Source organism: Panicum hallii, chromosome 9 (genome assembly GCF_002211085.1).
Source record: "Panicum hallii strain FIL2 chromosome 9, PHallii_v3.1, whole genome shotgun sequence".
Taxonomy (NCBI): domain Eukaryota; kingdom Viridiplantae; phylum Streptophyta; class Magnoliopsida; order Poales; family Poaceae; genus Panicum; species Panicum hallii.
Window position 1 is genome coordinate 34,656,371 of NC_038050.1, and position 63,269 is coordinate 34,719,639.

Genomic DNA, 63,269 nt, shown 5'->3' on the forward strand with positions numbered 1-63,269 from the left:
GGGAGGGCAGGGCGCCGGCGGCGGCCCAATCCGGCCGGTCAGGGCACGGCGGCGGTCCGGGGGTGGGGGAAAAGAGAGAGGGGGGCACGGGTATCCTTTCCCCGGCCTCACCTTGGGCCGAGGTGGAGCGAGGGAGCGCGCCCACGGGAGCAAGCGGCGGAGGGCGGAGGCGTTTGCGGCGGCGGTGCTATGAGCTAGGGGAGGGGCGGGCGGTGGCAGTGCAGGCCGTGGGGGAGGTGGCGGCTGCTCGGGGGCCTATTTATAGGCGGCCGAGCGGGCGGGCGGGTGGTGGCCGGCGGAGCGGCTTCGGGACGGCCATTAATGGCGCTTGGCCGTTCGCGGACGTCGTGGAGCGGCGTGGTGGCGAGGGCGCCGAGGTACCGTACGTGGAGCTGTGCCGGCACAGGAGCAGGGAAGCGATGGCGTGCGCGGTGGGGCGGAATGCGGCACGGCGGGCGGCGCGTCGTCGCAGCTCGCCGTGCGTGTGCAGGCGACGTGCGGCACGGCGGGCGGCGCGGCACGCGGGGCACGCGCGGGCGCGCGCGTGCGCGGTGGCGCGACACGGCGCGGGCCAGGGCGTGGTGCGGCCGGCGGTCGGCACGGCGCAGCGCACGGTCACGCGTCGCGCGTGCGTGCGTCGCGGCGCGGCCGGGCAGGAGCTCGCGCGCGGCGCGGCGAGGGCTCGTGCGTGGCACGGCAGGGGCTAGCGCGCGGCCGGGGTGTGCGCGCGGGGTGCTCGGGCGCGCACTCGCGCGTGAGGGAAGAGGGCCGTGGCTCAGGCCAAGCAGGAGAGGGCGGCGTTCGGGAGCAGGGGAGAGGAGAAGGGAGGAGAAGGGAAATGGGAAAAGAAGAAAGGGAGGAAGAAAGAAAAGAAAGAGAGGGAAAAAGGGAAAAAGAAAGGAAATAGGAGGGAGAGAGAAAAAGAGAAAGGAGAAAGGGGAGGGAGAGAAAGGGAGGGGCGCGTCGGCGCCGATCACGGCGGCGACCGCGGTCGGTCGGCCACGCGCGAGCGTCGACCGCGCGCTGCGCGAGAAGCACAGCATTGCACCGGCGCCGATCGCGGAAAGCGGTCACGCGTAAGTGGTACGGGAGGGGACATCGGTCAGGTCCGCTGTCGGACAGGAAGGGTTAGGGTTAGGGTTTTGGCGACGAATGACTTTTAAACGAGGCACTCTAGCGCGTGATTTAATTTGGTAAATTTTCAGGGCGTCACACGGGCCCGGCTCGATTCCGCGGGCGCGTGCGCGGGCGAGGCAACAGGCCACACGCGAGCAGGCTAGGGGCCAGTGGAGCGGGAGCGTTCTGCCGGCGGCGGTGGTAGGCCGGCCCGGATAGCGTCGCAGCAGGCGGAGAGGGTGGTAGAGCTACATCTTGTGCAAGCGGGAGTGGCGCACAGGGGCTGCGGCCAGGCGCGGCGGCCCTGCGGGTGGCTGCACAGGCATGTCGGCAGTGGACGCACAGGAGCAGTCAGGTCGAAGAGGGTTTCTTCTTGTGCGAGCAGGAGCGTTCTGCCGGCCATGCTTTAGCTGTACTCGTGTGTGAGCAGAGGAGGCTTAGCCCGTGAGCAGGAGGACCCTGAGATTCACGAAGGAGTCGGCATAGCGAACCAATCCGGCTCCATCGTCTCCTCCCATAAGTCCACGACGTCCAGCAGCTCCTATTCCTTTCCGATCGCCCGAGCAAGACCACAACACCTCAAGGAAGCTCCTGGACCCTCTTATCAAGCCTCTTCGCCCCCCCCCCCACCCCCCTGTATGCCGGAACATCGCCGCCGTGGCAAAGTCGACTACCGCCGCCACGGGTCACCGTGAGGAATACCCCTCCGGCCATCCTCCGCCCACTACAACCCCCTAGCAAGCTTCTTCGTCACCCATTGAACCTCTCCAGTTCCACCTCGCCGCCCTTCCCGTACCGGAACCTCATCACCATCGAACACTTCTCACCGCCGATCCTGCTCGCCGCGGGAATTCACTTTCCGCCCGTTCTCCTCTACAACCAAGGCTACCCCAAGGTTCGCCATGACCCACTGAATCTTCCTAGCACCGGCAACCCCCTTGCCGGAATGTCGTCGTCTTTTCCTATTCTCTGTTTTCCCTGACCAGGGACTTAGTTGCTTCGATTTAGAAAGTTCTAGGGTGTTCTCTGTAAAATTTACAGAGCTTTCTTTATTTAAAATCAGTGAACTTCTACATTCCATAGAAATTCGTAAGAAATCCATAAAAATACAAAACCAGTTTTGTTTGAATCCTTAGGTCAAAATCTACAAGTTTTATGTTGTGATCTTGAGCTGAAAGTCTTTGATTTGTGGTCTAGGTTAAATATTAGAAAATGAATGCTTTATTTGTACCTTGTGTTATATGCATGTGTTGTAACTGAAAGGTAAATCATAGGATGTATGTCTCAAGTGGAGATGTGTGATATTTAGTTAATCCTTTCACACGAGTGCTCATATCCCTGCCATCAAGACTTTGTCCTTGTTTTGATTGCCATTTCCTTAAGGTCCTTTTTGTATAAGGATCCTTGTTAGTTCATGTGCATCTGTTGCTTAGCTAATACATCTATGCAGCTATGCTTCAGCGTCGGCTATCAGTTCAGCCGCTAAGAATCCGTTTCCTTTGAGTCTATGATGTTTCTGTGTAACAACTATCAATCAATGCATTTCTTTTGATATGCTTCTACCATCGGCTGGTTAGCTGATACGGTTGTTATCTTTCTAATGTCGGCTACTGCCGATACAATTCTTTTGTTCTGTCCTACATCGGCTGCACATAGTCGATGTATCGGAGATGCACACACGATCTTAGAATTCTTGCTATCGGCCGATCCAAGCCGATTCTAGTTGTTTTCCATATCGGTCAAATATGGCCGATCAATCCTTAGTTTTCCCATCCTTATCCGCACACTTCTATCAGCAGATTTATCAGCTAGGAAATCGGCCATATATCTATCGGTCACATACCCTCAACCACACTCCAATCGACTGCACATCTGTAGAACATATCCCCATCGGCACAAACCCATCAGCCACATCCTCTTTAGTCTAATTCCGCACTTGCGGTCTCATCAGCCTAGTCCGATATTAGTGTTCTATTCCACCTAGTTCTTGTAACAAGTCCGGCTTAGATAACCCCATCGGCTGTACATCACTCAATTGTTGTGCTGATGTAATCAAGCCGATACAACCACACCTAGTTACCTAGGATAGCACTTAGGCACATCTCAGTTAGACAGTCAGTGCAAAGTAGGATAATCAGCTACACAGCTGATATGCCCCAGTAAATATAAGAGAACATTAAGGATGAAAACCAGCTACACAGCCAACCCACCAATCGGCTGAATACACCGAGACACAGACCATACGAATACATAGTTCGACTAGTCTACCAATACACCTTTGGCTAGTTACTCGCACTAGTCAACTAGCTATGCTGATACATCACTTAACTAGTTCTGTCCGATGTGTAAATCGGCTAATATGCCGATTCACCGATCGACTAGTACACGTACACAAATCGGCTATGCCGATGCGCACAGTGATCAGCTAGACCTCCGATCTAGATGGCATATCGGCTGCATCTGCCGAAACGCACCACCACAGATCGGCAAGTTAGCGCAGTAAGAGTCTCTTTTAAGCACGGCCGATACAGCTTTAGCCAAACAACTAGCACCAGTAGACCTCCAATCGGCTAGACCTGATGCACATGAATCGGTTAAGGCCAAGACCCATGCACCAACCAATTAGATAGACCAGAAACATGCTAATAATCCAATCGGCAAATCCTTCCTTGTTCTATCCTTGAAACACTGTACCTTTAATATTCCTGCCTCTATCAGTCGTTTTAACCTTAGGTGAACCCAAATCGGCTACTCCCTTCTGATCATACACAGAGACCGCTCCTGCCGATTTCTCTTCCAAACCGAAATCAGCAGATTTCCTAAAACTGTGTAGCTAGCTCCCTCCTTTGCCAATTCTATCAGCTAAACCCTGTTGTTTCCGATCGGCTCTGTTGTAACCTTCAACAAATAGCCGATTTTAATTGGTTGTCCACCTAAAGCTCTATCCAAGTTTAGTTGCAAATCTTTTTTATTGTTATACGAGTAATATGTTAAATGAATGTTGGATTGCAACTTTATCGTGAAGTAAAATAGCTTTATGTGCACACTTTGAATATGATGTTTGCATTGCATGTAGATACGACTACTTCCACAAACGGTACCTACGAAATCTCGCAGGAGTCTGCAGAGAATGTTTCTCAAGACCAAGTGAACGTCACCAAGGGATTATCGGAAGCCCCGAACCAAAGTTCGGAAGCTAATAATAATACTAACATCTCTGACTTTAGCCCCACCAGTAAAGGCAAGCCCCGGACATAACCCCTACTTTATCTACACTGCAACTTATATTATTTATATCTATCTATGCATTACGTTCATAGGAATTGTATGATAAACCGTAGTTGCATTTTCCTAGGGACCAATGGATTGAATACCAGCCTATGAGTCCGAATAGCCGCTCTGCTAATAGGACCGGTAGAAGTCGGGTGATTTCCTGTCACTCGCGTGATATAGGAGTTATAATGTTTACATTCCTGTAATCACTATAAGGATGACGGACGGGAATTATGTGAGGTATCATGGTTGAGATGATACCCCATCTGTATTGTTGAATTTGATAAGGTCGCAGTGTGTGGTAGCGGTGGTTAAGCGTTTGAAAGTACTAGCCACATGCCGCGAAATATGGTAAGCGGTAAGCCTAGTAACCAATCGGCCCGAGGAGTGGACATACCTCCCACCACTCGTATTTTGGTTTTTATGGTTACTCGATTCGATGTGTGGGAATACATGTTGCAGGGCAACCAGGAGTATGGTCATGTAGTCGTGCTACAGACATACGTCCTGCACATTGGATGTGCGTATGGTCCGGCAGTCGCTTGTGGTGGCCCTGATCCATGAGTCGGAATGAAAGGCAAACGGTTGCTTCAGAACAATCGTTGGATGTTCCAAGCGTGTGAGTTAGGTTTACCCTTGCAAGGCTGAAATTCGATTCAGGAATCGTCCGTTTCTCGCGGAGATTGAGACTGCTTGATCCCTTTACCACATAGAGTAACAAGAGCAATCTTATGATGAGTAATACTGAGGTATGCTGTAAAAAGGCTCTACCTTGCTTGAGTAGTTATAGGAGCTTACCTAGAATGGATAATCAACTAGAACCGGAAAGCTAAAAGTTGAAATTAAGGATCTACTCTTTGTTGCTTCTCAGCTAAAATTAAACCCCGAACCATTATGAGCCTTCATAAGTCTAGTTACATGGCTAAGTATACCATGAAACGGGTAAGGCTTGCTGAGTATTAGTATACTCAGTCTTGCTAGTTATATGTTTTTCAGGTAAAGTCTTTGAAGACCCTACTCTTTCCCTGTCTTGGCCCTGTGCTCTTCCAGATGGATGGTCCGTGGAATGGGATCCGTCCCCGGCCAACATTGATGATACCAAGTGATGTCGTGCCCGGGCTTAGCATGACATCAGTCTTGACGATGTGTTGTAAATTGTCGCATTTGTTTTCCGCTGCCAAAAACCATAACTTTAACAGTTTGTAATAATTTTTTCTAAATTTGGAACATCATACTTCTTTTGGAAACTCTTATAATGTAATTCCTAGTGATGTAAAATATGATGGTACTATATCTCTGGACTCACCTTCATGTGAGGTAACCTTATTTGATCCTGTATCAGTGGTTTATCGGGACGCTACCCGACAGGCCAAGGGGTTACACCGTTTGAAGTACGGTGGAGCCCTTGAGAGAGGACTTGCGTATTTGAGCCGGTGTAATTCAGGTTGGTACTGCCACACTATTTACATTGAGCAAGATCATGACGAGTACCTGCGCGAGCGATCGCCCCCTGGAAGTTGTCGATGAAGACCTTCTTGAGCCGTTCCCAGGAGTCGATCGAGTTGTTGGTGAGGCTCTCTAGCCATGTGAGCGGTACAGGGTCCAAAGCCATCGGGAAGTAGACAACCTTGGTAATGTTGGAGCCCCCTGCGACTTCAATGGCCGTGGAGTAGCAACATAGCCATTGCTGAGAAGCTTGCTTACCATCGTACTTGGTGATGCCGATCGGCTTGAAGCCCCTAGGATACTTGTAGCTGCTGAACCGTGCGGAGAAAGCTGGGAAGCGATCGCTGCAGTGGAGTCGATCACGGACCGCGCATCGCGACCTTCATTGATGTGCAGACGCAGGTCTTCTGGAGGAGGCCGATGATTGGCCTGTCGCGGGTTATCCCCTAGAGGTGGCTGCTGCCTCCCGCCTGGGGCCTGGCTCCCGCGAGCGTTGTCGTTGTTGTGACTGGGCTGAGGTCGAGGACGACCGTCGGCCGTTCGGCTGTGAGCCTGGCTCCGGCTCTCGCCCACACGCTCCTCCCTGACGGTAGAAGCCGGGTTTTGCTGATCCAGCTGGATCCAGTCCCTCTGCACGTAAAGAAGTGCTTGACGCACATTCGAATCATTACTGTGCTCGAGTATAGCCGTAACCCTAGCGATGTTGGCCACCGAAGTCCTGAAGCCCCATTCTCTTACGGCGGAAAATTCAGGGTCAAGCTCGTGATGCATAGATTGCCTGCGCTCGTTGACCCTCCTCCGCCGGATTGTGCGGGATCTGTTCCTGGCCCTCCGTGCCTCATGATCGGCGTCGGTTTCGTCGCCGACGTTGGCCGTGACCTCATCTTCAGATACAACATCGAATTCGATGATGGGGAAATCGCCATCGTCCTCGCCTTCTTCCGCCATTAGCACCTGGCGAGAGATGAGCTCATCAGAGCTCGCGTCGACTAGCTCAGTCGACTCCTCCACCATAGTGGCCAACGGCCTGCCCTCCTGGAAAGGCAAAGGCTCGAGGTGTGCCACAAGTCGATCCTCAGCTTCGAGTAGATCAGAAAGGCTCATGCCCTTCCAATGCGCGAAGCACCCCTCCGGAGTGGAGGTGACCATTAGACTGTTGGCACCGAAACAACCCGAATCCCCCCGTCGTGCGGTGGCTTCGGGTTTTTGGAGTAGAAAATCCAAGTCCTCCTCCAATATGGAGAGGGACTCGGAGCTGTTGGCCTCCTGAAGATCAGTGGCCAAATTGCGTTGACCGAGTCGTGATCGGTTACGCGAGTCCCTAGATTGGAACGAGTCCAATCCGAGGAAGGTTGTCGCAGCGCTGGATGAAGTCGTGCCGGAAGCAGACTCCACCTTGGTCTTTGCGGCGGATGCATGGTTTGACAGGTCGTCGAGATCATCAACGAACTTGTCAAGATTGCTGCTGGGACCCGCCGTGGAAGTTTTTGGCTTCATGTCGACAAGGAATCAACGAAAACTGCCTGCATCATCTACGATGCAAACCCACAAGCCAAAAACAAATGCCGTGCCCCGAGAGGGAACTGACCTGGTGAACTGAAATGATGCCATCGAGTTCGCCGGTGGATCTTCGATGCGCTCCCCTACCTGGCGTGCCAGCTGTCGGTGTTTTACCGGCTGCCCACCGAGGGATATGCCCGAGGTGGTAAGTTTTAGGTGAGGAGACGCCGAGATCAGGAACTCGAAGGTGCAAGGAACACAAAACTTAGACAGGTATGAGGTGCTCATGCCCCGAATTTTTGCTTCGTCTTTAAGTCCTTCTTCGACTACTTGCTTGGCTGCATCAAAGCTATGAGGTGCTCATGCCCCGAATTTTTGTTATGGTGTGTGATTTAAAAATCGCACTCCATATGGAGTAGCCTCCGAGCCTTAGGTTGAATCGGAGAATCAGGCTGAGGGTCCCATTTGTCTGTAATCCTCCTTATTCATCAAAGAAATTTGAAAAATAAGTAGTCGATGCCACGTACCCCGCAGCCCCCGAGCCTTAAATCCAAATCCCAGAAATATGGAGATAAGGATCTAAAAACCGTGGCATGCAGGCTAAAAATGATGACTTGAAAAATTACCAAAATGATGATACACTTGATGGAAACTAGATCATCAACCCAAAAAACCCCTTTTTTCAGGCTAACTAGCCCTGAAAAAATGATTAATCGAATATTTAATCCAAACAGTCCACCAAATGACCTCTCATATTCGGAATATTCCCAAAAAATGACCCTTGAACTTCGGAACAACAACTTTTCCCCACCCCGCTGGTTATTTAACCCCGCAACAACAGTAGGGAAAAAACTGTGCTTTCAATCCGCATTTTGCCAAGAACCACCAAACTCCCCAAACAGAGCCAAACGCCACCGCCACCTCTCCGCAGAAATCCTCCCCTTCCACTCTCCCCGCCACTCTCCCCGCAGCCCCCGAGAATCTCTTGGCCAGCGGATTGGAGATGGCGCCCAAGAGAGCAGAGATCAAGGGGAAGAAGAAGGAGGCGCAGCCTTCGACCGCGGAGTGGACACACAGTAAGTGCTCCCTCAACCATCTTAAGAACCTAGTTTCCGAGGGGTTGCTGCAAGAAAAGAACCTTGTCAATTGGCGCCCCTCTTACCGTGAACCTTTTCCTATGGAAAATGTTGACGAAATCGTCACATTTCTCCATTTTGCCGAACGGGGGTTGGCCCTCCCCTCTTGTTCCTTCTTCCGAGGCCTTCTGTATTACTACGGGCTTGAACTTCATCATCTCAACCCAAATTCTATTTGCCACATTTCAATTTTCATATATTACTGCGAGGCTTTTCTTGGAATCGAACCCCACTGGGATCTTTTTCGCTTCCTCTTCCACCTCAAACCATAGCCCACCTCCAAGAATCTTTTTGTTGTGGGGGGCGCCGGCATCCAACTGCGTCAGCAGGCCGGCGATAAATATCTGACCTACAAATTCCCCTCCAACCTTCCTGGATGGAAAAACCATTGGTTTTACATCGAGAACCATGCTCCCCACCTCCCAACGAAGTCAAACAGACCACCTGTAGTGAGGGGAGAGTGGAATCTTGAACCCTCCGGCAGGGAGATGGATCAGGTCAAAGAGCTGCTGGACATCATAGAAGCACAGAAGAAGAAGGGAGTGACTGATGCCTCCGTCATGTTCGCATTTTACAAACGCCGCGTCCAACCCATCCAACAGCGTCATCGCCTGGGATTCGAGTACACAGGCCCCGCTGATCCTTCTCGCATGTGCGCAGAGGATTTGCCAAATGAAGCCATGCTCCAGCGAGTTCAGCGGGTGCTGCTGGACGTGGATGCCGTGCCGTACATGCCCACATTGTTTTCCGCACGAAATCCGCCCAAACCAGTGAGTATTCGACTTCTTTTTTGCTGAAGATAACCTCTGCTACTCCATTACTTAACCGAAGAACTCTCTGCAGGGGCACACAGAGCTGTACCGCAGCTACCCGCCGCGACCCGACATCCCTCGACCGGACCACCTCCTCCCCACTGCCGCCACTGAAGCCAAGAAGGCTCGCCTTGCTGCAGCTTAACCCAGCAGTGAGTCCACCGAGGGCGTGAACTCGCAGGCGGGAGAAGGAGTTGAAGGAGAAGCGTGCCGGGACAACTCGTCCGAGCAAAGCGTGGAGTTGACCAGCGCTTTGCCACTGGTGCCGCAAGGCCATCGACTGGTGCGCAAACGCAAGGCGCAGGAACTCGAAACCACCGGGTAAGAGCCTACTAGTTTGTTGCAATGCGGTACCTTAGTGCTGAGTTGTACTTATGACATCCTCCTGTAGTCCTTCCGCGTCCTCCACCCGGGCCGAGCCCGTAGAAGAAAGGATGAGCCCGACGGCCGCTGCCGTCGTCACCATCGCCGTGGCGGGGACCGCGCCACAAGCTGGTGAAACCCCACCGCCGGCAACAGGGATGCAGCGTCAGGCCGTGCGGATGAAGAGAGCCATTAAGAAGAAATCTGTACTGTGAGTCTGCCTCTGGTTGCACAGCAAATGATTTGATCTTTCGACTTATGTGTTGACTAACTTCGACTTCATTAGCGCTGCAAGTGGCGCGGGCCTCCAGCTGACGCCGGCTTCGACTACCCCAGCCCTCGGGTCCCCGACACAGGAGGAATTACCAAGTGCTGGACCAGTCGCCGCTGCATCAGCCCCCGAGGCCTCGGCCCCAGAAGGATCAGCGCCCGCGGAGCCAGCCCCCGGGACAGACGCGACGCTGCCCGATCTGCCGCCGCCTGAGCTCCGGCACGTCGAGGTCAGGGCCCGTGGCGAGAAACAAGTCAAGACCCCTAGCGCCGCTCCCACGGATGGCGCAGGTGAGCATCTGACCGCCCCGGCTGGCTACCGGGATCTGCATGTTGTAAGCTGAGAACATATGTGATTGCAGGTGCGCAGCAGCTGACTACTGAAGAAGTCGCGGGAGCCTCCGGGGGACCCGCTGAGTTGCCGCTGGCCGGGTCTGGTGGCCAGGATGCTGTCGCCACCGACCCGGCAGATGACCTGCTGCTGACGGACGACAATGTAGAAAACCTCAAGAAGGAGCTCGAGGCACATAAGGAGCAGCTCAGGGAGCAAACGAAGGCGCACCAAGGTAAACCATTGCTCCCCTCGGGTACTTGCATTGTATGACTTAACCTGGGCTCTGAAAAGCTTTCCACCACAGAGCTTAGGAGAATCTTAACCAGTAAAGAAGAGCTACTTACTGACGTGAAGAACCTACTCTATCGCCGTACAGATGATGTCGAGAAGCTGCAGAAGGTGATCGGTGACACTGAGCAACAGTTCGTCGACAGCCTTCAGCGAATCAAGACGCTGGGCGAAGAACTCGAGAGAATCAGGGGGGCCGCCCGAGAGCTGGTGGACGTGGTGGATCCACCGGAAGAAGGCGAAGCAAGCCCCCGGCCCCTGCTAGAGCGTCTCCGCGAGGCCCCAAAGAAAGTGATGGAGTTCCTTTCCGAGGCACCTGTCACGTGCGTCAACAACGCCTCGCCATTGTGAAGTCCTTCCTGCCGAACGCGAAGCTGGAGATATTTGCTCAAGGCATGGCGGCGGACTGCACCGAGGAGCAATTCGACAGATACCTCCTAGAGGCCCAACCTGTATCAGAACGCATAGTTCAAAGTGTAATGCAGGATTAGAGTACTGAAAATGAGTATTCGCTTCCTTGTACATATATGTCTTCATTTGATGTCTCTACTTGTGTATGTGCCTAGGCTGGATTGGTATCCAGGCTTACAAGGCGTAAGTAGTAGACACTACCCTAGGTGCAACGACCCTAAAGGTAGCCATAGCTCCATGTAGGGACTTGTCTAACAAGTTGACTACAACCCGAACTTGTGGGTCTAAAACTGTTAGGAAAGAACGCGAGCACCGTCGCGCAATTGCCAGGTTTTAAGGCGAAACTACCCCGAGTGCCTCGACTCTGGACGTAGTCGGGGTTGCTCCTCATGGGAGCGCGCTCCGCAACTTATATAGGACCCGGACGGACGGATCGGACTTGCTGGGAGCGAATGCGGGCGTCGCCGCTGGTATGCCATGCTTTTGGCCGGGATGAGACTACTCTGGGTGCAACCACGCAGGATGTAGTCGAAGCAGCTCTGTGCATGAGCTCATCCAACAAACTGGGAATAAACCAGTCGAACGGGTCGATTATGTTGGGAAAAATGCGACTGCTGTCGCGTGCGACCATCCAAGGTCGCGGTGGAAATCTATGTGTAGAGGAGTTAGACGGAGCCGAGGGTTCCGTCAGAGGATGAAGTCGAAAGGATATGAACATGGCCATAGCCCCCGTAATATTCATGACAAGAAGTCGATTTATATAGGTGTTTGCACGTGACCGCGGCCATCGTGCGCGTAAGAGGGGATGTACAACCCGAATCTTGTGGCTCATATCCTCCAAATTGATTCGAGGAAACAAAATCTTCCAAGCCCCCGGGGATTCAGCTATCACCGGGCCTCGTTTTATGGGTAGAACTTGCGCAGGTTCTGAATGTTCCAGGAGTTCGGGACATCCTGACCCTCAGGATATTGTAGCCGATAAGACCCGGGCCTTGTAACTTGCTTGACGACGAACGGGCCTTCCCACCTTGAGTTGAGCTTGTGTAGGCCAGATTCATCCTGAATGGGACGCAAGACCAAGTCACCAACACTGAATGACCGCTCTCGGACGTTGCGATCATGATATCGCCGGATCCCCTGCAGGTACCGAGCTGATTGAACAAGAGCAGTGCAGCGAGCTTCCTCCACAGAATCGAGCTCTAACTACCTCGCCTCGTCCGCCTCGCCTTCATTATACAGTTCGACCCTTGGAGACTTCCACATGATATCGGCTGGTAAAATAGCTTCAGATCCATATACGAGGAAGAAAGGTGTTTGTCCTGTGGATTTGGACGGCTGAGTCCGAAGCCCCCAGACGACATGTGGTAGCTCATGCACCCATTTGCCACCCTTCTTGCTGTTTTCATCATAAAGTCTCTTCTTGAGGCCGTCGATTATCAAGCCGTTCGCCCTTTTGACTTGTCCATTGGCCCTTGGGTGTGCGATCGAGACATATTTAACAACGATGCAAGCATTCTCGCAGAACTCCCAGAATTGGTTTGCCGTGAAGTTTGATCCCAGGTCCGTGATATGGTGTTGGGGAAGCCGAAACGATGCAAAATATCGGAGATGAACTCGACGACCCGATCTGGCGTGAGCTTGGCTATCGGCTTGTACTCAATCCACTTTGTAAACTTGTCGATAGCCACCAGAACGTGGGTGAAACCGCCTGGCGCCGTCGTGAAGGGCCCGATCATGTCGAGGCTCCAACAAGCAAAAGGCCAAGATGGTGGTATAGTGATGAGGCTATGGGCTGGAACATGAGTCTGTTTGCCGAAGAATTGACAATTTTGGCACCTGCGCACGAGATCTTCCGCGTCGGTGACTGCAGTGGGCCACCAGAAACCGGCCCTGTATGCTTTCCCCACCAGCGTTCTTGAAGCCGCATGGTTTCCGCAGACGCCCTCGTGGATCTCCCGCAGTATGTAGTAACCATCTTCCTTTGTGACGCACTTCATGAGAACTCCTGACCGAGCGCCATGCCGATAAAGCTTGTTGTCGACCAGGACGAAACCCTTGCTCCTTCGTAGGACGCGTGCCGCCTCTGCGCTCTTGGCGTCAATTCCCGCTGGTAGCTTTTGATCTCGAAGGAAGTCGATAAAAGCCTCTCGCCAGTCCTCCCCTAGCACCATAACCTCTCGATCGGGTTGTTGGGAACCCATGTCGATGGTTACCTACGGAGAAGACTTGATGGATGGCTTCTTGAGCTCCTGGACGAAGACTCCCGACAGGACCTGAGCATGTGTGGACCCCAGTTTGGACAGGATATCAGCGCCAACATTGTGCTCCCGCAATACATGGTGAACCTCCAAGCCGGAGAAGTTGCTTTCCAACCTGCGCACTTCCTGTACATAAGCATCCATCGTCTCCTTGTTGCAGTCCCATTCCTTGTTGACCTGTTGAACAACAAGAAGGGAATCACCATATACAAGTAGTCGCTTGATCCCTAGTGATATCGCCAAACGAAGCCCGTGAAGCAAGGCTTCATACTCGGCTTCATTATTGGATACCGCCCACAGGATCTGAAGGACATATTTCAATTGTTCGCCTCGTGGAGAAATAAGCAGAACACCAGCGCCGCCGCCGTCGAGCTTGAGAGACCCATCAAAGTACATGGTCCAGTGCTCTGGCTTGTCTACTGGAGTGGGGACTTGATTCTCCCTCCATTCAGCCATGAAGTCGACTAGAGCCTGTGACTTGATTGCAGTGCGTGGCTTGAAGTCGATTGACAAAGCCCCCAGTTCCACTACCCACTTGGATATGCGCCCCGTGGCGTCTTGACTATGAAGGATAGCCCCCAACGGGGAATCCATGATCACAGTAACCGTGCACTCGTCGAAGTAATGGCGTAGCTTTCTTGATGTGATTAAGACTGCATATAAAAGCTTTTGAACAGCTGGATACCGTACCTTGGATTCGGAGAGGACCTCGCTGACGAAGTAGACAGGCCTCTGCACTCCAAACGCATGGCCTTCCTCGCCACGCTCGACTACAATAGCACTGCTGACAACATGAGTTGTGGCCGCGATGTAAAGTAGTAGATCCTCCCCTGGCAACGGTGCAGTAAGGATCGGAGGTGTCTGAAGATGATGTTTCAGATCCTGCAAGGCCTGCTCGGCCTCCTCCGTCCATTGGAACTTATCTTGGCGTTTCAGGAGCTTGAAGAAAGGTAGTCTGTCAGACCCGGGGCCACCGGGCTGGGCACGTTACGAGGTTTAAGAGATTAAGCCTGTCTTATCTCTTATTCATTTTGTTTATCTCTTGTTTATCCCGTTTAAATAGGAGATAGAGCTAACCAACACGGAGAGGATCTACTCGAGATGTGTTCTGGTGTAATCCCTCGACGGGGGTTGGTTAGCACCTTTGTAACTCTGGCCTCTCGGGTATATAAGAGAGGTCAGGGACCCCCCTCAAAACAGAAGATCATTAGGTCATTCTACACCAAAGGGAATACAAACCACCATACAGGACGTAGGGTGTTACGCTCCGTGCGGCCCGAACCTGTCTAAAAGTCTTGTCTTCCTTGCACCTTCGAGTTCCTGATCTCGGCATCTCCTCACCCAAAACTTACCACCTTGGGCATACCCCTCGGTGGGCAGCCGGTTAAACACCGACAGCTGGCGCGCCAGGTAGGGGAGCACGTCGAAGATCCATCGGCGAGCTCGATGGCATCGTTCAAATTCATCAGGTCAGTTCCCTCTCAGGGCACGACATTCATTTTTGGTTCATGGGTCTGCGTCGCAGATGGTGCGGGCAGTTTCCGACGATTCCTCATCGACATGAAACCAAAGACCCCCATTGCGAATCTCCGCAGCGACCTCGACAAGTTCGTCGACGGGCTCGATAACTTGCCGCTCCACACTTCCGCAGCACAGATCGAGATGGAGTCTACTCCAGCCTCGACTTCTTCTGGTGTTGCGGCAATTCCCCCTGGTTTGGACTCGTTCCAATCTAGGGATCTGCATAACCGATTTCAACTCGGCTTGTGCGAATCGGCCACTGACCTTTAGGAGGCCAACGCTTCTGGGTCCCTCTCCATGCTAGAGAAGGACCTGGACTTGCTACTCCAGGTCGGAAAGCTTGAAGCCACTGCGTGTCGGGGGGCTTCGGGTTGTTCCGATACCGGTGATTTGGTGGTCACCTCTCTGTCGGAAGGGCACGTGGTGCATTGGAGGGGCATGACGCTCCCCAATCTACTCGAGGCAGAGGGTCGACTCGTGGCCCACCTTGAGCCCTTGCCTTTTCAAGAGGGCAGGCCTTTGGCCACCGTGGCGGAGGGGTCGACTGAACTAGTCGCGAAAGTTCTCATGAGCTCGCCTCCCGCCAGGTGCTGATGGCCGAAGAAGGCGAGGGCGATGAGGACCTCCTCATCATCAACTTTGAAGCGATCTCTGAGGATGAGATCACAGCCGACGCCGCTGACGAGAACGATGCCGATCGCGAAGCGCGGAAGGCCAGGAACAGGGCCCGCGCGATCCGGCGGAGGAGGGCCAACGAGCGAAGGTGATCTATGCATCGCGAGCTCGACCCTGAGTTTGCTGCTGTAAGCGAGCGGGGTTTCCGGACTCCGGTGGCCAACATCGCCAGGGTAACGGACATCCTTGAGCGCAGCCATGATCCGGAAGTGCGTCAGGCGCTCCTTTATGCACAGAGGGCATGGATCCAGTTGGATCAGCACAACCCAGCGCCCACCATCAGGGAGGAACACGTGGGTGAGAGCCGGAGCCAGGCTCACAGCCGAACGGCTGGCGGCCATCCTCGACACCAGCTCAGCAACGACAACGCTCGCGGGAGCCAAACCCCTGGCGGGAGGCAACAGCCACCGCAAGGGGGTCAGCCACGACAAGCCAATCATCGACTTCCTCCGGAGGAGTTGCGCCAACACATAAATGAAGGCCGCGATGCGCGGACCGTGATTTCTTCCAGGCGCAAGACCCGCGAAGAAGTCGAAAACGAAGGTACTGACTGTAGCGATCGATTTCCTGCTTTCTCTGCACGTTTCAGCAGCTACAAGTACCCAGAGGGTTTCAAACCCATTGGCATCACCAAGTACGATGGCAAGCAAGCTCCTCAGCAGTGGCTCCGTTGTTACTCCATGGCTATCGAGGTAGCAGGGGGCTCGAACGTCACCAAAGTCGTCTACTTCCCGATGGCTTTGGATCCTGCGCCGCTCACTTGGCTGGAGAGCCTCAGCAGCAACTCCATCGACTCCTGGGAATGACTTAAGAAGGTCTTCATCGACAATTTCCAGGGAGCGATTGCTCGTGCAGGTACTCAACATGATCTTGCCCAGTGCAAGCAAGAACACAACGAGCTTCTGCGGTCCTACACGCGTCGCTTCTTCGACGACCGCGCCACCATCGCGAACATCTCGGAGGAGGACATCATCGACTGTTTCTACAACGGCATTACCGACCCGAGCATATACAGAGACTTCGGGCGGAACAGGCCGAAAACTGTTGCGGGCCTTCGTGATATGATGCATGATTGGTCCGAGCAGGAGGAGAAGATGCGGGAGCGGTTCCCGCGGCGCCACGATAGCAGCCTGCGGCGCCCAAACGACAATCGCAGCGACAAAGGCCAGCGGGACTTTTCCGGGCCACCCCGGAAATGAAAGCCAGATGATGTCATCGCGGCTATCGATCGTCCTTCGCGGGGCAAGAAGTCAACAACTCAGGAGGAGTTCGAGAAGCTCCTGCAGAAGAAGTGCCCGTGGCACCCGGGCGCCAGCCACGCCGCCATCGACTGCTACCACCTTCGGAGGACGTTCAGCAACTCTGGTGGTGGCAAGAAGAATAAGAAGCCTACCGACAAGGAACCCGAGGACGATGATCAGGAGGATCACGGGCGCAACCCGAAATTTCAGGATGCGTCCAAAGTGGTCAACGTCATCTTCGGGGGGGACGAGGATTTCTGTTCCAGGCGGGATCAGAAGCTACTCCTCCGAGAGATTTTGTCCATCGAGCCAGCGGTACCACGACCACTCCGTTGGTCGGAGGTCCCCATCTCGTTCTCTCGTGATGACCAGTGGACGAGCTTTTCCGAGCCTGGCAAATTCCCCTTGGTCTTGGACCCTGTGGTGGCGGAGGTCAAGCTTACCAAGGTCCTGATTGATGGCGGGAGTGGGCTCAATCTCATCTTCATCAGCACTTTAAAGAAGATGGGTCTGGATTTCAAGGATATGCCGGTTCCCAGCAAGTCCCCTTCTACGGCATCGTCCCAGGTAATGCGGCGCACCCGCTTGGTACGGTGGTCCTCCCAGTCACCTTCGGCACGCGGGAGAATTATCGTACTGAATTCATCAAGTTCGAAGTGGCTACTTTTGATTCTTCTTACCATGCAATACTGGGTCATCCGGCACTTGCCAAGTTCATGGCAGTGCCGCATTATGTCTACTTGCTTCTTAAGATGCCAGGACTCGGTGGAGTGCTCACCCTCCGCGGCGACTTGAAGAAGTCGTACGACTGCAATCAGGAGGCGATCCAGTACGCTTCGACTACTCGCGTGCCAGATGCTTCGGGAGAAGTACTCGCGGCCGCGCAGCAGCTCTCCCAGACCGGGCTGGAGATTCCTTCCAAGAAGGCCAACAAGTCGAGCATCCAGTCGACTGATGATGTGGCCCTCAAGACGATCCAGCTCCAGGAGGGAGATTCATCCAAGACCGCCATCATCGGTGCGGGCTTGGGTGACAAATAGGAACTCGCGCTCGTCAGCTTTCTTCGGGCTAACCGAGACATATTCGCATGGAAACCAGTGGATATGCCAGGGGTGCCCAGGGAGTTGATCGAGCATGCTTTGAATGTACACCCGAAGGCCACGCCTGCGGAGGTTTGCCCACGACAAGCGTGAGGCCATTAAACGGGAGATCGCTAAACTTCTCGCGGCTGGATTCATTAAAGAAGTAATCCATCCAGAGTGGGTAGCGAATCCCGTCCTTGTAAAGAAAAAGAACAATGAATGGAGAATGTGTGTCGACTACACCGATCTCAACAAGCATTGCCCAAAAGATCATTTTGGGCTGCCGCGCATTGACCAAGTCGTCGATTCGACGGCTGGATGTGTCCTTCTTTGTTTTCTTGATTGTTACTCAGGGTATCATCAGATTGCGCTCAAGGAGGAGGACCAAATCAAGACTGCATTCATCACGCCGTACGGGACTTACGCCTACAAAACAATGTCCTTCGGGTTGAAGAATGCAGGAGCAACATATCAGCGTGCGATCCAGATGTGTTTCGCGGATCAGCTGCATCGAAATGTTGAGGCCTATGTGGATGACGTGGTCGTCAAGACCAGGGATTCCGATAACTTGATCGTAGATTTGGAGGAAACATTTAGCAGTCTACGCAGATATCGGTGGAAACTCAATCCCACCAAGTGCATTTTTGGAGTACCTTCAGGGAAATTGCTCGGGTTCATCGTCAGCAACCGGGGCATCGAAGCCAACCCTGTAAAGATCACTGCCATTACTGATATGGAGGCTCCGGCCACAATCAAGGATGTGCAGAAGCTAACAGGTTGTATGGCGGCCCTGAACAGGTTCATCTCCCGACTCGGGGAGAGAGGACTACCTTTCTTCAAGCTCCTAAAACGTCAAGACAAGTTTCAATGGACGGAGGAGGCCGAGCGGGCTCTGCAAGACTTGAAAATTCACCTCCAGTCGCCTCCGATCCTTACAGCTCCGCTACCGGAAGAGGACCTACTACTCTACATCGCGGCGACAACCCACGTTGTCAGCAGTGCTATTGTAGTCGAGCGAGGCGAAGAAGGCCATGCGTTTGGCGTGCAGAGGCCTGTCTACTTCGTCAGCGAGGTCCTCTCCGAATCAAAGGTACGGTACCCAGCTGTTCAAAAGCTCTTATATGCAATTCTAATTACATCAAGAAAGTTGCGCCATTACTTCGACGAGTACAAGATCACTGTGATTACGGATTTCCCGCTGGCGGATATTCTCCATAATCAAGATGCCACGGGACGCATATCTAAGTGGGCAGTGGAACTGGGGGCTTTGTCAATCGACTTCAAGCCACGCACTGCAATCAAGTCACAGGCTCTAGTCGACTTCATGGCTGAGTGGAGGGAGAATCAAGTCCCAACCCCAGTGGACAAGCCAGAGCACTGGACCATGTATTTTGATGGGTCCCTCAAGCTCGATGGCGGGGGCGCTGGTGTTTTGCTTATCTCCACACGTGGCGAACAACTGAAGTACGTCCTTCAGATCCTATGGAAGGTATCCAATAATGAAGCCGAGTATGAAGCCTTGCATCACGGGCTTCGTTTGGCGATATCACTAGGGATCAAGCGACTACTCGTATATGGCGATTCTCTTCTTGTTGTTCAGCAGGTCAATAAGGAATGGGACTGCAACAAGGAGACAATGGATGCATACGTACAGGAAGTGCGCAAGCTGGAAAGCAAGTTTTCCGGCTTGGAGGTTCACCATGTGTTACGGGAGCACAATGTTGGTGCAGATATCCTGTCCAAGTTGGGGTCAATGCGCGCTCAAATCCCGCCGGGGGTTTTCGTCCAGGAGCTCGATCAGCCATCCATCAAGCCTTCTCCGCAGGTAACCATCGACTCGGGTTCCCAACAACCCGATCGAGAGGTTATGGTGCTGGGGGAGGACTGGCGAGCGGCCTTTATCGACTTCATTCAAGACCAACGGCTACCAGCGGGAATTGAAGCCAAGAGTGCAGAAGCGGTACGCGTCTTGCGAAGAAGCAAGGGCTTTGCCCTGGTCAACGGCAAACTCTACCGGCGTGGCGCTCGGTCAGGAGTTCTCATGAAGTGCGTCACGAAGGAAGATGGTTACGACATACTGCGGGAGATCCACGAAGGCGTCTGCGGCAACCATGCGGCTTTGAGAACGCTGGTTGGGAAAGCATACAGGGCCGGCTTCTGGTGGCCCACTGCAGTCTCCGACGCGGAGGATCTCGTGCGCAGGTGCCAAAATTGTCAATTCTTCGGCAAACAGATGCATGTCCCAGCTCATAGCCTCATCACCATACCGCCATCCTAGCCTTTTGCCTGTTGGAGCCTTGACATGATCGGGCCCTTCACGACGGCACCAGGCGGCTTCACCCATCTTCTGGTGGCTATCGACAAGTTCACTAAGTGGATCGAGTACAAGCCGATAGCCAAGCTCACGCCAGACCGGGTCGTCGACTTCATCTCAGATATTATGCATCGCTTCAGCTTCCCCAACTCCATCATCACGGACTTGGGATCAAACTTCACGGCGAACCAGTTCTGGGAGTTCTGCGAGAATGCTTGCATTAAAGTTAAATATGTCTCGGTTGCTCACCCCAGGGCTAACGGACAAGTCGAAAGGGTGAACGGCTTGATCATTGACGGCCTCAAGAAGAGACTTTATGATGAAAGTAGCAAGAAGGGAGGCAAATGGGTACATGAGTTGCCACATGTCGTCTGGGGGCTTCGGACTCAGCCGTCCAAAGCCATAGGACAAACCCCCTTTTTCCTCGTGTATGGATCCGAAGCTATTCTACCAGCCGATATCATGTGGAAGTCTCTAAGGGTCGAAATGTACAGTGAAGGCGAGGCGGACGAGGCGCGGCAGCTAGAGCTCGATTCTATGGAAGAAGCTCGCTGTACCGCCCTTGTTCAGTCAGCCCGGTACCTGCAGGGGATCCGGCGATACCATGATCGCAACGTCAGGGAGCGGTCATTCAGCGTCGGTGATTTGGTCTTGCACCGTATTCAGGACGAGTTCGGCCTCCACAAGCTCAATTCAAGGTGGAAGGGCCCATTCGTCATCAAGCAGGTCACAAGGCCAGGGTCCTATCGACTACAATTCCCCGAGGGTCACGAAGTCCCAAACTCCTGGAACGTTCAGAACTTGCGCAAGTTCTACCCTTAAGTCGAGGCCCGGTAATCGCTAATTCCCCGGGGGCTCAGAAGATCTCCTTTTCCCGAGTCACTCTAGAGGCCATGAGCCACACGACTCGGGTTGTACACGCCCTCTTACTTCCACGATGGCCAGTGTCACGTGCAAACATATATATATCGACTTCTTGTCACGCATGACGCGGGGGCCACGGCCACGGTCACCCCCTTTCGACATTCGTTTCCCACAGAGCCCTCGGCTCCGGCTAACTCCTCGGCATATCGAGTTCCGTCGCGACCTTCGATGGTCGCATGCGACAGCCGTCGCACTTTTTCCAACACAGTCGATCCGCTCGACTGGCTTACACCTAGTATGTTGGAAAGGCTCGCATAAAGAGCCACATCGACTACATCCTGAGTGGCTGCACTCAGAACAGTCTTGTTTTTGCCAAAAGGAATGGCAAGCTCGCGGCGCTGCCCGCACTCGCTCCTTGCAAGCTTGATCTGTCCGTCCGGGTCTCCTCCAGCTTACGGAGCACGCTCACAGCAGGAGCGACCTTCGACTACACCCCGGCCGCCGCACTCGGGACAGTCTTATTTTTAAGCCCTATGCACGGCAAACCCGCGACGATGCTCGCGTTCTTTCCTAACAAGTTTAGACCCGCTCAATTGAGTTGTGGCTATTCTGTTAGACGAGTACTAGCTACCCTTCGGGTCGTTGCACCCAGGGAGGCGTCTACTACTTGAGTCTCGTAAGCCTGGATCCCAATTCAGCTAAGACACGCAAACAAGTAGAGATGTCGAGTAAAGCATTTACATAAGAGAATGATTAATTGTTTCATACACCCTAATCCTGCAGTACATTATGTACAATTTGTTCTGCTACAGGTTGGGCCTCTAGTAAGTACTCTTCGAACCGCTCGTCTGTGCAGTCCGTCGCCATCCCTTGCCCGAAGATGCTCAGTTGCGCGTTCGGCACGAAGGACTTGACATAGGCGAGCGCATTGCTCACGCACGCGACCGGAGCCTCGGATAGGAACTTGAGCACCTTCTTCGGGGCTTCGCGGAGTCACTCCAGCAGGGGCCGCGGGCCTGCATCGCCTTCTTCTAGCGGATCCACCATGTCCACCAGCTCCTGGGCGGCCCCCCGGAGGTCCTCCAGCTCCTTGCGCTGCTGCTCGTCCTTCTCGCTCAGCGCTTTGACTTGCTGAAGGCAGTCGACGAATTGATGTTCAGTGTCGCCGATCACCTTCTGCAGCCTTTCGACATCATCTGTACGTCGATACAGCATATTCTTCACATCAGTAAGCAGCTCCTCTTTGTATTTCGTTATTTTCCTAAGCTCTGTGGCAAGGGCACTTCAGCATCTAATGGGGAGTTACTGAGGGAAAGTACTCGAGTGGAGCTAGGGCCTACCTTGGTGTGCCTTCTTCTCTGCCTTGAGCTGCTCCTGGTATTCTGCTTTTTGCTCCTCGAGCTGTTGTTGGAGCTCGGAGTTGGCCTTCTCCATGTTTTTCAGGTCATTCTTGAGCAGCCAGGTCTCTCGAGTCCTTTCTTGCTTCAGTATATCAAGCTCTCGCTGCAGATAGCAATTCTTCGTGATTTCCTCGGAGATGCGCTTGTCCAGGGCAGCTAGCTCTCGCGCGTCACTCACAACCGCGCGGAGTTTCTCCGACTTCTTCTGGGATTTGGTGATCACATGCTGCGCAAAAGGGGGAGAATGAGTCCTCAACAACTCTCTAACGTGCACATCTGGAACATTACCCGAGTATTACCATGGAGAAGTCGTATAGCTCCTTGAAGGTGCTCTTGAAGGTCTTCAGGTTCTCCGCCGATAGCAGGAGGTCATCCACCAGGTCGGTGGTGATGACGTTCTGGTGCCCTGACCCGGCCCTCAACACCTCACGGGGACTCCCCGAGGGCCCGGCGGCATCCCCAGGCGGCGGCGGTTGGACACCTGCAAGCACACAACGTGGTCAACACATTATGCCCAGACCTCGGCAACCAGCCGCGGGCGGGTAAGCGCGTACCTGTGCCATCAGTATGAGCGGCATCAGGGATCTCGACTTGTTCCCCGCCACTGGGTCCGGCTCCCTCTTGTTGGGGCTCGAGAGGCGGCAAGTCGGGGAGCGCCGCATCCGCTTCAGGGGCCACCTCTGCGGGTACCGGCCCCTCAGGCGCTGGGGGCTCGGGGGCTGCAGCAGCCGAGGCAGGCGCCGCAGCCGTGCCTGGTTCCAGCCGGAGTTGCACGGTGCTCGCAGCCCTGGTGACATCGACAACATCGTTATCCAAGTGGGCACGAGCAGGATCTTCAAGCAATCGAAAGAAAACTTACAGTGTCGACTTCTTCTTGGCAGCCTTCTTCACCCGCCAGGCCCGTCGGGGAACGCCCGTTGCTGATGGCGAGGCCTGGTCGGCCGATGGAGGGGTCCCTGCAACGGCGATTGTCACCGCCGCGGTGGCAGAGGGGCCTGCCTCCACCACTTCGGGTTCAGTCCCGGGTGGCAGAGCAGGGAGACTGCAAGGGGGCGCTGTCAGTACTCAGCATCATGGAAACTTTGCAACTGGACAAAATAGCAATTCCATACCTGGAGGACTCGACTTCTTGGGCCTTGCGTTTGCGCACCTGGCGTTGGCCCTTCGGCACCGGTGGCAGAGCGCCGGCCAACTCCACGCTCTGGTCGGAGGAGTTGTCCCGGCGTGGCTCCCCTCCGGTTCCTTCGCTCGCCTGCGAGCCCACGCACTCGGTGGACTCGCTGCTGCCTTGAACCGCAACGAGGCGAGCCGTCTTGGTGGCAACGGCGGCACCAGGGCGCGGACCTCCTTCGGCTTCTTCCCCCGCTGGCGAGTCCACACCTTCGGTGGACTCGCTGCGGCTTTGAGCCGCAGCAAGGCGAGCCTTCTTGGCCGCCGTGGCTGCAGAAGGAAGGAGGTGATACGCTCGGGGGAGGTCCGGCTGCGGCGGGTAGCTGCAGTACAGCTCCGAGTGTCCCTGCAGGAATTTCTTCAGTTCAGTACCGGCGCAGTAGCTGATTTCTTCAGCGAAAGAAGTCGAATACTTACCGGCGGGGGCGGATTTCGCGCTGAGTATAAGGTGGGCACGTACGGCACGGTGTTTACGTCCAGCAGCACCCGCTGAACCCGCTGGAGCGCGACTTCGTCTGGCACCTCCTCTGTGCACATGCGAGAAGGGTCAGCGGGGCCGGTGTACTCGAAGCCCAGGCAACATCGCTGTTGGATGGGTTGGACGCGGCGCTTGTAAAATGAGAACATGACGGAGGCGCCGGTCACTCCCTCCTTCTTCAGCGCCTCGATGGCCTCCAGCAGCTCTTTGACCTGTATCATCTCCATGCCGGAGGGTTCAAGGTTCCATTCCCCCCTCACCACGGGCGGTCTGCTCGACTTCGTCGGCAGGTGGGGAGCATGGTTTTCGATGTAAAACCATAGGTTTTTCCATCCAGGAAGGTTTGAGGGGAATTTATATGAAAGGTACTTTTCGCCGGCCTGCTGTCGCAATTGGATGCCGGCGCCCCCCACCACGGCAAGTTTCTTTGTGGTCGGCTGGGGTTTGACGCGGAAGAGAAAGCGGAATAGATCCCAGTGGGGTTCGATTCCGAGAAATGCTTCGCAGAAGTGAATGAAAATGGAAATATGGCAAATGGAATTTGGGTTGAGGTGATGGAGCTCAAGCCCGTAGCAGTAAAGAAGGCCACGAAAGAAGGAACAAGTGGGGAGGGCCAATCCCCATTCGGCAAAATGGAAGAATGTGACGATTTCGTCAACATTCTCCATGGGGAAGAGCTCACGGAACGAGGGGCGCCAGTTGACAAGGTTCTTCTCTTGCAGCAACCCCTCGGAAACCAATTTTTCAGATTGTTGAGGGAGCACTTACTGTGTGTCCACCCCATCGTCAATGGCTCTGCATCTTTCTTCATTTCCTCGATCTCCGACTTCTTGGACGCCATCTCCGATGCGCTAAGCCACGAGATGCTCGGGGGCTGCGGGGAGAGGGGTGGGGAGGTTGGAGCGGGAGGATCTCCTTGAGGGGATGCCGGCGGCGTTCGGCTCAGATTGGGGTTTTGGTGGTTTTTGGCGGAATGCGGATTGAAAGCACAATTTTCCCTCCTATTGCCGCGGGGTTAAGTAACCAGCGGGATGGGGAAAAGTTACTGTTCTGAAGTTCAAGAGTCGTTTTGTGGAATATTCCGAAGGTGAAGGGTCATTTGGTGATCTGATTGGATTAAATATTCGATTAATCATTTTTTCAGGGCTAATTAGCCCGAAAAAAGGGGTTTTTCGAATCTTTGGTCTAATCATTTTGGTCTCCCCTTAACGTGTCGTTGTTTAGCCTGTATGCCACGATTTTTGGACCCTTATCTCCAATTTTCTGGGATTTGGATTCAAGCCTCGGGGGCTGCGGGGTACGTGGCATCGACTACTTATTTTTTAAAATTCTCTAAAGGATAAGGAGGACTACAGATTAATGGGACCCTCAGCCTGATTCTCCGATTCAACCCAAGGCTCGGGGGCTACTCCATATGGAGTGCGATTTTTTAATCGCACACCATAGCAGAAATAAAATTCGGGGCATGAGCACCTCATAGCTTCGATGCAGCCAAGGAAGTACTTGAAGGAGGATTTCACGATGAAGCTTCAGAAGAAGTCGAAGACTGCTTCGAAAGTACTCGATAAGCCTGCAGTACTCAGCTACGAAGAGCTCGGGGGCTTGTCAGACCCGGGGCCACCGGGCTGGGCACGTTACGAGGTTTAAGAGATTAAGCCTGTCTTATCTCTTATTCATTTTGTTTATCTCTTGTTTATCCCGTTTAAATAGGAGATAGAGCTAACCAACACGGAGAGGATCTACTCGAGATGTGTTCTGGTGTGATCCCTCGATGGGGGTTGGTTAGCACCTTTGTAACTCTGGCCTCTCGGGTATATAAGAGAGGTCAGGGACCCCCCTCAAAACAGAAGATCATTAGGTCATTCTACACCAAAGGGAATACAAACCACCATACAGGACGTAGGGTGTTACGCTCCGTACGGCCCGAACCTGTCTAAAAGTTTTGTGTTCCTTGCACCTTCGAGTTCCTGATATCGGCGTCTCCTCACCCAAAACTTACCACCTTGGGCATACTCCTCGGTGGGCAGCCGGTTAAACACCGACATAGTCCTCTCTCCCCGAGTCGGGATAATGCCGATCGGTTTGAAGCCTTCTGGATACTTGTAGCTGCTAAAACGAGCAGAAAAAGCAGGGAATCAATCGCTACAGTCAGTACCTTCAGTTTCGACTTCTTCGCGGACCTTGCGCCTGGACCTTCATTGATGTGCTGGCGCAGGTCCTCTGGAGAAGGTCGATGATTGGCGTGTCGCGGATGACCCCCTTTCGGTGGCTGCTGCCTCCCGCCAGGGGCCTGGCTCCCGCGGGCGTTGTCGTTGCTGAGCTGGTGTCGAGGACGGCCACCAGCCGTTCGGCTGTGAGCCTGACTTCGACTCTCACCCACGCGCTCCTCCCTGATGGTGGACGCCGGGTTGTGTTGATCCAGCTGGATCCAAGCCCTATGCGCGTAGAGAAGTGCTTGACGCACCTCCGGATTGTGGCTGCGCTCGAGGATGGCCGTCACCCTGGCGATGTTGGCCACCGGAGTCCTGAAACCCCGTTCGCTTACGGCGGCGAACTCAGGGTCAAGCTCACGATGCATAGATCGCCTACGCTCGTTGGCCCTCCTCCACCGGATTGTGCGGGCCTTGTTCTTGGCCCTCCGTGCCTCACGATCGGCGTCGTTCTCGTCACCGGCGTTGGCCGTGATCTCATCTTCGGAGATCGCTTCAAAGTTGACGATGGGAATATCCCCATCGTCCTCGCCTTCTTCGGCCATCAGCACCTGGTGAGAGGAAGGCTCATGAGAGCTTTCGTCGACTAGTTCAGTCGACCCCTCCACCGTGGTGGCCAATGGCCTGCCTTCTTGAAAAGGCAAGGGCTCGAGGTGAGCCACAAGTCGACCCTCTGCCTCGAGTAGATCGGAGAGCATCATGCCCTTCCAAAGCACAATGCGCCCCTCTAGCAAAGAGGTGATCACCAGATCACCGGTACCAGAACAACCCGAAGCCCCCCGACACGCGGTGGCTTCCGGCTTTCCGCCCTGGAGCAGCAAGTCCAGATCCTTCTCTAACATGGAGAGGGACCCAGAGACATCGGCCTCCTAAAGATCAGTGGCCAGTTTGCATGAGCCGAGTTGAGATCGGCTATGCAGATCCCTAGATTGGAACAAGTCCAAACCAGGGGAAGTTATCGCAACACTAGAAGAAGTCGAGCCTGGAGCAGACTCCATCTCAATCTGTGCTGTAGAGGCATGAAGCGGCAAGTTGTCAAGCCCGTCGACGAACTTGTCGAGGTCGCTGCGAAGATCTGCAGCGAAGGTCTTCGGCCTCATGTCGACGAGGAATCGCCGAAAGTTGCCCACACCATCTGCGATGCAGACCCACGAGCCAAAAACGAATGTTGTACCCTGCGAGGGGACCGACCTGGCGAAATTGAAAGATGCCATCGAGCTCGTCGGTGGATCTTTGACGCGCTCCCCTACCTGGCGCGCCAGTTGTCGGTGTTTAACCGGCTGCCCACCGAGGGATATGCCCAAGGTGGTAAGTTTTGGGTGAGGGGACGCCGAGATCAGGAACTCGAAGGTGCAAGGAACACAAAGCTTAGACAGGTTCGGGCCGCAAAGCGCGTAATACCCTACGTACTGTATGGTGGTTTGTATTGCCTTAAGTGTAGAATGACCTAATGATCTTCTCTTTTGAGAGGGGTCCCTGACCTCCCTTATATATCCGAGAGGCCAGGGTTACAAAGATACCAACCAATACCAGCTAAGGAATCGTACTAGAACATTTCCCGAGTAGATTCCTCCCTTATCGGTTAGCCTTATCTCATATTTAAACGGAATAAATATAAGAGATAAGACGGACTTAATCTTTTAGACCTCTTTAAACTACGTTATGTGCCCAGCCCGGTGGCCCCGGGTCTGACATATCTCAAGTAGATTCCCCCTGTCCCGACTAGTTTTATCTCCTACTCATACGGGATAAATAAGAGATAAACGAGATGAATAAGAGATAAGACGGACTTAATCTCTTAAACCTGTTTAAACTACGTTATGTACACAGTCTCGTAGCCCCGGATCTGACATGCTTAGCTGCTTGCCTTGGTTATATTCCGGCTCAACGACAAACTCGGCATTTTTAGAGCATCATATGACAAGTTGAGCAATTAACTCAATTTAGAAAGGATAAATTATAACTCAATGCACAGGACTCTAACATGGTCAACAATACTTTTTCTAGGTAGATCTATCATAGAGGAAACAAACAAAACAAGTTTCATAATTTTTGGAGGTCTACACAATTTACTATGCATTTTACAATTTTGCAGCATAATTAAATAAAAGAATAAACGCTGAAAATTGCTAGATCCACCGGATCTGGCGCTCCCAGGCGCCGACGGGCGGGCCTGGGATGTCAGACCCGGCCGGGCGGAGTCAAGGCCGGCCGCGAGCCTTGACTCGCCACGGGGCGCGGCAGAGCGCGCCCACGACGCGGCTGCGTGCGCGAACGCGCGCGACGCGATGTCGTGGCGGCGGCGAAGGGCAGGCACGGCCCGAGGCGCGAACCGAGTGAGGGGACGGAGGGGGTGCTGCGTGCGTGAGGAATTTGGGCGGGGCTCACCGAAAGCGACGAATCGTGGCCGCCGGCAGAGCGGGAAGAAGGAGAGGCGGCAGGTGGTGCTAGGGTTTGGCCGGGGGAGAGGAACAGGCGGCGTTTGAACGAGCGAGAGGGAGGGGAAGAGGAACGACCGCGGGGTTAAAGCCCGGTCGTGGCCACGCTGGCCTAACCGGCGGCCCTCGGCGAGGCGACGCCACGTGGCTGGCCAACGGGCGCAGGCGGAGGCGCGAGGAAGGCAGAGGGAGGGGTTGACGGGTGGGGCCAGGGATGCGGTGAGAGGCTGACTGGTGGGGCCGGGCAAGGAAAATAACCGAAAAATAATGCTCCAACTTCCAAAATTCAAAACGGCTACTTCCCGATCTCCAAAATTTTAAATTTTCCAAATTTTTACTGGAGTAAGATCAAACTACCAAGAGCACATTGCTGCAACAAACACTCAAAAATCTATTATGGATTGCTCACAAAAATTCAAATAAAATTGCAGTTTTCAAAACTTCCAAAAATTTTATGGCTCGGGATAAGCATCAATAAATTAAGAAAAAATATTTTCAATTCACCATTTGAAATCTAGTATTTGAATAAAATATTTGGAGGCACAGTTAGTTAACAAAATTTGAACTTACTTCGCAACATTCACTCACTCAAGGCAAGAAAAAATTAAATACACCAATCCAAAATATGCACATAATGCTTGATTATAAATGGATGATGCTTATGATGATGTGGTATTAGTTTTTAATCATGTTGCTTTGGTTTGGGTCGTGACGCTCCCCGGCGTCGTGCCATCGTCCTCGGAGTCAACGGAGGAGTCCACGGCCGCGGCATGGACCGACCCAAAGCAACGCGCCTTAAACCGCAAGCTCCGAAGCGCGCCGCCTAGGAACAGAAGCGGCTCCGTCCTTCCCTGGCCGCCGCCGGCGCGTCGGCACCAGCCCCCTGGCCACCGCAGGGCGTCGAGTCCAGTTTGCCACCATCGACGTCGGGTGAGGTGACGACGAGGCGAGGCCGCTCACCTGTCGATGCCAACGCCGAGCCGCCTCTGCTAGGCACCAGCCGGCACTGGCGATGCAACACATGAGGGCGAGAGGTAGCAGGGAGGAGGAGCAGGTGAAGGAGACGTACGCGGGGAGCCGGGGATGGAGCTCGATCTGGGCGAGGTTGGGCTCTGGATCGGATTTGTCTTGGTTGAATGGGAAGGCCGAAAGAATGCTGAGCAAGCTAGCCTTGCGAGAGTGTTCTGGAAGATGAATGAGTGGACGAGAGCGCTCCACGTCGGTGCATGCAGGCTCCTGCTATTTCTTTGTTTTTACAGTAGCCGTGGACTGCGTTTGTTCAGATTAGATCAGTACACGCTGACGTTCTTGCATGTGGTCAAAGTGAGGGTTTATTTTGGGACGGAGTGAATAGCAGCTGAGCACCGCACTGGACGGTTCCAATCTCAAAAGGCGCCCGCCATAGCTCGTTCTCTCCTCGCCACCCAGCCACCCCCTGCGGGCCTCCGGCAGCCGCAACCGAGCAAGTCCGGCTTCGAGCCAGCAGCAGCGCCGCCTACGCTCCACTGGTAATGACCACCAGCTCACGCGGAGCGCATCCCTGCCGGGGGCGGACGCCCGCGCACACGCGATGTTCGAGGTAATGCACCACAGAACGACGCTCCCCTTCCGATGCGGGAGTCCCGGAAACGAGGCGCATCTCCCAGCCGCCAGCTGGAGCTTCTAGAAGGGAGGGACACGTGTCATAGGAGATACAACCGCCTCCGCTAGCTATGGTGCGTGGTGTGGCACCTGGCCGTCTCTCTCCTCCCTCTCTTCGCCAGCCTGCTTTATATATACCCCGCTCGCACACGGCCTTCCGTATTCCTCTCCGCCGAAACCAAAAACCCCACTCACTTCTAGATCGCGGCGGCGGCGGCCGCCGGGGGCCGATGGCGTTTGCGGCGAGCGGCGTCCAGCACCACGTGGCGGTGGATGTAGAGGCCGGGAACGAGGAGAGGAGGAGGGCGCTGGAGGAGGACGAGGCCGACCTGCTCTGGGCGGCCATCGAGGAGCGTCCCTTCGCCAAGCGGCGCAACCTAGCCATCGTCCTCCCCGACCCTGACTGCGCTGGCGACGGCACCAGCGGAGGAGGCGGTGCGGGAGAGGGCAAGGTGGTGGACGTGCGGAGGCTCGACCGGCCTGGGGTCCAACGTGTGCTCCGCAGGGCGCTCGGCACCGCCGATCTCGACAACGCCAACCTCCTCCACGGCATCAAGGCCCGCTTCGACGCGTACGGAAATTCCGCGCTCAATTTGTTTTCATACTAGATCGATTCGTATCCTATAGATTCGCCTACGAACTACGAAGCCCAACTGCTTGGTCGTGCAGGGTGGGCTTGGAGGTGCCGCGGGTGGAGGTGAGGTTCCGCAACCTCACTGTATCCACGGAGGTCCACGTCGGCAGACGGGCGTTGCCGACTCTCGTCAACTACGTCCACGATGTTGCCGAGGTACTGCACCGTACACACTGTGCAAGGTTTTTGTGGTTCATCATGTGGTGCCTGGTTGGTCGACAAGGGGCAGGGTAGGCCGGTAGGGTAAAGTTAGCGGCTCTCATTGATCGGATGTGCTTCATGTGAATGAACTGTCCATGTCTGGACTTTAAGCTGGGCACTTGTTTTCGGATGTTGCCAGTTTGCTTTGCTATGAGATTCTTAAATCTTGTCACGTGTACTTACGGCTACCAGATGCAGACCAAATTGGAAAACTCATTGTTAGCTCCACACATATTTACAATAGGCATCAGGAAATCAGGATGTTGTTGATTTTGAACCAGTATGACCAGGACCCTTTATAGATGAGGCTGGGTTTTCAACAATTCAATATTGGTCATTTCGTTATGATTCAGCCATTCTATTAAATAGTTGATGGTTACTTGATGACATCAGTACATCACACAATTGCTAGCAGCACTAAATCCGTACACTGGTAAAATATGCTCTTGCTTTTATCATTTTAAATTATGACTACTATATATATAGATTTTTTTAATGACTGTAGTTTACATGACTATTATGTACCCTTGTTTTAGGTTATTAATTATTATAGCTGTAGCCCTTGTTGATATGTATGTTGTACCTTGTGCATGCATTCAGAGACTTCTAATCACCTGCCACCTTTTACACCCTAATAAGCGCAAGCTCACTATTTTGGATGACGTTAGCAGCATTGTCAGACCTGGGAGGTAAGAAACAATACGTCTTACTGCATGGTTCTATACAAATGTAAACACATCTCATGCTGGTACTTCAATTTTGGTGCATGTGTGTTGGCACAAAGATAGCAATTGTATTTGATGCCTAATGTGCTTAGACTTGTTTCCTATGGAATGTAGAAATGTAATCTCATTTAGTGATAGTTGATAGGTCATCATTCATCATTTATTCGTTCTCAATATCCATATATGAATGTAAAAAGCACGGAGTCCAAATCTTCCACATTCACAACAGTGCTTGACACAACTCATATTGATCATGTGGTCTCCGCCATCTTTAATCTCATCACTTTCGGTTTTTGTTGTTGCCAAAATAGTCTTAATCTCTTGCATTAGAAACTTGTAACCCATTTTTGCGTGCCGAATAATTGTATTCCATGATATATATGTTTAGCGACATGGATTGCATGCGCACATTTACTAGTATTATGAAGTTATTGTTGATGCTGTAATCTTGTTTTAATTTTTGTGGTGGAAGAATGACATTGTTGCTGGGACCACCTTCATCTGGGAAATCAACGCTCTTGTTGGCCCTAGCCGGTAAACTGGATCCTCAGCTAAAGGTGACCTTGCCATCTCTCTCTCATTGTGTTTGTGACTGTGTTGTTTTTGGGGGATTGTAGGAGGCATTGTTGTTCTTTCTGATTACACCCTGTATGTTTTGTTGTTCCATTATCCCTCTCATATTCTGACAGAAAAATGGAGAAGTGAGGTACAATGGAATTTCTCTAAAGGAATTTTGTGTACAACGAACTTCCGCTTATATCAGTCAGACAGACAATCATATTGGAGAGTTGACAGTGAGAGAAACTTTAGATTTTGCTGTAAGATGCCAGGGTGCAAGTGAAAACTGGCAAGGTTAGGTTCCCTTTTCTTATACTTTGGACTACCTTGTTTAGTTCTATATATTGTGAATAGCTAAGGTTACGAACAAACTTTCATTTAGACTTTTCATGCCACTTAGGTAGTTTTTGGTTCAAGATTTGCACTGTAAACGTAAACGGAATCAGATACTTCCGGTAATGCAAAAGAACTAATCGTTAACTGAGTTTGTTTGGTTCAACCACGTAAACGAATCCTCAAACTGCTGCTCACGCTCCCAAGTCAACAAGAGCAAAGTCATTCAGTGCTGCTCCTGCGTATAAGCAAAGCTGCTGCATGCATGCATGCATACATATATACTACGTACAGACTCTGCTGCAAAGCTGCTGCATGCATGCACCCAGTCGAGCAGCTGATAACACTTGGGTGGGGGCGGTATCAATTTTATGAAGGCCGTATCTGATAACAGTGTGACCCGATTACTAGAAAAACAAACCAAACAGTAGGTAACGTGACTATTACCCTCTGTAAACAAATCATGCTACAATCTGCCTAACCAAACACTACCTTATTTAGTTAGTAATTCACATTCAAATGACTGGTCTCTCTCCATAAATGGATTATACTTAAGTTAAGATAAAGTGATTAATTGTAATTAGCATACTACAGATCAGGTTTGTCTAGTCCACCCAAACTAGCATGAGTACATAAACTAATTTTTTTTGATAGGATGAACCTTTCCAGAAATTAAGCAAACCTAAGTGGCAATCAACAAGATAAACCAGCTTCCTGGTTGTTATTTTGAAGACTAGCTGAAGCTTGCAGATTCTGTGAGGATACATGCATCTACATGATGCAGTCCAACAATACACAGATGTTTTAACTTTTCGCCTGTCACAAGTATCACAGATGGTGAACTGTCCTTAAGAATGCAGATTCTAGTACTATCTGCTTGCAGATACAAGTTTGTCATGATTGTTCACTGATAGGAAAACTTTAAGCTCATTTCAAGTTAGGTTGCAATCTTTTATGTTATTAGGCTCCTGTAATATTTTTTTTTGCTAAAATCTATCTTGATGCTTCTTATAGAAGCATATAGTTTGTTAACATATAGCAGCTTTGATGCCACTTCAAGAGTTCTTTGTCTTATGCACATTTTTGACATGTGTAGAGTGCTTGAAGGATCTACTAGATCTTGAAAACAAGAAAGGCATAAGACCGACTCCAGAAATAGATGCCTTTATGAAGGTTCTTATCTAATTCATGTGTGAACTTCTCATATTTCATTTTTTTATTTGCATAATGTTTTGTTCTGCATGGTCAGACAGCATCGGTTGGAGGACAAAAACACAATCTTGTTACAGACTATGTGCTGAGAGTGCTTGGACTGGATGTGTGTGCTGATACTCCTGTTGGTACTGACATGGCAAGAGGTGTCTCTGGTGGTCAGAAAAAACGAGTCACAACAGGTTTGTGTGGTTTCAGCCTGTTGTGTCTCTTTCGACGTTTCCCACTGATTTTCTTCCAAATAATTACAGTTAGTAGCGCAATGAACCTTAATTCATGTGTAAAAGAGAACTGGCTCATCTTAGAGGGGATATAGTGTCTTATTATTCCATTTACATTATTAATCCAATGACTAACTGAGGCCCATAAAGAAATTCAGCTGACTTAATAAATTTGGGGAAAGAGTTTAGACTAAGAAATATGAACTAAGAGATATGGTCATCACCCTGCATCCAAAATACGCTTATTGCCACCCTCCATGATGCGTACTGGACCCACGTTTGCATTGAATCCCATATACACTTTGGTTTGCTTTTATGTAAGTTAACCCGGAGGTATATGCCGGCTGTAAGCTATCTCGATCCTCCCGTTACAACAGTACATAAGGTGATAAGGGTCATATGGAGTGCCATAACTTAAGTGATAGCTCTGCAACTTAAACAGCTTCTGCAGGAAACTGATCAGAATATGATATCATATTCTACACATTGTATGGTACATTTATACTAAAAATGCTGTACTTTTGCAGGTGAAATGGTTGTTGGCCCTAGAAAAACCCTTTTCATGGATGAAATATCAACAGGTCTTGACAGCTCAACAACTTTTCAAATAGTTAAGTGCATGAGGAACTTTGTTCATGAGATGGAGGCTACTGTGCTGATGTCACTTCTTCAGCCTGCACCAGAGACATTTGACCTATTTGATGATCTAATTCTTCTCTCAGAAGGGCAGATCATTTATCAAGGCCCCATTGTGCATGTTGTGGACTATTTCAAATCATTAGGATTTTCTCTGCCCCCTCGTAAGGGAATTGCAGATTTTCTCCAAGAGGTATTGCATAGTGTAGTGCCTGCTAATTCTAACATAAAGCCTGGAGCATGCTAGGATTTACTCTCAATTAATTTTGTTATTAGGTGACATCAAGGAAAGACCAAGCTCAGTACTGGTCTGACAAGTCAAGACAGTATTCTTTTATTTCTGCGTCGACAATGGCTTCTGCATTTAAACAATCCCAGTATGGCAGATCACTGGATTCTACTTTAAGCGATCCATATGTTGCCACAAATTCTCCTCAGGCGCTTGCCAGATCAAAGTTTGCAGTATCAAAGCTTAGCCTTGTTAGAGCATGCTTTGCCAGGGAGCTTATTTTAATAAGTCGCAACCGTTTCCTCTACACTTTCAGGACATGCCAAGTACGTTCATGTGTCTCTTAACTTCACTTTTGATAATTTCTTAGAAATGTAACTCGAAGAATCCAAGCTATATCCAGTGTCACTGTATATAAAGTTATTTAATTTCTCTGTTGGCTGTGTTATTGATCTAAACAATATTGCCGTCCATCAAACATAATATGGGAAATATTTTTTCCTGTAAACTGTCCATTTCATTGGGTCCAAGCTTTGCAATGTTCAAGCAGATTATATAGCTCCATGATCCATCTCATTCTTGCAATGGTAGATGGGTCGAAGTTACATTATGAGCAGTTGATAATATAGAGCTGATGTGTGAATAATAATTTTTGTGACCTAGTCAAAGCAGGAATTCTTCTTTACCTTTTCTTTTACATTCTGAAAACAATGGTTAGCCACATATTTCTTATCCAGATGTAGCATTTTAAAATAAGTACTATCTGTTTAATACATATTCTGCTTCTTTTAACTGTGGAAGAAATGTGCCCTAGTTTGAAGTACACTTTGATGTACTCGCTTCGTTCTAAATTATAAGTCGCTACGTTCTAAATTATAGTTTGCCCTATGTATTTAGACGTAGCGTGTGTCTAGGTGAATAACAAAAACTATGTATCTAAAAAAGCTAAAATTACCTATAGCTTGGAACGGAGGGAGTAACAGATATAGGCAAAGATACAATAATATTATCAGCTGCATCATTTCAATGCAAAATTTTCTAACATTCTTTGGATTCAAATTGCGGAGATCATCTAAATTTTGCAAACAAAAGAACAAAATGATTTACTTTTTCTTTAATTATGTTGGATACTTTGTCGGGGTTGCTTTTGTACAGGTCATTACTCTCCTCACTTGCATGTGACAAATGATGGCATAATTTTGTGCAGGTTGCTTTTGTCGGGGTAATCACATGCACAATATTTCTTCGTACAAGATTACACCCTGTTGATGAGCAGAATGGGAATCTTTATCTGTCTTGTCTGTTTTATGGACTTGTTCATATGATGTTCAATGGTTTTACTGAGCTGCCCATTACTATTTCACGGCTTCCAGTGTTCTATAAGCACAGAGACAATTACTTTCATCCTGCATGGGCTTTCTCAATCCCCAATTGGATACTAAGAATTCCATATTCTCTTATTGAAGCGGTAGTTTGGTCATGTGTTGTTTACTACACAGTAGGCTTTGCGCCTACTGCTGATAGGTACCGACTACCTACTCACCTGTAGGCTGAATTCTACTTTGGTACTTGGATATGTCAGAATAATACAAATTTTCTGCAGATTCTTTCGTTTTATGCTATTGTTGTTCTCTGTACATCAAATGGCTTTGGGCCTTTTCCGGATGATGGGAGCTATAGCACGAGACATGACTATTGCTAATACTTTTGGATCAGCTGCCTTATTGGCAATTTTTCTCTTAGGAGGGTTCATTGTTCCTAAAGGTCAGTGTTTATATGTTTATTTCCTGTGATGTGCTTAATTCTGCTTGAAACCTTACCTGTCCCTGACATGATAGTTAGTACTGAGAAGAGTTAGCAGGTTTATTTCCCTAATGATCAAGAATGATTTTTTACTTTCAATGCGACATATTGTGATTTTTTTTACTACTATTGTGCATAAAAGAGGCTATAAAACCATGGTGGCAGTGGGCTTATTGGGTTTCCCCCTTAATGTATGGACAACGTGCAATTTCAGTTAATGAATTCTCAGCATCCAGATGGTCAAAGGTCTGTTTGAATGAATCACCTTTTCTATCTCCTGGTTTCGACTTTTCATAGTATGCTGAAGAAAGGTCCTAATAGCAAAATTTAATGATATTATAATTATAAGCAACAAAAAATTTTATATATTTTCTGCATGCTGGAACTATGTATTGTTCAATTTTCTCATTTTGAGTGTCAAACATAATATGGTCCAACTGCATATTCTATTGAGTCTTTCTCTTTTACCAGAAGGATCATTTTACATTCTTTATATTTTGGTTGCTATATTTTGTTCTGACATGTTTCATTACAGGTATCAGTTGCTGGCAGCAATAGTACAGTCAGAGCCAATGTTCTCATTTCACACAATCTGCCAACAGAAGATTACTGGTACTGGATTGGAGTTGGTGCTTTATTGGCTTACACCGTCTTGTTCAATGGTCTATTTACTCTTGCTTTGGCATTCCTTAATCGTAAGTGTAGAAATGAAATTTTAATTCTAATTTCTAAAATTTTTCTGCAGTACAAGCTGATTGGATTTTGAAACAAAATTTGTAATTTTTTTTGAAGCTCTAAGGAAGGCTCAAACGATGATCCCATCTGATTCTGAGGAAACAAATGCTGCAGGAATTGATAATGTATCCAATGGACATGTAGTTGCAGGTGATTTCTCATTTTTACATGGGAACACATGATACTTGTTTTTTACCTATAACACATATTTTTTCATAATGAGATTATGGTTGTATATTCTCAATTTAAACAACTGCGAAGTTAAATATTACTCCCTCTGTTCAAAGATACAAGGTGTATATTATATTTTTTATAAGTCAGCATTTGTACATTTTGACCAACTATTAAACAATCTTCAAGAATGTTTAGCACAGTAAAATTGTACAATAGATTTATATTTCAAACTGCTTTCACATGATAAGGTCTTGGTAGCTACATTCAATTTATGTGGAAAAAAATGGTTAAAAGTTTAACTTTGATGAACCTGTTGAAATAAAATAATTTTTTTGAATGTGGGGAGTAATTATTTAGAGTTAATGGGTTGTACTATTTATGATTGAATGGTCTATTGATTTTTCAAACCTTCATTGTACACCCCTTCGTTCCATAATGTAAGAGGTTTTAGTTTTGTCAAAAGTCAAACTTCTCTAACTTCTTATAAAAAAAGCTTCTCTAACTTTGACCAAGTTTATAGAAAAAGATGCAATGATATCAGCAATATCAAATTAGTTTCTATTAAATACACCATTAATGTCTTGATAGTGCATTTATTTTGTATTGTAGATGTCAATATATTTTTCTATAAACTTGCTCAAAGTTAGAGAACTTTGGCTTTGGACGAAACTAAGACCTCTTATATTTTAGAACGGAGAGTGTACTTGGAGCCAAGGAGCTTTGGAATCTGATTTTAGGAATAGGCTTTGTGTGTTTTGCTTAGTCGTTATCTTGGTCAGATTGATTCTTAAGGCTGTGGCGCGATAGTTTTGCAAGGCTCTGGCCTTGTACAATTTTCTCTTCTACTTCTATGAAATGATAACCAATTTCTCTTCTGTATTTGAGATGTTCAATTGTTCGCATGGTATGTATAATTTCAGTGCTTTGGTAGTAACAATGAACAACCTCTACCCTGAATTGAATTGCAGAAAATAATGGCAGAAATTATGAGTTTAAACGGCAGACTGAAGGCGAACTTAACAAGGGAATGATACTACCGATTCTACCTCTAACAATGACGTTTTACAATGTGAACTATTTTGTTGATATGCCCAAGGTTATTCTTCTTATACTTTCTATTCGTTTATATATATTTATTATAGATGTTCCTCTGTTAAGATAATATTTAAGTAAATAGGAAATAAAAGCAAGGGGTGTACCTGAGAAAAGACTACAGTTGCTGTCTGAAGTAAGCGGGGTATTTAGGCCCAATGTCCTAACAGCACTGGTTGGCTCAAGTGGTGCTGGAAAGACAACCCTTCTTGATGTTTTAGCTGGCAGAAAAACAGGCGGATATATCGAAGGTGATATGAGGATCTCTGGACATAAGAAAGAACAAAGAACCTTTGCCAGGATAGCTGGATATGTTGAGCAAAATGATATCCACTCACCACAAGTGACAGTTGAAGAGTCCTTATGGTTTTCGTCAATCTTACGGCTTCCAAAAGATATAAGTAGAGAAACAAGACATGTATGTTTCAATACTTGCACAAACTCGTTTTACTCTGGAGTGCATAGTTGTTTGAGTTGATGCACACTTCCAATTTTCCTGCAGGAATTTGTTGAGGAAGTTATGGCTTTGGTAGAGCTTGATCAACTGAGACATGCATTAGTAGGGAGACAGGGTTCTACTGGATTGTCAACAGAGCAAAGGAAACGCCTTACAATAGCTGTTGAACTAGTTGCAAATCCTTCAATTATTTTCATGGATGAACCTACTTCTGGTTTGGATGCAAGAGCAGCTGCCATTGTGATGCGTACTGTTCGAAATACTGTTGATACTGGGAGAACTGTTGTTTGCACTATACACCAGCCGAGTATTGATATCTTTGAAGCCTTTGATGAGGTAGGTATACATTCTTTGTGTTTTTGTATCTGTTGGCAGTTGCTTACCATTTTGGTCCCCCTTTGTTGACTGCTCATCTGATTACAGCTCCTCCTCCTGAAACGTGGAGGCCGTGTTATATATGGTGGTTCTCTGGGTGTCAATTCAATTGATATGATTGGTTATTTTCAGGTTGCTCTTTTTGTCTCCATTTGCTTCACAAAGGATTTTAAACAACAATTTGTCCTCATAAAGGTTTAAGTTACCCAGATAATGTTAAATAACGGTGTTTCCTGTATTAATAATACTTCGCCAGTACCGTAATTTAAAAGTATACCAGTTAAATCATTTGTCTTTCAGTGTACTAAAAATTTCTTACATAGTGATGAAATGTATAGACTAAAATCTAGGTCTAGGTCATCTTGGAATTATTTGCTACCGTACTGGCATATTTATGCTCAGGCAGTAAGACACCATTGCAACTGACAACTGAGCACGCACAGAAGCCATGCTAACTGTTGGTATCAGTACATCCTAGAGATATAGATTATCTGAAGTAGCCTAGGAATAAGGGACTGGTTGTTACCCTCAAGATTATATAATCTCGTATAATCTCATATAATCTGACATGGACAACGAACACCACAGATATTCTTCAGATTTAAATAATCTATCTATACCCCCAGATTATCATAATCCCATAAGCTGTCCAAGGTATGCTTATTTCAAATTATATAATCTAGCATATATAAGCTGGATTATATAATCTGAGCAGGAAACAAACAGGGCCAACGACTATAACTTAGGTAATCAGATAACCAGTTCAGAATGTTGGCTTACATTGCACTGCATGACTTTTTTTTTAAAAGGATTTATAGTCTTTTTTGTTAGGTGCTGGACTCTTTGAAGAGAGAGAGAAAAAAAACTAGGTGAACCTAGGAGGAACTAGATGGATTCATATAAGAAAAAATAGGCACCCATATTCACCTCAAGAAGGACTCGAACTTAGGTGGTCTTGGCGTACAACACCCAATTAAGCTAGGCTCAGTTAACATCTATAGAAAGATAGGGATTAGTTATTTCGATATTGCAAATAGATGAATTAATTGTTCTTGTATCTTTCAAGTTCGTCTCTCTATAGACGAATTCCTCCCCACGTACTACCCATCATAGATCATCTTTCTCTGCCGAGGTTTTATCACATTACAAAGAAAGATTAGTTGCATCATTGACTTCAAGATTTTTAGCACTGATATACAGCCCCTTTGAAGCAGTTAACACCAATTGTTGAGGGAAGCATCTCACATATATGGTATCTAGTGTGTGTAAATATGCATAACTTTTTATATTGTCTCATACAAATTAATGTTTCTGGTTAAATACTTAGCCACATAGAAACGTGTGCTGAAAACTTCAGGTAATAAAAGTTAGTGCCCTTATACATAATCAATTTTTGAAAGAAAAAAAATTCCACGAACATGTGATTGAAAGCAAATAAAATCTTTATGTTTGAACTTGTTTGCATCCGCTTTTTCTTCACACTTATATAATCATAAGATCATAATGTGTTAAATATTGTCAACACAGTCCATTCCCGGGGTTCCTCGTATCCCTGAAGGCTACAATCCAGCAACCTGGATGCTTGAGGTCAGCACACAGGCATGTGAAGAGAGCCTTGGTTTAGATTTTGCAACATTGTACAAGAACTCAGATCAGTTCAGGTGATTCGTACTGGACTTCAAATAATGCTCCTGTTGTGTTTTCTCTTACCTAACTGGTTTGCTTTCAAATAATTTTTCGTAAATGCATACAAAATTTGTGCAACTTTTCAGAACTAGTTTAACAAACTTGTCCACTATAATTTAGGAATGTGGAAGGGATAATTGAAGCATTAAGTGCTCCAGCTGATGGCACGAAACCTTTGGAATTCTCATCGGAGTTTTCACAGAACTTTCTCACTCAGTTCAAAGCATGCTTGCGTAAGCAAAGCCTTATTTACTGGAGAAGTCCAGAGTACAATGTTGTGCGGTTATTTTTCACGGCCATTGCTGCTGTCATATTTGGATCAATATTTTGGAACGTTGGAATGAAAAGGTATATCTTTCTCTTAGGCCTATTCCATTTTTCTGTTCATTCTTCAAATTAACATTTTCGAAATGTATATATGTGGTTGGTTCATAAATCATAATTTTTACGATGCAATGGCCCAAAAATACTAGTGTATTCAGAAAACTGAACAAACTGTTTCATTGTTATGAAAAGTATCAGGTATACAACAAGCATTGCAACTTTGCCTTATTCATGGCCAGTGTTATTTATGGCCCCATACCAAATAATTTTCCCTTCCATGTGTGTCTCAGACTGTATAACATCTTAGCAGCCATAATGTCTGCCGAGGCCATAAAGGGATGCCATAGCCAATATATTTCTCATGGCTGTCATACAATATAGGAGTTAAGTAAAGTAAGATGGGATGTGTATGGGTATCTACTACTCCATCTGATATCAATATACTTCCATGCCCAGCTTATAACTTGAAATAAAAACCATGAATTTTCTTTCTTGAGCCTCTGTTCTTTCTTTGTGTTTAGTTGTATCATGTGCTAAAGTTCTACTTATTAACTTGGTTTCTCTCCAACCATCCATGTTGAATAAATAAATTAAGTGTTGGTTTGCGGGAATTTCTTTGGTGTGTTGCTCTACAGAGCACCCACACTTCTCCAATATGCAGGAAAGCCCTTTACATTTGTTTTATTTACACCAACACTCCCCGTCAAGATGGGCTAAATATATTCAATATACCCATCTTGTTACATGCCAACTCATTATCCTTAGGACCTAGACCTTTTGTGAGACTATCAGCTAATTGATCACGAGACTTAATAACATACTCTAGCTTCAAAGCCCCAATATTAATCTTCTCCTTGATGAAGGACCTGTTGATCTCCACATGCTTCATGCGATCGAACTGAACCGGATTATTTGCTATATTGATCGCTGCTACATTATCACAATGAAGCAACATAGTCTCATTCTTCAACACCCGAAGCTCCTTCACAAGGAGCCACGTCATCTCACATGGAGCCAATGCCATTGCTCTATGTTCGGCTTCTGCAGTAGACCAAGACACCACAGCTTGCTTCTTGCTCCTCCACGAAACAAGATTTCCACCCACAAACACACAATATCCAGATGTAGATCTCCTATCATCTCTGCTACTTGCCCAATCAGCATCACAATAACCTTCTAGATTCAGGTGTTGGTTTTCCCTAAACCACAACCCCTTACCAGGGGTTCCCTTCTAATATCTTAGGATTTGATAAACCGCCTCCATTTGCCCAGTACTAGGATCATGCATATACCTGCTCACCACACTCACTGCATAAGAAATTTCAGGTCTTGTATGGCAAAGGTATATCAAACGACCAACCAACCTCTGATATCTTTCCCAATCCACAGGATCACCCAACTCAGCACACATTTGGTGATTCTTATCAATGGGTGAGCCACATGGACAACACCCAAGCATTCCCGTCTCCGCCAACAGATCAAGGACATACTTCCTTTGGGAGAGAATAATCCCTTTTGATGATCTGGCAATCTCAATCCCAAGAAAGTATCGAAGTGGTCCAAGATCCTTTACCTCAAAGGCCTTACCTAACCATTCTAGATGGCATTCAGTTGATGAGGCATGTGGCTGCCATCACTGCCTCACTCCACAAATATTTAGGTACATTCATGTGAAACATGAGAGACCTTGCTACCTCCAACAGATGTCGATTTTTTCTCTCAGCTACACCATTCTGAGGTGGAGTCCCAGGACAAGTGGTCTGATGAATAATTGCTTAGTCTGTATATGATCTGAGTCCCATTATCAGTATGGATGATGCGGACCTTTGCATTAAACTGATTAGCAACCAACTTATGAAAGTTCTGAAAGCACCGAAGCACCTCATTCTTATGCTTAAGCATATAGATCCAGGTCATCCGTATATAACAATCAATAAAGGTAACAAACCACTTGACACCACTCACATAGGTGACCGAACAAGGACCCCAAACATCTAAATTAGAATAAACGGTTCACAACTGTGAAGACCAATACTAGGATAGGTGGATCTAGTGTGCTTGCCAAGTTCACATGCATCACATACAAGTTTCCTTTTGTCCACTCCACTAAACATAGCTGGATATTGCCGATTTAAGCTTTCAAAAGATACATGTCCCAACCGACAGTGGAGTAGCAAAATTGCCATCACATCTCCTTTTGCAGCTGCTGCAAATGCTAACTCCTCATGATTGACGAACCACAACCCGTTACTCCTAACTCCAGTCCCAACTCTTCTCCTAGTCCCCCTCTCCTGAAAAGTACAAGATGTTTCATCAAATGTTGTACACTTGAATTGATCCATGATTGAACTATCAGAGAGAAGATTGATAGGAAAAGATGGGACATGCAGGACTGAAGATAGGCTAAGAGAAGGTGTGCACTCTACGTATCCTACACCATGGATAAGTTGGGATGTGCCATCAGCAAATTGAACGGACTTAGAATGAGTATATGGACTATGTTTTTAAAGAATTACACATGCCCGTAACATGCTTGGATGCTCCTGCAAGTGCCAGTGCCTGAGTACCTTTGCCCATGTGGGCGTAGTTGGCAAAGTTGCCGAAGTTGTTGGAGGTCGAAGTAACAGGATCAAGTGAGACATTGGTGGAACTTTAAGGAGCTCTGCCTTTCTGCCATTGCTCCCATTGTTTGACTTGCTCTCCCGTCAGAGTGATAGACAGAGTCTCCTCAGTGGCCGCCACATTGGCCCTAGGGCCAACACGGCCTCCACTGTGGCCTCCATCACAGCTATCACGGCCTCCTACATAGCTCCCACGTGGGAGGAGTACTCCCACGACTCTACGGGTTCCACCTCGACCACCACTACCAGTTGCTGCCTTCATTGCAGCCTCTTCTTCCTTCCTTTTCGCTTCCATCTCTTCTGGACTCATTTCTACCACCACCTGTTGCATAGACACACACGAACCAGGCTTCCTTCCCCCTTCTTTCTTCTTCAAGCAACAACAATCTCACCTTGGGTATTGGCCGTAGCCCTTCTACACACAAAAACTCAATCAGCAGCTCCTTTCAGCAGGCAGGCAAGCAGCCGTAACTTTCTTCACACAAAACTCAAGCAGCAGCTCCAGCACAAATCAAGCAGCAGCTCCTCCAGATGCAAATCAAGCAGCAGCTCCACTCAGCCACACGCCCAGGCACAAGCACCTGCACGCGCCGCTCCCTTGTGGCCCCACGCTCGCTTGCAGCTCGTGCGCGCAGCTTCACCCATGTTCCCTCGCGCCCTTGCCGGCGACCGCCGGGCGCGACCTCACACACTGGCCTCGCAAGCTCCGGCGACCCTAACCCCTCTGTATACCATGTTGGTTTGGGGGAATTTCTCTGGTGTGTTGCTCTACATATCACCCACACTCTTATATTTCTCCAATATGCAAGAAAGCCCTTTACATTTGTTCTATTTACACCAACATTAAGCCTTGACAAATTTAGCGAAAAACAAATACGGTGGAGTCTACTACAACAACAACAACAAAAACAACAACTTAGCCTTTTGTCCCAAGCAAGTTGGGGTAGGCTAGAGATGAAACCCACGGAAAACAAGAATAAGAAACACAAAAAGGGTACAAGCCAAAGGAAGAGTTAGGGATTAAACAAAAAGAAACAAAGGTCACGGTTCAGTTAATTGCTAATCTCCAAGCCTCCTATCCATAGCTAATTCCTTAGCGATATTCCACTCCTTAAGGTCTCTCTTGACCGTCTCGTCCCAAGTTAGTCTAGATCTACCTCTACCTCTCCTTACATTATCGCCCCGCTTTAAAACTCCACTACGCACCGGCGCCTCGGGAGGCCTCCGTTGTACATGTCCAAACCATCTCAACCGATGTTGAACCAACTTCTCCTCGATAGGTGCCACCCCGACCCTATCTCGAATCTCTTCGTTCCGGACTCTATCCCTTCTTGTATGCCCGCAGAACCAACGCAGCATACGCATCTCTGCTACACTCAGTTGCTGGACATGTCGCTTTTTTGCTGGGCGAATCGCCGTCCTATAGAACTTACCTTTTAGCCTCTGTGGCACCTTCTTGTCACAGAGGACGCCAGAAGCCTGCTGCCACTTCAACCAACCGGCTGAAATTCTATGCCTAACACTCCTTGAAATCCTACAATGACATCATGTAAATAAAAATGTTCGATTAGCTATGTGATAAGACATACCTACATTTTGTGGTTTATTTTATTTGATCCAAAATGTAAGTCGTTGAAGGTTGTCAAAATTTGTTTAGTTTAACCATAATAAGTGTATAAAGGATCAATAAACGGGCATAAGGTCAGTGTTACTATATCCATCATGACAACTATGTTTCATAATATATATAACTCTTTTTATTTAATAATTTTTAATTTATTGAAATCACTATTGGATGTGTCACCTTTGAGGCCACGCCAAGGCCCTAAATAACTTATATTCAGGTGAAGTATCTCTTAATTGCTTCAAGTTTGATTAACGAAGAGTTGAGAGGATGTTGGAATGGGTTGGGCATTGGAAATGTGAACTCAAGATTTGTGTGTTAGTTAAGAATGTCAACTCTATTTCCTGCTTTTGAAATGTATCCTAGTCTATTTTACAAATGGTTCATATGCTAATGCCAATAATTATGCAGAGAAACAACAGAAGATTTGATGCTTGTCATGGGAGCTCTTTATGCGGCATGCCTGTTTCTTGGTGTAAATAATGCATCATCTGTGCAGCCTGTGGTGTCCACTGAGAGGACAGTCTACTACAGGGAACGGGCTGCTAGAATGTACTCATCGTTCCCGTATGCAGCTGCTCAGGTTCGTTGGCTTTTGCTCATGTCAATTTTGGTTGTCCCTATAGATCCCAGTGTCTAACAATGCTTGAAATCAACAGGGTCTTGTAGAGATTCCTTACATTGCAGTTCAGACACTTATATTTGGCCTCATCACTTACTTCATGATCAATTATGAGAGGAACATAGGCAAGTTACTTGTCATCCAGGAAAACCATTCTTCAGTGAAGGACTTCATGTGATTTTGCTTCCTGCGTGTTTTCTGTACTGTTTGTAACCTAATAAAGTCAAACCTTTAATTGCAGGAAAATTGCTTTTATACCTTGTTTTCATGTTCCTTACTTTCACCTACTTCACTTTCTACGGAATGGTGGCAGTAGGCTTGACCCCAACCCAACAAATGGCAGCAGTAGTATCGTCAGCGTTTTACTCCTTGTGGAATCTTCTCTCTGGGTTCCTCATCCCCCAATCTGTAAGTTACTGAAGTATTAACATCATCATGCTTTGAATTGTTATTTAAGCTTTTAAACTATTAAATCTGACTCAATAAATTTCTGCATTCCTAAGAGGTTGCTTTTTAACTTTGTACACACTAAGAATTTGTTTGTAGAATAAAATCTAAGATTTCTGACCCCACAAACACTGGTTGTGTTGAAAGTTAATAGTTTAAAATCTTAACCTACCGCCATAGGTAACCTATTTTTTCAATGTTAGTTTGTATGGTGTATCCATCTTCATCGGTCAATGCAGTAAATAAGAGAATCCTTCAGTTCAATGTTTATCAGTTCCTCTTTTCTATTGACATTCATGCAGAGAATCCCATGTTGGTGGATCTGGTTCTATTACATCTGCCCAGTGGCATGGACCCTGAGAGGTATCATTACGTCGCAGTTGGGCGATGTGCAAACAAGGATAGTTGGCCCTGGTTTCGATGGGACTGTGCAGGAATTCCTGGAGGAAAGCTTGGGATTCAAACAGGGGATGGCTGGTGCCACAGTTGCAGTGCTCGCTTGCTTCTCTCTTTTCTTCTTTGCCATATATGCGATTTCCATCAAGGTTATAAACTTCCAGAGAAGATAAATCAGCATATATTTATGCATTTGCAACTTAGGCGTCCTGCATCACTTGGTGGTGCCAACACTATATGAAGCACCCACGTTATAACACGTTTTGCAAGGGTCAGAGAGGATTGAAAACAGCCAACACTTGAAACTGTATTGTTTGGTATATTCTTGTCATAAGCTGCACTATTTGTATATACTGCACTAAATCCTCTATCTGTGCACTTAGCAACGAACACAATAACTAAAGGGTGTTTGAATCCATATGCTAGTGTCTTAAAATTCTAAAGTTTAGCACTATCGTGCTGATAGGGTGGGCTAACTTCAGTCAAAATTTAAATACTTTAGCTAAAAGTATAAGTACAAGTGGTAATATAGCTAAAGAATAAAATAGATGCTAAAATTTATTACTCAATTTAGCTCATCCAAACAGACTCTTATTCTTCATAATAAAAACTATATTTATATATTGTGGCTGGTTGGACCAAGTCACAACTGTAACATGCTTTGCGCGACGCACTTCCTGCATACACGAATACACGCATACACGCACTTCCTGCAACACGCTTTGCACGACGCACTTCTTGCATAGAGTACCTCCTGTCACTGCTGGTATCCACAACAATACTCTACTTTACAGCCAATCTCTACTACCGGTCTCCTCACAGCCAATCTCTACAAGTGTGTCGACAAGACAAAACTAAAGGTATGTTTGGTTTGCAAGACTAAATTTTAGTCCCGTTTAGTCCTGTCGTATCGGATGTTTGGATAATTAAAAGTATTAAATATAGTTTAATTAAAAATTTAATTGCACAAATGGAGGTTAATTCACGAGGCAGATCCATTAAACATAATTAGCCCATGATTTGACTGAATTAGCATCAGTTTATGCAATTAGTTTTATAATTAGTTTTATTGTTGGTTCTATTTAATACCTCTATTTGGTATGCAAAAAATTAGTCCTAAATCCCAACGTCCCTAAAGCAAAAACTAGTAGAATACGTCGTGCTGCACATGCACCGACGCAGCAATGCAAGGTGACACTGTACGCTACCCAACATCGACCAACAGCAGTCGTCGTCATCGATCAGTGGGTGAAGGTGTAGAAGACGGTGCCGACGTAGACGGCAAGAGCGGTGGTGACGAGCCCCACGAGCCCCGCGGCGGCCTTGGCGGCGGCGCGGTTGCTGGCGCAGCCCAGCGTGCCGAGCTGGATCTGCACGACCATCACCACGCCATCAGGAACACGCACCCGACCACGGACCCCACGCGCGGAGGCCAGCATCCCGAGCCGGAGCACGCGGGCGTCGATGTGGGCACGTATCGTCGTGCGGGTCCTTGGAATTGATGAGGTTCAGCGCCAGCTTCAGGCCCTGCGCCACCAGGCTGGAGAAGAGGAAGGACAAGAAGGCCACCACCTCCAGCACCAGCAGGGACCGGGCCATCCCGGGCCCGGCGTCGCAGGACGGGTCGCCGGCGAGGCTCTGCAGCTGCCCCGGGGTCGCCAGGGAGCCCCACGAACACGGCCACCGTGAAGAGCGAGTTCACGTTCACCACGCCGTCCAGCGCCGTCACGTGCACGCTCGTAGTGTTCGCCGACAGCGCCGCCGGGAACTTCCACTCGTAACCGTGGTGGTGGTGGCCGCTGCCGCCATTGCCGTTGCTGTGCTCATCAGATCTGAGATAGAGACAACAAAATATTGAGTTCTTGATCCATGAGCTGCCGGACGGGAGAATGGGGAAGGGGAGCACAAGGTTTGGGGAAAAACTAGAAAACTTGGGGCGCGCTAGGTTGTGCTGCCTAGCGGAGCCACCTGGCAATGTATGTATATTATTTATACTAAGTTCTGCTTTACTACAGCGATAAAGTAACTTTTGCAACCTTCGTACTCATATTGTTTTTAAACTAAGTTGTAGAAAAGTCGGAAGTTGTGTTTGGCCACTTCTACCCCGCCGATCCGGTGCGGAGGAGGAGTAGGTCGATGGTGTCCTTAAGCAAAACTTCATTAGTTTATCATGATGATCAAGTTATTCGCTGCGCAATCGTTTCTTTTGGGATATCATGTTAAATCCCTTTTAATGCTAATTGTGAGCCCAAGGCTTGTAAATTGTTGTTGAATCTTTAATTTCAGATTTGAATGCTCCTATGTTGAACTTGTAATGTTTAATTGTCGAACCTTTGAAATGCTTAAAATAGCTTTTTGTGGTTCGTCGGCAATATATGCATGCTCTCGGATGAGTGTGTGTCATCTTAATGATAATGACCGGCGGTTCGCCTAAAATGGTATCAAATTGGACGGTTCTTACAACGGATATCAGAGCCGAGGTTCCATGAAGTGGACTTGAAATTTTCTTAGTGGGTTGAGAGCGAAATAAAAATTGAGTACTTGCACTAATATTTATTTCTTGCTAAAAGTTGAATCTAAGGATTAATTGCTAACCTTCTTCCTTTGTCTTAGAGCTATTTTCTCTCTATTGCTTCATTTGATTAATTAAATGTGCTTAACCCCTCTTGTCTTCACAAATAGATGGCTTTGATCGTGGTGACCCGCACTCCGGAGACGATTGGATTCCTGGTGCTCCTCAACGAGATGTTGAGGCGGACGCACTACACCTTCCGGCCTGAGTATGCGGTCTATGCTCATGGCTATGGAGTCGGCAGGGTCGACTACATCGCAACTCTTCACCTTGAAGCAAGGATGGTGGTTGGATTGGAGGCCTACGACTTCCAAGCAAGAGGTACCTCTCCGGAGATGGCCATCCAAGAGGTGGCACGGGACACTTGACTCCACTATGAGCACCGGGAGCTATGGGAGGATCCCTTCACTTACCTTCCGACGAAGGGACCCGAGGAGCCCTTTTGGACGTTACGTCTCACCACCGGTGGGGCCATTCACTTTGGAGAGGTGCATGGCGGAAACCACTTCCGACTATGAGTGGGCACATCGGAGCTTGCTTTGGGAGTTGGAGGAGACAAGAAGGCACCTTTACAATCTTCAAATTCGCGTGGAGCTATACACAAGGATGAGAAGGTGCTAAGGAAGTTGATGAGTTGCCCAATAGGAAGCGCCTCCTTCTCATCACTTTCCGCACATGGTGGGTGCATGGGCCGAGGCAAGGCAAACGTACAATCCCATTTCGATGGGGTTGCACATGCGCCGGTTCCATGTTAAGTCCACCGCTCGTGAGTCTCTTTTGGGGGCTCCGGAGCCTTTCGACCCTTGAGTTATCTACCGTTTTGTGAGAGGGAGAGTTGCCCATTATCTCTAAGTGCTAGTAGGAGGGTCGTAGCACTTCGGGTAATGTGGTTGTATCGGGGGAAGTAAGCGTTAAGATGTTAAAACGTGCCCATTGTGTGTTGGTTAACCTTGTTGAATGCTTGTGGGTTAATTTAAATCGGTCTCATTGTTATCGTTATGCTTGATGTTCCTAGTTGTAGTTTTATTTGTGCAAGTTAATCTTGTTTTATTTCTTGCATGCTTGCTGAATTTTTTCTTTATTGTGGCTTATTATTCTGTGAAAGAGGAGATGAAAGATTTGTTCTTGTTTGTTTTGTAATTAGAACAAACATAAACTAATTGGATAGAAAAGGAGCGGAAAAAGATTTAGACTCCCTTTCTTTCCAAGGTTTGTATTATGCAACACCTTGTTCTGACCATATTGCACTATGTATCATCATTTGATAAACCGAGAAATGCTTTTTTTCTCTAATTCAAGTAGAAATACAAATGGAAAAATTCGAAGGGTATTCAGAAAAATAGAAATCTCGTCAACAATACTTCGTCTACCCACTTCTCTTTTAGGAATATATTTATGCATTTGCCCATGATTATGGATTAAATGGTGCCGAGCCTGTGGAAATTTTTGGTTGTAATAACAAGAAATTTAGTTCACTACTTGCGACACGTTTAATTTTTCGAACCTAACCAAGATCGGTTGTTGGATCACAGCAATTATTTTTATTTAGAGTTTTATTCTCAGATTCTATCTGAGGGGTTTGCGATCATTGTAGAAATCCCACTTTCGCTAGGGCAACCATCTTGTTTGGAAGACAAATTTTTACATTTACATTATCTATCACATATCCTATCCATTTAGAAATCCTGGTTCAACTCCTTGAATACCGGATTCAAGATGTTCCATCTTTGCATTTATTGCGATTCTTTCTCAACTATTATTCGAATTGGAATAGTCTTATTACTTCAATGAAATCTTATTTTCTTTTTAAAAAAGAAAATAAAAGACTATTTCGATTCCTATATAACTCTTATGTATCAGAATATGAATTTTTCTTATTATTTCTTCGTAAACAATCTTCTTGCTTACGATTAACATCTTCTGGAACCTTTCTGGAACGAGTCCACTTTTCTGGGAAGATGGAACATTTTTGGGTAATTTCTGAAAACCATATGGTTCTTTATGGATCCTCTTATACATTATGTTCGATATCAAGGAAAGCCAATTCTTGCATCAAAAGGAACTCTTCTTTTGAAGAAGAAATGGAAATCTTACCTTGTCAATTTCTCGCAATATTTTTTATCTTTTTGGACTCAACCACAAAGGATTCGCCTAAACCAATTAACAAACTCTTGCTTCGATTTCTTGGGGTACCTTCCAAGTGTACCAATAAATACTTTGTTAGTAAGGAATCAAATGCTGGAGAATTCTTTTCTAATAGATACTCGAATGAAAAAATTCGATACCATAGTCCCTGCTACTTCCCTCGTTGGATCCTTATCAAAAGCTCAATTTCGTACTGGATTAGGGCATCCTATTAGTAAACCCATTTGGACCGATTTATCAGATTGGGATATTCTTAATCATTTTGGTCGGATATGTAGAAATCTTTTTCATTATCATAGTGGATATTCGAAAAAACGGATTTTGTATCGACTAAAATATATACTTCGACTTTCATGTGCTAGAACTTTAGCTCGTAAACATAAAAGTACGGTACGAACTTTTATGCAACGATTGGGTTTGGTATTTTTAGAAGAATTTTTTATGGAAGAAGAGCAAGTTTTTTGTTTGATGTTCACCAAAACAACTCGCTTTCCTTTCAATGTCACACAGTGAGCGTATTTGGTATTTGGATATTATCTGTATCAATGACCTGGTGAATCCTCTTACTCTTAATTAATTATTAGACAAAACTCGTAAACTAGAAAAGATCGATATCAAGATAAAACTTGCACATTTTCCATTCTGAAATGTTCCATAGTAGGTGAATCAATTTACTAATTAAATAAAAAAATTAGTGGTCTTCCTCTTCGCAATAGAAATTGGCTATTTCTACATAGGGAAAGTCGTGTGCAATGAAAAATGCAAGCACGATTTGGGGAGGGTTTTTTTATTGTAACAAGGAAGAATTATCTACTCCATCCGACTAGTTCCAGGTTCGAGTCTCGGGCAACCCATATGCAAAATAGAAAAGAGTAATCTGAGTTTTGAATTTTTACTCACTTCATTTCCAAAATTTTGGTAAATGGAGTTATATGGAAATCCAATCGTTGAGGCCGGTTTGGTTGACATTGGTATATAGGCTATGATGTACTGGAAAATACAATGTTTTTATTATTTGACCAACCATCAGGAGAAGCAAATACAAGGGATACACTAATTACTAAGACTGAGGAAGTCGCAATTAATGCAAAAACAGCTAATTGGGAAGCAATAGTCATATTTAAAATCCTCCAAACTACCTTCAAATAAAGTTGACTACATATTTCTATTTGATCCCTCACTTAATCAAAATTGTACGAAAATACAAGAAGTAGGAGGGGTTTAATCATGAATCCATTGATTCTTCTCTTTAAAACTTTTTCCTTACCGCTTTTATTTGGATATAGAGTTGAGGGGATTTAGCCTTTATTTCACAAACGGATATAGCGGTTTCTGTATCCGTGTATACAGTATACAGAGATATATCGAAAGTAGACTTGCATCTGAGATGTTTCTAGGAGCTAGTAGATCATTTCATATAGCTATGTTCTATTTGTAGGAATAAAATAGGGATTGGGCTGTGGAGAGATGGCTGAGTGGTTGATAGCCTCGGTCTTGAAAACCGGTATAGTTCTAGGAACTATCGAGGGTTCGAATCCCTCTCTCTCCTTTTGTTTATTGAATACATTTGTTTCTTTTTATGGTTTTTTTTTGTTCTGCCCCCTTATATCATTCTTTCATAAAAAAAGCATGAATGGCTCGGCTAGATGGAATAACCGAGCCAGAATAGAAAAAAAGTGGAACAGGTAGAAATAAAAAAATCTTAGTTAAGAGGGGTCATTTAAAGAACAGGTTCCAAATCACGATCAATTCCCTTTTCAAAGCCTGCTGCAGCAGCTCGGGCTCTTCCTGCATGCCACAAATGGCCCACAAAAAAGAAGAATCCTGGAACAAAATGGGAAGTCGCTAACCAACTTCTAGGAGAGACATAATTAACTGCATTGATCTCGGTAGCTACGCCACCCACGGAATTTAAAGAGCCTAAAGGAGCATGGGTCATATATTCTGCCGAACGTCGTTCTTGCCAAGGTTGGATGTCTTTTTTCAACCTACTCAAGTCCAAACTGTTAGGGCCCCTTAGAGGTTCTAACCACGGAGCACGAAGGTCCCAAAAACGCATAGTTTCCCCTCCAAAAATAACCTCTCCTGTTGGGGAACGCATTAGATATTTACCTAAACCTGTCGGTCCTTGGGCAGACCCTACATTAGCTCCAAGACGCTGGTCTCTAACTAGAAAAGTAAATGCTTGAGCTTGAGAAGCTTCTGGCCCAGTGGGTCCGTAAAACTCACTTGGATAAGTGGTATTATTGAACCAGACAAAACAACAAGCGATAAAACCAAAAACAGATAAAGCACCTAAACTATAAGACAAGTAAGCTTCGCCAGACCATACAAACGCACGGCGAGCCCATGCAAAGGGCTTGGTTAAGATATGCCAAATTCCGCCAAGTACACAAATGGAACCCAACCATACATGTCCCCCAATTATATCTTCTAAATCATCCACACTAACAATCCATCCTTCTCCCCCAAAAGGGGATTTTAGTAAATAACCAAATATAACACCGGGGCTAAGGGTCAAATTGGTAATTTTTCTTACATCCCCCCGGGGGCCCAGGTATCATATACGCCGCCAAAATAAAGAGCCTTGAGTACTAGAAGAAAAGCACCTAGACCTAACAAAATTAAGTGAATACCCAAAATTGTAGTCATTTTATTTCTATCTTTCCATACATAACCAAAGAATGGAAAAGATTCTTCAAGAGTCTCGGGTCCCAGAAGCACGTGATAAATGCCACCGAAGCCTAAGACTGCGGAGGAAATTAGGTGAAGTACTCCAGATACAAAGTAAGGAAAAGTATCTAGAACTTCTCCCCCCGGCCCTACTGCCCAACCCAGAGTAGCTAAGTGCGGAAGTAAAATCAACCCTTGTTCATACGGGCTTTTCTGGTACGAAATGGGCCACTTCAAATAGGTTCATTGCTCCGGCCCAGAATACGATTAATCCGGCATGGGCTACATGAGCTCCAAGTAGTTTACTGGACAAATTGATAAGTCTGGCATTCCCTGCCCACCAAGCAAAGCCGGTGGTTTCCTGGTCACGACCAGCTAAAATGAAAGTTCCATTAAAGAGCGTTTCCACGTGCTAGAACCTCCTCAGGGAATATAAGATTTTCATGAGGCTGATACTGAAGCTGCCATCCACGCATGAATACCCTCGTTTAAAAGAATAGTTTTGGTGTAGAAAGTCTCAAATTCAGGATCTTCCGCTGCACGGATTTCCTGGGAAATGAAGTCATAGGCACATAGGTTTAGAGCCAGGCCAACTACGCCAATAGCACTCATCCATAAACCGGTGACGGGTACAAATAGCATAAAGAAATGTAACCAACGTTTATTGGAAAAAGCAACACCAAAGATTTGGGACCAAAAGCGGTTAGCAGTGACCATTGAATAAGTTTCTTCAGCTTGAGTTGAGTTAAAAGCGCGGAAGGTATTTGCACCATCACCATCTTCGAATAGAGTGTTTTCTACGGTAGCCCCATGGATAGCGCATAGCAGAGCTGCGCCTAATACTCCGGCAACTCCCATCATATGAAATGGGTTCAACGTCCAATTATGAAATCCTTGGAAGAAAAGGATAAATCGAAATATAGCTGCTACGCCAAAACTCGGCGCAAAGAACCAACTAGATTGTCCCAGTGGATAAATAAGGAATACGGAAACAAAAACTGCGATTGGACCAGAGAATGAAATTGCATTATAAGGCCGCAATTGAACAGACCGAGCAAGTTCAAATTGACGTAACATGAAACCTATTAGTGCAAAAGCCCCATGGAGAGCGACAAAAGTCCACAGACCACCTAATTGACACCAACGAGTGAAATCTCCTTGTGCTTCCGGGCCCCATAGTAGCAACAAAGAGTGTGCTAAAATATTGGCAGGAGTGGAAACCGCCACGGTTAAGAAATTGCAACCTTCCAAATAGGAACTAGCCAATCCATGGGTATACCAAGAAGATACAAAAGTAGTCCCTGTAAAGCAACCCCCTAAAGCGAAATAAGCACAAGGAAAGAGCAATAGGCCGGACCATCCTACAAAAACGAAATGGTCACTTCGTAACCAGTCGTCCATAATATCAAATAGATCATTTTCTTCTTTAGTAACTCTACCAAGGGCTATAGTCATAGTGATCCTCCTATTCAATTACTTCAACCATTTTCGAGCACCTCATATTACTTCCAGGGCATACGATAGTTTGATTATCTGTGGACGATTTCTTTCTCGTTCAATGCCCTTTTTCAATGGTCTCGAAGATAGAAATTTTGCATTTTTATCTATGGGGTCACAACCAAGGTCGTGGTAAATCCACAAATTTCATTCAATTTATTTTTCTTTTCTTATACTATAGAAATAAAAAAAATAAACATTTGAATTCAGCATTATTCCATGATTCCTATTTCAAATCCTATCTTTTAAGGGAAAAATAACCCCTCTTTTCTCATTCGCTCTCTATTGCATGGGTGGAAGAACAAAAATAGGATTATGAAAAAAAGAAAGATATTGAAAAGATAAATTGACTTTTGAAACCCTTTTTATGTGTAACGGAAAAGAGTTGCGATTTCTTCTTATTCCTATAGAACGTCTAGTAACAAGAATATGAAATCGTAAATAGCAAAAAATTCTTGCCTTGCCCGATCTAAGTCTAAGGAAATACAAAAAACCCGCTTATACACCAATTTGATCCACATCGAATTTATATATCAGAATAGCGGATAGAGGCATTATTCAAGGGGTCAGGTCTACTTACTTTATCTTTCTTTCTAATTTTATTGTGGGTTTGATAAGAACCTTTTTTTGCTTTGTGGATAAATAATCGAAAAAAGAGTTTTTTTTATAACCTACTTGTTTTATTCTAACAAATCCTATATGGAACTGCCCGCTGAAGAGAAAATTTATGTGATTGTCTGTCATCTCAGCCCAGCCTATATCGAATTTAGGAAAGAAAAAACAAGAATTTTCTTCTTTTTTTATTAACATTAAGAAAAAAGAATGTAATTAAAATGGAATTGGCATTATAATTTTTATGCACTTTTGAAATGAAAGAAAAAGGAAGGATTTTTTGCAATCGTTATTTCTTGCCTCTGTCATATCACGAAAACCTTTCGATTTGGAACGGGGAGAGATGGCTGAGTGGACTAAAGCGGCGGATTGCTAATCTGTTGTACAATTTTTTTGTACCGAGGGTTCGAATCCCTCTCTTTCCTTCCCCTCGGATCATTTGGGACTTACGAATTGTAAGGAATTCTGACCCCCGGATTTTCTCATAGATAAATGTATGAAATAAATCCAATTTGTAAGAAAAAATTCCCAAAATTTTTGGATTTTTACTCCTCACGCCCAGGATTACGTCCTGGGTCATTAGATAAGAATCCAAAGATAAAGAGGGAAACAAAGAATATCACTACTGTATAAACAAAAAGTTTGAGAGTAAGCATTACATAATCTCCAAGATTTTTTTGTTAAGGAACAGATTACCCATTTTTCCTTACCACATAGATCCACTAGGATGGGTTTTGTTTATTTTGACACCTAAAAATGCAAAAATCAATTCTTAAAAAAATTGCAAGAATTGCTTTATAATAAGCACTCTTATCAATATCAAAAATTAGTTTAGGTATTGTGTGGGTACCTAAAGGTACCTGTTCAACGCAGCCGCAGGGGATAGAAAGGCGGATCTAAATTTATTGCTGCAGCTATACATTCAATGTAGAAGAATTTTAATTTTAGAATCGAAGGTTCATAATATAAGACTTCTTGGCTCTTATCCATTTTTTTTTTGAATGAATACATTGGCAGACAGAGATAGTAAAGATTTCATCGAAAACTTACAGCGGCTTGCCAAACAAACGCTAATAGAAAAAAGAGTACAGCTATGACAGGCATAACATCCACAATTGGGTTAAGCTTCGGGTAATTTGGTGAAGAAAAAGCTAGTCGGACAAAGAACAGGATTAAAACAGATACAGGTTAAACTAAGTATATTAGGCATAACAAGCATTTTGTTCTTGTAGAGTAGATAATTGGATTTTGATTGAGTTATTTTTCTAAGGGAAAAAAGCAAAAGAAAGGGTGGATTCAATCCTTTTTTCTTCGGACTTTCCCAAACACAAAATACCTCCTTGTATTCGCATTCTCAAATGAGAATGGAAGAAATTTGACTTTCATATAATATCTTAATAGAATTCCATGTAATGATCAATGCATTTTTTGGATTCTATATTATCCGCTGTAAGGATCGATGGACCAAGAGGGGGGGTGAATTGGGCCTTTTTCAATTTCTAAAGCAAAGTAAAGCAACCTTAACCTATGCAATGCTAGTAAGGCACCAATTCACCAACCGGATAACTTAGCTACCTACACAAGCTAGGAGAGATAAAAAGAGAAGCAAAGCCTAGCAAGGTAGAGCAAAGATATGATCTCTAAGTCAAGCACATGAATAAATTGCATGAAAGAAAATGCTTGAATAAAGAGAGTGGACAAAAAACGATCGGATTTTTCCCGTGGTATCGATGTGTTGGCACACACCCCTAATCCACGTTGTGACACTCACAAAGAGTCTTATCACCTCCCAAGTCACCGAGACGAGGGCGCTCACTAAGAGTCTCCGTTCACCATCCCGGCGTGGTGGAGATCAAGCCACGTACAAACTTCTTCTCCGGGCTCCCACAATCCTTGGCAAGCTCCGCGAGAAACACCTCGATCACCAAGATCGCCTAGGTGATGCCAATCACCAAGAGTAACAAGCTAAGGCCTTCACTTGAGTAAGAACCGATCACCAAGAACGGATGCACACAAGCTTCTCTCTACTCAAGTCCTTAATCTTGCTTCTTGATTGATTGAATGAACAAGTATGTGAAATGATGAAGCTCAAGGTGGCTCTTGACTATAGTATGAGTGTTTCGATGTTGCCTGGTGTCAAGAGTAGCAAAATGATCCATTGGAGGGGTATATATAGGCAGCTCACACGAATAGAGCCGTTGGAGAAAAGCTGCCAGAAAACTGCGTAGCGCCGGTTAATCCGACGTACCTCCAATAGTCATCGTCGGTTTAACCGATGAATGTAAACTGCCCCTTCTGAAAACTAGCCGTTACAACTTGGGCAGATTAACCGACTTATCATTGGTTTAACCGGTGAGTATAGTTGTCCACTGATCAACTGAAAACCAAGTCTCTGGACAACTGCACCGACGTTAACTCAAACCTGTCGTCGGTTTAACCGGTGTATAGAGCTTGAAATACCCTGGAAAAACCAACTCTGGACTAATGCACCGACGTTAAATTCAAACACGTCGGTTTAACCGGTGTATTGACTTGTCCAGACTCTGGTGACTTCGTTTAACTGACGTATAGAAATTTGAGATCGTCGGTTAAACCGGTGTTAAAGATTTTTTCTGATTTTGCCTTTTCTGATTTGAGTCTTGAATGAAATCCAAATATTCTTGAGATATGAGTTGGAAACCACTTATTTGAACTTCTAGAAACCTGAGTGACCATTGTGTGCATCCATTTTCAAATGACCATGTCCATGCTCAAGTTACTTAGCCTTAACCCCTCTTAATAGTGCGATCACTACAATACTATAAAACCTATACTAACCTAAGTGTCCTTCTCAACCTTATGACACTTAGGACTAGAAAGATCCTTAGTCTTGACATATAATTGAGTTGAATGCCGAGATCGCTTTTTTGAATAACGAAAGTTAGGGGCCTCTTTTGACATATGACCAAATGAGCGATAATGATCTATTAAGCTGCACAAACTCATTAGTCACAATAATGGTTATCATTAATCACCGAAACATACCTTGAGGGCCTAGATGCTTACAATCTCCCCCTTTTTGGTGATTGATGATAACACAAACATAAATAACGAGAGAGCGAGAAAGATAAGGCAAGAATAAACACAAGCAAACTCGGAATCCATAGATATGTCTCAAACCACAGCATACTCAAGCGACAAATGTACATATCCATGAACTAACACCAAATGTGATACAAAACATCAAAGTCTTGATAACATCAAAGTCCTGATAACTATGAGCTCTCTCTAACTCTACCCTCCCCCTGACTCCAACTCCCTCTCCCCCTTTGGCATCAAAGCACAAAAAGAGGCGAGCTACTGATCCGGCTGTCGCGGTACGGCGAGAAAACGGTCCGGGTCATCGTCGTCGTCGTCGGACGGTGTATCCTCGGTGACGGACGGGAGCTGCTGGTCAGAACTGCCTGCTGGAGCTGAACTGACTGGGGGTGTAGCTGTCGTCAAGGCTCTCGTGCTGGCACTGCCAGGAAGAGGGTCCATGGAAGTAGTAACCGGCTCAGCAGAAGATGTGTCAACATCTGAAGTAGTAAGTGCTGAAGCTGCTGGCTGTGTCGACTGCTAAAGCAAGGAACCCTCTCCACCTCCCCCTGAAGGTAGTGGCTATGGTACGACGGGGAGGGCGACTGTCTGCACTGCTGAAGGAGACTCCTGGAAGAGTGAAGTCGCTGGCAGTGGTGAGAAGAATGGACGACCCGCAGACCCAAGTAGTGCGGACATCGAGAACATGGTCTCCGGTGTCGCTGAGGTAGCTGGAGCTGCAGTAGGGGCTGGAGCTGGTGTAACAGCAAGCGGAGGTGCTCCAACACCCTGAAGGCCTGGCTGTCCTGGCTGCTGCGGGGCGAGTCCGGTGTGAGAGTAAAGCTGTGAGATCATCCCGAACATCGCCATCATGCCCTGCTGCATCTGCTGGAACTGAGCGTCTATCCTCTGAGAGACCTATCAATAAGCCCGACAAAACGCTCCTCGGTCGCAGCCCGCTCTCGGGCGGCCTCCCTCTGTATAGCAGCAAGTTGAGCCTCATGGGCTCTCCTGGCCTCCTCCTGTGCAAGCTAGTCCTCTCTCTGCTGAGTCACGAGCTGCTGTAGAAGTGCGGTGAGCTCAGACGGCTGAGACACCTGGGACTCAGAGACTGTAGCAGCAACGGCTGACTCTGGAGCTGGCTCTCTGGACCCCCCTGCCTCGTGGTCGTGACTAGCTGGGGCTGCTGCAGGGAAGTAGTCCTCGTCCTTGGAGGAGTCTGACTCAGGCTCAGACCAGTGTATCTCATCCTCTCCTCCGGGAAGCTGTGCCTCGGCGGCTAGCAGTGCATCGTCCTCCTGTGCCACACGAGCCTGTGCCTCTGGTGACAACTGTGCCATGGCAGCTCTATCGGCCTATCTGCCTCTCCTCCGGTCCTGTGGTGCTGTCGGACGGTAAACTAGGAACCAGGGAACCTCGTCCTGACGGTAGACTGCACTGACGGGTGACTCAGCTGGCACGATCATAGAACAGATATAGCTGATCCAGTGAGCATATGGAAACTGACGCACAACACCCATCCCATCAGTGATAACATCCTCGATCTCAGCCAAGATGAAGTCAACTATGTCAAACGGCTCGTGAGTGAGGATGTGTAGAAGCAGGAGTTGCTGCAGTCCTGTGAAACCCTCTGGGTAGCCACTCCTCGGTAGCAAAGTCCTCCGGAGTGCCATGTGAACTGCGTATACCTCTGGGGTCAGCAAGCTGGGAACTCTGGTGTAGGAGGCAGGGAACGGCTGGCGGAAACACTGTGAGATCGCCTCGTGAGAAGGTGCAATCCCGCCAATCATGGCTCTGCGCGGTGGATCTGCATCTCCGTAAACCATCTCGTGCTGGGAGACGTCAACCAAGTCAACTCCGAGAATCCCTGCTAATGTAGCCTTGGACAGACCAAAGACCTGGCCTCCAAACATAAAGTGTACTGCTCTACGCTCTGGGGCTATCCAGGCTGTGGCATAGAAAACTCTGACCCAGTCCTCGATGTATCTGTTTCGCTCAATCTGGAGTAACTTGGGCAGGCCCCTGAAGTGAGCGAAGTGCTCTCTGACGTCTGCTCCCCCTGCGGCTGTCCTCAAAGACACCCAGTCAAGCACTCTGTGCGGGAAGATCCTGTGGCCCCACCTCTGGTAGGTCTCGTAGAAACTGGCCTGAAGAAGCGTCCAGAACCTACGGTCGACCCTGCTGTCACGTGTCACGGGGAACCAGTCCTCCTCCTGAACACTCCACCTGAGCCTCTTGACCTTCGCCGCATTGGCCTTGGTCAAGTTCTGGAGCAGCACACCTGGCTCCAGACGCACAACAGTGTCCATGCGGAACACTGCGCGCTCGGTCTCTAGGGCCTCGGCTCTACGAGCTGCTGCTGCTGCGGACCTGCGAGGCTCCTGTGGCTGGTGACCTCCTCGCGTCCTCGGTCCAGTGCGACGCTCGGTCGCTGGCGAAGTGTCTCCTGCTAGGGACGTCTGCCGAATGCGGCCAGAACGTCGTAGAGTCGGTGACTCCTATGTGCCCTGCCCCTGCGACTGCTCAGACTGTTCTGCCTCTGTATCTGTATCTGACTCTGCAGCTGAAAGTGAACGATCTGACTCTGCTGCTGCTGCCTCAGTTGTGGCTCTGGTGGCCCTGGCACCTCTGACTCTGCCCATACCTCGACCTCTGCCCCTGCCCCTGGCTGGCGTATCCCTAATCGCGAACGGGCGAGCACGGCCTGATGCCTGCTCCTCGGCAGCCTTGGCCACCATCTCGGCCCTCTCGGCCTCTCTCTCTGCACGAGTCCGCTTGCGAGCGGGCTTCTCGACCACAACCTCCTTCCCCTTCCTCTTCTCACAACCCATCACGCTCTGCGTGTTGGTGACGACAATGGCGCAGAAGGCGCAGGCGGCGGCGGCGCGGTGGCGGCTGGGCGCGCGGAGCAACGCAGAAGGTGGCGGCGCGGTGGCGGTTTCACGCAGGCGGGTGTGCGCGCGGGGCGGCGCAGAAGGCGGCGGCGCGCGGGCGGTTGAGAGCAGGCAGCACACGGCGGTGCGCACGGGCGGCACAAGGCGGCGCGGGGCGTAGGCGGCGACGAAGGCGAGGGCGGCGACCAAAGCGCAGGCGGCGACGAAGGCGAGGGCGGCGACGAAGGCGAGGGGGCGGCAGAAGGCGAAGATGAGCGGGCGGTTGCGAGCGGGCAAGAGAGTTATATGACAGGTGGACCCCGCGGATTTTCTTTTCGCCAGTTGATCCGATGCTTAGGGTTCGAACGCCGGTTGATTGCGTCGGTGTAGTTTACCCGAGACTCCACCAAATCTGCATCTGAACGCCGGTTGAACCGATGATCCGATAAATGAACTCGCCGGTTGAACGACACAAACGCCGGTTGATTACTGGG

The 63,269-nt window shown here is 47.8% G+C and overlaps 1 protein-coding gene and 1 pseudogene across 1 annotated transcript; one reads left to right on the plus strand and one right to left on the minus strand.

Annotated features, from left to right (window-relative positions):
* Nucleotides 1–30,425: 30,425 nt before the first annotated feature.
* Nucleotides 30,426–47,633, plus strand: LOC112872663 (ABC transporter G family member 51). The gene is made up of 24 exons (XM_025935736.1): nucleotides 30,426–30,812; nucleotides 30,911–31,031; nucleotides 31,677–31,765; nucleotides 32,274–32,358; nucleotides 32,491–32,653; nucleotides 33,789–33,865; nucleotides 33,942–34,086; nucleotides 34,653–34,954; nucleotides 35,038–35,316; nucleotides 36,198–36,514; nucleotides 36,594–36,754; nucleotides 36,936–37,039; nucleotides 37,329–37,488; nucleotides 37,586–37,678; nucleotides 38,671–38,798; nucleotides 38,880–39,212; nucleotides 39,297–39,587; nucleotides 39,675–39,758; nucleotides 41,154–41,287; nucleotides 41,433–41,660; nucleotides 46,293–46,464; nucleotides 46,541–46,628; nucleotides 46,745–46,911; nucleotides 47,253–47,633. The coding sequence occupies exons 1-24, from the start codon at nucleotides 30,472–30,474 to the stop codon at nucleotides 47,517–47,519; spliced, it is 4,329 nt and encodes a 1,442-aa protein (XP_025791521.1). The 5' UTR covers nucleotides 30,426–30,471; the 3' UTR covers nucleotides 47,520–47,633.
* Nucleotides 47,634–48,587: 954 nt separating this feature from the next.
* On the minus strand, nucleotides 48,588–55,352 carry LOC112875061 (annotated as a pseudogene).
* Between the last annotated feature and the right edge of the window lie 7,917 nt (nucleotides 55,353–63,269).

Coding starts and splice junctions, on each gene's coding strand:
- LOC112872663 (XM_025935736.1), top strand. CDS start 30,472: ATGGCGTTTGCGGCGAGCGGCGTCCAGCACCACGTGGCGGTGGATGTA. Junction 34,955..35,037: donor TTGCAGATTTTCTCCAAGAG/GTATTGCATAGT, acceptor TTTTGTTATTAG/GTGACATCAAGGAAAGACCA. Junction 46,912..47,252: donor GGTTCCTCATCCCCCAATCT/GTAAGTTACTGA, acceptor ACATTCATGCAG/AGAATCCCATGTTGGTGGAT.